The 50,684-nt window shown below is 32.7% G+C and overlaps 1 protein-coding gene across 1 annotated transcript; it reads left to right on the top strand.

Annotated features, from left to right (window-relative positions):
* The first annotated feature begins 16,719 nt into the window (after positions 1-16,719).
* Positions 16,720-45,025, top strand: LOC124372635 (chymotrypsinogen A-like). Its single transcript, XM_046831037.1, is given in 8 exon segments — positions 16,720-17,215; positions 17,495-17,583; positions 20,167-20,302; positions 21,436-21,528; positions 21,530-21,578; positions 42,938-43,014; positions 43,016-43,084; positions 43,597-45,025. Coding segments are annotated over 8 exon segments (1,026 nt in total). The 5' UTR covers positions 16,720-16,858; the 3' UTR covers positions 43,753-45,025.
* Positions 45,026-50,684: the final 5,659 nt, after the last annotated feature.

The raw sequence follows: 50,684 nt of genomic DNA, 5'->3' as shown, positions 1-50,684 counted from the left end.
CGTGCGTAACCGGAAGGATAAATGTGTTTGCAGACCTTTCAGAATTAACACTACCACAGAAACTCACACGGAAAACATCTGTTTACAACACGATATACGCGAGAAAGTGCGTGTGTCCACAGACAAACACAACACGTCTGTCTTTCGTCGTGCGTAACCGGAAGGATAAATGTGTTTTGCACACCTTTCAGAATGAACACTACCACAGAACACACACGGGAACATCTGTTTACAACACGATATACGCGAGAAAGTGCGTTGTGTCCACAGAACAAACACAACACGTCTGTCTTTCGTCGTGCGTAACCGGAAGGATAAATGTGTTTGCAGACCTTTCAGAATTTAACACTACGACAGAAACTCACACGGAAACATCTGTTTACAACACGATATACGCGAGAAAGTGCGTGTGTCCACAGAACAAACACAACCACGTCTGTCTTTCGTCGTTGCGTAACCGGAAGGATAAATTGTGTTTGCACTCCTTTCAGAATGAACACTACCACAGAACACACGGGAAACATCTATATACAAACACCAATATACGCGAGAAAGTGCGTGTGTCCACAGAACAAACACAACACGTCTGTCTTTCGTCGTGCGTAACCGGAAGGATATGATGTGTTTGCAGACCTTTCAGAATTAACACTACCACAGAACTCACAACGGAAACATCTGTTTACAACACGATATACGCGAGAAAGTGCGTGTGTCCACAGACAAACACAACACGTCTGTCTTTCGTCGTGCGTAACCGGGAAGGATAAATGTGTTTGCACACCTTTCAGAATTAACACTACCACAGAAACACACACGAAAACATGTGTTCTACAACACGATATACGCGAGAAAGTGCGTGTGTCCACAGACAAACACAACACGTCTGTTCTTTCGTCGTGCGTAACCGGAAGGATAAATGTGTTTGCACTCCTTTCAGAATGAACACTACCACAGAACACACGGGAAACATCTGTTTACAACACGATATACGCGAGAAAGTTGCTGTGTGTCCACAGGACAAACACAACACGTCTGTCTTTCGTCGTGCGTAACCTGGAAGGATAAATGTGTTTGCAGACCTTTCAGAATTAACACTACCACAGAACACACACGGAAACATCTGTTTACAACACGATATACGCGAGAAAGTGCGTGTGTCCACAGACAAACACAACACGTCTGTCTTTTGTCGTGCGGAACCGGAAGGATAAATGTGTTTGCAGACCTTTAAGAATTAACACTACCACAGAACTCACACGGAAACATCTGTTTACAACACGATATACGCGAGAAAGTGCGTGTGTCCACAGACAAACACAAACACGTCTGTCTTTCCGTCGTGCGTAACCGGAAGGATAAATGTGTTTGCAGACCTTTTCAGAATTAACACTACCACAGAACTCACACGGAAACATCTGTTTTTACAACACGATATACGCGAGAAAGTGCGTGTGTGTCCACAGACAAACACAACACGTCTGTCTTTCGTCGTGCGTAACCGGAAGGATAAATGTGTTTGCAGACCTTTCAGAATTAACACTACCACAGAACTCACACGGAAACATCTGTTTACAACACGATATACGCGAGAAAGTGTGTGTGTCCACAGACAAACACAACACGTCTGTCTTTCGTCGTGCGTAACCGGAAGGATAAATGTGTTTGCACACCTTTCAGAATGAACACTACCACAGAACACACACGGGAACATCTGTTTACAACACGATATACGCGAGAAAGTGCGTGTGTCCACAGACAAACACAACACGTCTGTCTTTCGTCGTGCGTAACCGGAAGGATAAATGTGTTTGCACTCCTTTCAGAATGAACACTACCACAGAACACACGGGAACATCTGTTTACAACACGATATACGCGAGAAAGTGCGTGTGTCCACAGACAAACACAAACACGTCTGTCTTTCGTCGTGCGTAACCAGAAGGATAAATGTGTTTGCAGACCTTTCAGATTTTAAGACTACCACAGACCTCACACGGAAACATCTGTTTACAACACGATATACGCGAGAAAGTGCGTGTGTCCACAGGACAAACACAACACGTCTGTCTTTCGTCGTCCGTAACCGGAAGGATAAATGTGTTTGCACACCTTTCAGAATTAACACTACCACAGAACACACACGAGAACATCTGTTTACAACACAATATACGCGAGAAAGTGCGTGTGTCCACAGACAAACACAACACGTCTGTCTTTCGTCGTGCGTAACCGGAAGGATAAATTTGTTTGCAGACCTTTCAGAATTAACATTACCACAGAACTCACACGGAAACATCTGTTTTACAACACGATATACGCGAGAAAGTGCGTGTGTCCACAGACAAACACAACACGTCTGTCTTTCGTCGTGCGTAACCGGAAGGATAAATGTGTTTGCACACCTTTCAGAATTTAACACTACCACAGAACACACACGAGAACATCTGTTTACAACACAATATACGCGAGAAAGTGCGTGTGTCCACAGACAAACACAACACGTCTGTCTTTCGTCGTGCGTAACCGGAAGGATAAATGTGTTTGCAGACCTTTCAGAATTAACACTACCACTGAACTCACACGGAAACATCTGTTTACAACACGATATACGCGAGAAAGTGCGTGTGTCCACAGACAAACACAACACGTCTGTCTTTCGTCGTGCGTAACCGGAAGGATAAATGTGTTTGCAGACCATTCAGAATGAACACTACCACAGAAACACACACGGGAACATCTGTTTACAACACGATATACGCGAGAAAGTGCGTGTGTCCACAGACAAACACAACACGTCTGTCTTTCGTCGTGCGTAACCGGAAGGATAAATGTGTTTGCACACCTTTCAGAATGAACACTACCCACAGAACACACACGGGAACATCTGTTTACAACACGATATACGCGAGAAAGTGCGTGTGTCCACACACAAACACATCACGTCTGTCTTTCGTCGTGCGGAACATCATTTCGGGGACACAATTTTATCACACCAGTCACTGTTCCCTAAGCAGGAAAAAGGTCCCTATATATTATAAACGAACATGATATATCATATTAAAGTTTTATAACAGCTTAAATATTTAAAGGCTGTATATATTTGTAATTGTTACGTAATTATAAGCAGGAAGTTATATATTTTAAAGACAGATTTAGGTGAAATATTTCAACGAACAACGATGAAACAAGTTTAAGTATGATGCGTTGATTTAAACCCACAAACATACAGTTACGTTCAATGAAGCCAGCATGAATAATTATATCAATGGCCATATAATAAATTTTATTTTATTTCTTTTCACTCATTTTCAAATTTAAACAGTGATGATTTACATTTTTAATGAGAAAAGATTGACTTACTTTGCTCTTCCCCTTTCGTAAAATATGGGCTGGTTGATCAGTTTTCCTGAAACAAAATTTTCTATATACACTGAAATGATCAGAAATTGACCCCTTTTATAACAAAATGAAAGGACTTTATGCTGTTTTCCAATAGGCCGATATTATATGGTATTAGTAAAAACCATAAGTAATTAGTAGACTTAGTAATTTCTAAGTCACATCTTAAGTAATAACAGAAAAAATTATAATTTTAAATTCTGTATTTGTTTATTCTTTAAAAGTGTTATACTGCAAATAAACATCAATGACACTTCCACTTGTATGTATTATATCAAAACAATAGCGACGTCAAATCACCCATTCATTGTTTTGCGCTTATTCTTGTGATTCGGGCTTAAGCTATTGTAGTTTCGTACTGATCTTTCTATAAAAAATATTTTTCCCCTCGGCAACGTTTTGAAATTGGTGGTCTGAAACTCGTATTAACATACTCCTTAGAAATTCTTTAGCTTACACGTGTGAAATAAGCGAGTAAAATAATCAACATTTTCTAGAAGTAAGACGCACCACTTACTGTAATTTTGCTGAGTGTGTTAACATATACCGGACATAATGAACATTTAAAAGGAATAATTTAACTAAATGGCTGAAAATACAATCATGAGAGTTATTTTTCGCTGAGTATTAGCAAAGCCTTATCACTCAGTGGTCTGGCAGATTTAACATTTACCTGTCTTTACACAGGATGTTTTAGACAACGAATTTAGCTATGAACTTTAATTTTTTTACATTAGCAAAATCGAGTTCTATTATGGTTTATAGAATTTTGTTGACCAAGGAATCCCATCATTAGGAGTGAAGCCTATAATTCAGGAGGGATATATTGAGAAATAATTGACCTATAAAAGATCTTAACAATATTATGAGATTTAATTTTTCATGAATTCGGTGATAGTGAATGTTCCTCTGTGGGGCGTTCTCATTTGGGCAAGATAATGTCTAGGATTATGCCCATGATCTCCAAACAGTTGAATATCCGAAGAGGTAGGAATCCCTATGCCCATGATTACAGGGTGATGTTTGGTATGTTTGGGTTATAGTTGCTGACAATCGGATGAACCTCCGTAGCCTGGAAAACTCAGCGAAGCCTGTTGCGCATGGTTTTTTACGTTCTTCGATATTGTAGTAAATTGGTGAGATGCAGACTACCTATAGTGTACAACAAACTCGAACAATACAAAATCCACTTTTAATTCGAAATATAAATAAAGGTTTTCAAGATACAGAACCAAGCAATGGAACATTAAAACTACAAGTTGTTTTATATTTTGTTTCGAAGCTACATTTCAACCCCTATCATTGATCTATGGATACATTGTATAATGTTTACAGACAGAGTAACAGTTTGAAATTTTCTATTGGATTGTTATATTTGAGAACATTTGCAACTAACTAAATATTAGAATATATCCATGATTACTTACAATATGAAGTCATTCAATGATTGCTCTATGACATTATAAATAAATATCCTATGGTATATTTCAACTATACCTTTCAATCGGGATGCTCACCAAAGAAAAGTAAAGGGTATGTGGAGAGAAACTTTTAGGTTCATATCTCGTTGCGTCACAATTATTGAAGGAACTCTTGGAGGAAGTGAGCCTCAATACTCGGGCAAGGTCGCGAGAGGAGAGGCACAGCGGTTCCAAGTGCGGGGTCTTCAGATTCCGCTGCCCACGCGCCACGCCCTGCCTTGCCGATGATATCCTCGCGAAAATTTCACACTCGACTGAGAACAATGATGTCAGCAGCAATCATCCGCCGCCGACAGAGCTTCTAAGCATCATCTGGCCTTAGCATCACCCTTTGCCGCCACAGTGCTGGCGTTTTTAGTTCGCTTCGAACTACACTTATATTTACACTTATTCATTACGAAAGACAAATTTATGCATAAAAATTTTTTATCGATATCTGAGTATGAAACTTCCAATTACCAAGTAAACCACATCAGTGAACTACATCCTACCGGAGTCCATGGTGAAAATGTTCCTCATTTATACATTCTGTTCCTTTGGCAGCACTCTTTTCAACACGTGCATTTGCGATTTTCTCCTGAAAATTTTGAGTTTTTTTTAGAACTTCTTGACCTATCTAGTCCAGGAGCTCGAGATTCAATTTGTATTATATAAGCACTCAACCTGGCTTTTCTTGAGATCGATGATGAAATTCTCTCTAAGAAAGAAATCGATCGTCAGTCGTGTTAGTTTTGGTGGAGGTCGAAATAGGATGGTATCAAACGGGTTAAAAACAATATGACACGTTTTCAGATCACAGTTTCTTTTCTTGATACACGTAAAACCAACCGTTAGACATGAATATATGTTAAATCAGCCTTAACTAACTAAAAAGTGATAACTTTCAGCCTATTTATCCAGTCGTCTGATGATATAACCACTATTTATATGTCTGAAGGTCAGTTTTAAGGGATCGAGCTAGGAAAAATGTGATCTGAGAGAAAAATTATCGTTTCATATTATTAACCCTTTTAATACCCTTCTATTTCGACCTCCAACAAAGTCAGTGCAGCTGATCAATTTCATTGTTAGTAATAATTCGTCTATAGATTTCAAGAAAATGTAGGTTGTGTAAGGTGATTAAGCAGAGCTAATTGGTTCTCGGCTAGTAGACTACTCGGCTTGAAGAAGACATGCAAGGCCAGTAGGAACGCGAGATGCGATAGATGTTGCTCGTTAGCGAACATCTTGTTGTCGTTAGCGAAAATCTTGTAGATCGTTAGCTCTGATTAGTTGAGTATTACACAGATCTCAACTAGAGAACGCTGATCAACTAAACACCAAAGATGATAGTATTAGGTTTGTAGCGGCTTGTAGATGTGGGCTAGAATACTTGAATTTCTGGTGAAGTAAGTCTTCCAGTTTGAAGAAATTCATGTCACAATACATATAATACCACAGTGGATAAACCTTACGATTGTTTTACGCCTGACACTATGACGATGAGTAGCCTAGTAGTCAGGAGTAGCGAGCAGAGCAGGCGGAGAGGGCTGCAGGTTGCCGCGGGTCAGTTACCTGAACAGATGCGCGCTGGTCGACCTTGGCAGTGACCGACAGGGCGTGGTCCCGTCAAGGTCGCTAGCTGCAAATCTTCAGCAATTGCGTAACGGGGGTGTGTGGACGTGAGCGGCGGTAACTAAAACTGCGTGCTGTGCTTTCAGCTGGGTTGAACGTGTCGTAACTTAACCTCCTGAGTTCCAGAGCCTACATTGGTAATCATTAAACCACACCAAACAGTACGTTACTTGTGTCTCAGAGGATTAATTTTGAGTGTGGTTTTCCAGAATCGAAAGCAGCAATTTATGCTATTGATTCCGATAAAGAGGATATTTTTAGTTTCTTTAGTAGTGGTAGGTTCACACAAACTAAACACTGAGAATGGCACACTAGCCCTCCAACTGGCAGTCATTTTTTCCTGTAGTGGCAGCATGTTTTCGAGCCTCGTGCAAGGGTTTTTTAAAAAATTTATTAAAAATATAAATTAAAAGTAATATATATAGAAGTATATATTTTTGTGTTCAGAATTAAACATATAATAATATTAGTATTTAAATTTGGCCTTAAAAAAATGTTGACTAAAAATTATTTTCCATGAAATTCAAAATTTACATTTTTTTTTTTTTTTTTTTATTTGGGGGGGTCCATACCTAGCAAACCAAGTTATAGTAAGAAAACTATAAAAGTGAGATATCCATTTTATGTCAAATTTATTCTAGTTTCAGAAACACATAAGCATTTTACAAATTTATGAAACTATAATAACACTATATAACAAAAAGCAGCGATGCGCATAAATTGTGAAAATAGGGTGTATATGTAAGAGTTTGCTAATAAAAGTTTTACTAATACAGTTTTACTTCAATACATGTTATATTGCATATTTTATTACTCAGAATGAAGTAAACTATACAGCAGTAGTAAAATAAATTCCATAACTTTTTTTTTGAAGAGTCGAAAAAAGTTTCATTTTGTCATTACTCAAAACTTTTGCGAAAAATTTTCGAAAAAATGTATTTATTCTAAAATATATTTATTTGCACTACTGCAATATTTAACAATTCACCACACACTAAACACAACACTAAAACACAAATAAACCTACTAAAACTTACTAATAAACACGACTCGTCACATCAACAACTCAGACGGCATCGACAACATGGCGGTCACATCTTTTACGTTCCAAACTACGAACTTGGTACATTGCAACTACAATACAAAGAGGAATAAAACTATAGTATTCCTTAGGCTTTTTTTTTTCCCGAATCCAATGGTGCATGAATCGAATCGATACGTTGCCGGAATATACTGTAATGAGTGATTATGCAAGGGAATGTTTGTTCATCAAAATTTTGATGAACAACAATCATAATTGGGTTGTGTTCATCAAAATTTTGATGAACAACAGTTGGAGGGCTAGATGAGACTATCGTTAGCATCACTGCTTTCAACACGTGCGGTAATTTTCTGAAGATCTAGTTTTGAAGGCAGAAGACAGGCATCAGAGTGGTTTATTTAATAGTGCTTTTAACCATCCTACCTTTGCGTGCTGTATATTGTGTGTGTATCTGTGTTGTATTTTCAACAGTTCTCAAATATACATTGGACAAACATTTAACAAACCCATTAAATAAACATTAAACGGAAGGATGCTCCTTCGCTCGTTTGTATCTGGACTACGTTTGTATTTATTTATTGTTGATTTTGTTATTGTTATTTTATTATTGCTATTGGTTAATATATAATATAGGTTATTAGTAAATACTTTAAAAATTTATATTATTGTTATTAATAGTGTTGGTCTTTGTTATAAGTAGTATTATGTTAACATACTCGCTGTTGTATTATAATAGCCGTCTAAACGTTAAACATTTTACTACGTCGTTATTTATGAACCTAGAGAAGAAACTAAAACTACTTTGTAATGCTTTTAACATTTCCAAAACCATCTGTTGTAAACATTTTATGTCTGTGTGTCTAACGGGTCAAAGATATTGAGTAGACTAAATGTAAACCCCTTGAGAATAAATTAATATTATTTCAGTTGTGACAATTGAAATATTATCTACCTACTTCTTCCGACTGAGCCGGAAAGACTAATTTTTTGTATAAATCATTCTTAATTTAATAGTAAAATGGCGTATAACTGATAAGGAAAAAACAAATAAAACGTAATAGACATTGTATTTCATTCCTGTTTTACTTATTCCTCATAATTAAATAACTTAATTAAAACTGAATAAAAATATATTTTTATCTTCTCAAAATAAATCTATTTTAGCAATATCGAATGGTAAGTAAAGAGGCTTATTGGTGAAAACATATATTTGTTGATTGATTGCAAAAGTACCTATAAAGAATTTTAAACTAATACACAAAATTGAATGAAATATTGATTTTCAAAACAAGTTTTGCTGGGAATATTAGGTTCAGCTCCATTTCACCTTCCACTTTAGTGCAGCATCTGAAATCTAACGTTGTGATAGACTTGACTCCTGGAATCTGGAATCAAAATCCGTCTCAAGAGATCCAAAACAGTCAGCAACGAAGAAACTAAAAATCGATACATCTTTTCGAAAGCAGAGATGTCTAGGGCAAAATTCACGGCGGAGCAACCGAGTTTTCTACATATAACGTAGATCAATAGCCAAATAAGTTCATCCAGAAAGGACGATAGACCTTGTCTTAAGGACCTACCCCGCAGACTCTAGACTGCATTCCTGCCACCTTCTTTCTTCTGGCAGTCGGATTATAGTTTTACAAAATTGCTGCCACTTTATTGTAGATGAGACATTGCAATTCTAGCTTCTAGCCAATGTGGCCTCAAGGTAGCTAGAAACATTCAGTATAGTGTAGCAAGTGCAACTTGTCGATGTGAGGAGTGATGCACGAAGTTCGTGCTGGCGACGGGCACTGTGATTGGCTAATAAAGTGAGTCAACGCCCGAAACCATGAGCAAGTTCAGTTCTAAGATATGGATCGGTCGATGGCCGTAGGAGTCGCGCGGGTACCCTGTAGTTTACATTCCAGACTAATTTAATAAACGAGCCGCACGACGACGAAGTGCACGCAACCCAAGGTCATACGGGCAACTAACAAACGTTGCGTGTTCTTGTCCTTATCTGTCAACATAACCTCTATGGGATTTGGCAAATACGAAGCGGGCACAACCTAAAATTGGTTGCAAAATGTGTTTGTTAATGACAGACACAGAGTGCAACATTGTTATTGGTAATCCCCCCGTATATATCAAAGACTGCAGAAAAGACATGCAAAATGGACGAACGCATTACAATATTGCGATATGTGAATATGCATTGTTCCAGATATTTTCTTTAAATGTATTATCTATATATCTATTAAAACAAATTCAGAACACAAAGGTACCGTATAAAAGTGTAATAACTCACGGGATCTATTATTTAATCATTATAAGGTGTAAAATGTTGGATATCAGATTGTCATAATGGTAGCAGTAGCACATTTTTTTTTAAATTTCCTGATATATTTCTCTAGAGAATTTGTATAAAATATAAAATGGCAGCAGTATGGGGAACCAATTGTCTCTCCGAGTACCTCCAGGCATGTGACCTTGACATTATTCGTTAATTTTCCACCGTTCATTCTGGTTGTTAATTTTTTCTTTATTCTCATACAATCACGATGGCATATCCTTTTCATGTGATATTAAATTACAGGTAATAAAAGTAACGTGTAATATTTCCAAATAATGTATTAATGTATATGTTTCTTTTATATAAGAAAGTATCATTATTTGAGTTATTACAAAACAACTTGCAATGAAATACCTAAATGTGTGTATTGCAGCAATTTCTTTAAGTGCAAACTTTCATTTTTCTGAGATTTGACCTAGCATCCATTTGGAGATTGTGTGGAAGACATTTTGTTCAATAAACCTACATAGTTCTGTTCTTACATAAATAAATAGCGCTACTATACTAAATCTTCTTAATTTACCTCGGTTTTATAAATCAAATTAAGAATATTGAGCATTTTTTGTCATTGTCAGAGTTTACTCAATAGCACATGTGCATAGCAGTTTTCTGTAATGTTTTTCTAATTGCTGTTTCCTTCATTTGCCGCTACAGACAGAGGCACGACCACAATGCTTCGAAGTGGCAGCAGATTTTTAGCATTGGGTGCAATATCTTCTCATATAATTGTACATAATCAAAGATACAAACTCTCAGTGGTAACAGTGTTATATCTGATTATACATAAGTTTAGTATACTGAATACCAAGTGTTTGTTTATAGTAAACCTTATATTTATATTATTTTCATTACAATCGAGCTAAACTAAATAATGAGGCTACATTCAGTTTTATGCCAGACTATTGCTAATAATTTCAAAATACAAAATGTACATATAGTTATCACCTACTCTTATTTCTATTGAATAAAATATGAATCATAAGCACATATGGCATATTAAAGTAACAAACATGGTTGATTAACACAAAAAGTTACCTAACCAACAGAAGAACTTAAAAGCGATAACTTAATTCAAGGAAGTAGTTCCTTTAAAGTCTAAAAACATACCTACTACTGTCCGGTAAATGCACAACTAAATGGTTTTGTTGCTCTGTAAGCTTAATTTAGGTAGTGTAAACAAAAATTTGAGATCTCCTCTTCTACACATTAAATTCCAATGTCCCTGTGAATAAGCACATTTTTAACTAACCACAGAGCAAAGTAGTTTGCTGCCAGGAATTGAGGACCTAGAGAGCTGAAAACTGATTAAACCATTGTTCGGAAATGTTAAATCTAGGAAGCAGCAGAGTGAAGAAATAGTCAACAGACTCATACAATCTTGATCCACTAACTACACACTGGTAGCTTGAATATCATTTTGTTGAAATTTTGGAAGCTTTAAATGTCTTTTACTCTTCTTAATAAGCACAATGCTGCCAGCATGGGCAGTGTAGTCAGGATGGTTATTGCTATAAACAACAAAATTAGGAATTTTAAAGTAATTTATGTTTGTGAAATCGGTTTTCTGATACTAATACAATAAGTAATAAGAAACTAAGTTGGCTATGATTAGCATCCTAGAGACCAATTACATAAGGATTATTCGTTTTAATTTAGTGTTGCCTTTTTTTTACAAGGTTAATTAAGCTATTTATAAGCTATTTAAGTTGTAAGCTATTTATTTATTAAACTAAAAACAAAGAAATATGAGATATTTAAAATGTGTTCAAAACCCATTGAGTATTTGACAGATTTCTTCAAACTTTGATTAACCCGATTTTATCCCAGCATACAACAGGGATGATGCAGATGTTCCAGTCGACTCATTAGCCTGTGATGCAGGTGGATTTAGGCAATGGGCAAATTTATCAGCCTTACTATTTTTTGGTGATGGAATAAGCCCTTTTTTAATACTATGTCTTAGAGGTGGGAAAAATGTATGTCCCTGATATACAGAGCATCATTTGTAATTTCCTGGGTACTCACCACCACATGGTACATATGTGAGAAGAGCATTGGGAGTGCTGATTACAGAGTGGTCTAAGACGTTGGACTTTGGATCTGAGTTAGAGATAGTGCAGGTTAAATCCTGTCTGTGACTGTAGCAGTTTTTATCAGTACCATCGATCTAGTACTGTATATATTCTCCCCTTATTACGTTTGATAAGATCCTTGCATAAGCTAGACGTCCATGAGCATGGACAGAGTAAGACTTAAAAGAAAATCAATCTCTCCTTAAGAAATCAATTTGTTACAACTAGTAGTATCTTGATCAAAACCACATTTTACACAATGGGTTGAGCCCCGGCAGTATACCACTGGTACTTTTTAGATTGAACCACATCCTTAATTTTATGGGGATGTTCAAATACGATTTTGGCATTCAGTAGGAACTAGGAATTCTACATTAAAAATGTCCTTGTTATCACAAGCAGGCTTTAAATCGACAAAAAAGATTGAGAGCCTTAGATCTAGCACTTTCTAAATTCATATATTTCTAACGATATGACCATAAGCTTCTACAACTGTTTTAATGCTTGTGGTTCAGTAGGGAGAAGTGCATGTTTTTTAAGAATAACCCTGTAAGTCTTGATTACCTGTTTTTCTTGGTTCTTTATATATAAAAGATCATCTTCAGCTCAGCTAAGTGCTTAACTTACAAGAACAAGGTATGTATCGAATAATCCAGTGTTTATAATTTTTACTTTGTCTCTGATAAAACATTTGTATGAATCATAGTCACTCGTAATAATACTTTTTCAAATGCTTACAATCATATCCTTTATATTAAAAATGTTGGTGCAAATCCAGGAGGAGGTTTACTTCTGCAGACTTACTGTGTTCTTCTTGTTCAAAATTCACTTCCTCATCTACAGCTTTTTAGTATTCTTTTAGTACTTGAAAACTATTGTGTAAAGTTGATAACGTGTAAGTTCAGACACTGCACAAGATATTTTTACATTCAAATGATTACCTGATGGTACATGTCTCTAATTTCTAGTTGACAACTAGTTTGGTTTAGGCCATCGTCCTATTTTCATTTGAAAATTTGTTCTAGGTGTGTCATGAAGTTTCGTATTAACACAATAACTATGATCATCGTATAAACTGTAAACACACCTTTGTTTACAAGTAGAGGTTAATCTATGAGGTATTCATTTCATCACATAAAAGTCCAAGAAAATAGATTTCATAACAGAATATTAAGAATAAACATTAACCAGGTATTTTACTATATATTTTACGCGTAACATAAATATAAGTACTATGAAGTTCTTTCACATTTTAGAAAAGAAATTATTAATTATTTTCAATATGAAAATATTACGAACAAAATGGTAACAAATTGTTGCAACTTAATCAAAGTCACTGATAAAATGAATGATGAAATATTACAAATAAAACTTTTTTTTGCAAGACCTATCATGTGTTTTATTAGATTTTGAATTTTTTATCCACATAGGCTGTTGTAAAACAAGGTGGTTAGTGGATGTTATAATCAATCAGCTGATATTAAGATGGTTAGTGGACTGAGAATAACTGCTCAGTCTTTTAAACTAAAGAACAAAATTCTCTCATAACATTAACATTCAATTTTGGATGACTGTGGGTCTATGTCCTAAAATCGGAACATTTAAAATCTACAAATCTACATTTAGAGTGTTAGAGTATTTTATTTATGCTAAATATGTATATAAAATAATTATTTTAGATACATAAAATCACTGTACAAAATACCTTTTAATAATATGTATAGATAAATTTTGAGTTTCACAAATAGATTGTTCTGATCTGTAACGTTTAAATATCATTAATCAATAAAATAAAACATATATTTATTGACCTCGGTTATTATTGATATGACAAAATCAAAAAATGAAAATGAGCTAGCTAAGCTGAATGGATTGCCTGCTATTGGTATCTCTATAAATTCAAATTAGCATAAGCAAACGTCAGACAGGCTCTCTTATAGAGTGGTCCAGGACATTCAACTCTCTCCCTCCCCCTCCCCCCCACCATACACAATCTGGTCTCTAATTATGACCAATTGTACATTACCATATTAATTGACTATCTGGCTCACAATAGAGCGATAAATTGTATATGTCATCCCTTCAGGATATTTTTATAACAAAGTGAATTGCAAAATGAACATTTAGTAAAATTTTATGGTGGCTCATAACTGAAATTGCTCCTGCCTTCTAATATTTTAGATTAAAGATTCTATTCATATTCATAAATGTATTGCTTCAAACAACGAAATTTATGTCTTTATCAAATCCGTTTAGTATCACCTGCAGATTTTTGTTGTCTAAAGACTTCTTATAATTATTAAGATTGAGCTATCTCATTGATCGGTTAACCATTAAAGTTTTGGTCAGTCACTTTTCATTTTTAAATGGATATTTTATTCAGTACGGAGTATAGTTTGATACATTTCCTTTAGAAATTATTCTATAGTGTCAATATTAAGGTGAAGGATGCTTCATTATGTTCAAGTATGGTTGGATTTTTCTTTTTTAGGTGATGCAATGGCATTCGGTTCAGCCAATTTTATTTATTTTATTTCTTTCCACGTTTTTAATCACAGCCTTTTAAGATACCTTTCATAATAACAAGAAAACAGAAAAACAGCCCAACGGTCATCCCACAAGAAACTGAAAAAATATTCAAATAAAAAAAATAAGTCAAGTTACATTTTTTGTAATCTTAGTTACACTTTCCCCTCCAACTGATCATAAAGTAACGCCTTTAATGAGAAGCCCATTTTTGCCGACTTGCAAGGACTTTTTCTAAACTATTATAAAATATACATGCTATATGCAAAGGTATTCCTATTATGTCTATTTATTTCTGTCAAAATATGTAGGATTTGACAAAACATGAGATGCAATTGACAGTATCACATAACAACTTTAAATCTAACCTAATATCACAATAAACAACAACTTTATTGAAAGTTATATGTCAGAACTGAACGTGTTGGATACCGAGCCCGGGTTGACTAAGGCATCCGCTCTTTCATTCTCACAGACCCTCTCATGACCAGGAACTCAACAAACAGTCACATTGTTTATTCCAAGGGAAGAAAGGATCTAATAACAATCCCAGGTAAGTTTAGAGTTGAACTCATAAGAGTCAATTCCTTCAACACTGCCTGGCTACCTGTAGAAATGCTAATCTTGCTCCTGCATTGCAGACGAAATTATCACAAGCACATTCATAATGGGTATGACATCTGCCTGAACAACTGTTGGATAAGGAAACATAGGATCACCAGCTCTATCTATGGTCTCATTCCCACAATCCAAGCACCTGTGACAATTTCTGTTTAGAGATATCTGCAAACTATTCAACCTCTGGTGGTGGATGAGGTTTTTCCTCCATCCAAGACTCCCTAGAAAGTGGGAACCTTGAAGGATTTGTCAAAAATGAAATGTTTGAGCATCTTATCAGAGATCATGTGCAGAGCATCTCCATGAATCAGAAGCGGAAATCATTCTTTTAATTCAAAATTACTTATTTTTTTTTATTCTCTGTTCTAATACAAAAAATAAATATGTAAAATTCACTAAAATGTAAATAAGGTGAATTTGTTGTTTATATATGTTTTCTTCTTCAATATGTTTCAATACAGCTGTATGTACCAAATTTCAACTTATTGCAATAAACCGTTCTCAAATGAAAAATAGTTAAGTGAAAAATTCAAAATGGTGGCTGTTTGGGTAGTTATTTAGTCTTTGATAGTTTGGATATGATAGTTTGGTTTATCTTTGATTCAACAAAAATATCTGAAAAGGTTGGTAGAAAGTTTTAAGACACCTTATATATTAATTTTGTCTGTTCCAGATCCAATTTCTAGGACCAAAAGGCAGTTCAGTTGGCCTGGGGGCTTTGTACCGTTGGGGCCATGCCTCTCCGACAAGGGGTTCTTCGGACGCTGCACTTCCTTCCGCCGGTGTTATCCTTACTTCAAGCTGCCACAGTTGGGTACCTGGGAGACCTGGGTGCTGGGAGTGTACGACACTTGTACATACCTGACTGCCAGCGGCAAGCAGGTGTGTTCTGTTAGTGTAATAGGGTACTTGTCTTTATATAATTTCTTTCTTGTCAATCACAGGATAATAAAACCAATAAATATTATTTTTTGAAAGATTTTCCAATTTTAATAATTTAACAAATTGTATATTACATGAAAATTTTAAGATTGAAACAACATTACTTCAGAATTTAAATAAAATAATTGTTAAAAGACATTGAATGATTACATGTAATTGGTGTTGCCGTAATACAATTAGATTAAAATAATATCATTGTTTCTTCATTTATAAAAAAAATTCTATGATTCTTTACTGTTCTTTACCTTATGATTTGATTTAGCAGTTATGTTTGAAAGTTGTAATCCACAGTTTATTCGAGAACTTCATACATTACAGCTTGTGCAAAACAATGGTATTAACTTACAAAGGTGATAATGTCATGTAATGTCAATGTATTATATATAGGTCCAGCATTAACTGAGATGATTAGACAAAGTTAAATGAAATTGAAATCATTGATACAGTATTTGCTGGTAATAAATCTATAAATTACCAAATATATCAATGTCATTACTACAAAAAGTAATACCTACAATAAATTGCAAAAAATATTCTTTTTATAAAATGCAATGGCCATATGTAAATCTGAAAAAATTAAAATCAAAATAGTTTTTTGAATAATTTAATGTGTTTGTTTCAGAAGTTTGGAGTATGTTGCACAAACCCTTCACCTCCAAAACCCCCTGCCGCAGCTCCTCCAGAAATCGAAGAAGCCTCCCCCTCCCCAGGTGGTAGTGAGGGAGGAGGGGCCATCCCACCCAACTGGCCTCCACCTATTCCCACACACCCACCTGACCACACCATCCCTCCCTTACCTACTCACCCACCCAGCCCGGGATATCCTATGGAGGAGGCTACCACTTCCACTAAGAAACCCATCACAACCAAGAAACCTAAGCCAAAACCCACTCCTCCCAAGCCTACTCCACCCAAACCTACCCCACCATCTAACTGGCCCCCTCCCATTCCTACACATCCCCCCACCTCCCAGCCTTGGCCTCCCACTCTGGCACCTCCTCCTAAACCACCCAAACCTACCAAGCCACCCATGTACCCCACACAACCAACCCTACCCACTGCACCCACTCCTGCTCAACCTTCTCCTGTATTTGACAACTCCTGTGGCGCTAAAAACGGTTACCAGGACCAGGAGAGGATTGTAGGAGGGCAGAATGCCGATCCAAATGAATGGCCTTGGATTGTAAGTATAAATTTGAATTAGCCATAATACTTTATTGTATTTTTACGAATACTATAAATTGAGCTGTTAGAGAGTTCAGAACCAATGCTTTTTGTGTACACTTTACATATAATATCATTCATTCATATACTCTACTCATGTCAAACAAAACATAAATGAGAGCTGCCTAAACAACTTGGTTGCAATTTCAATTACTATATTCAAGAATTTCTAATACTACAAATAGCGAAAAATCATCCTGAATATGCACTGTAATGATGTATGAACTGATGTTGTCAGGCAGCTCTGTTCAACAGTGGACGACAGTTCTGTGGAGGCTCTCTGATAGACCAGACCCATATCCTGACTGCAGCTCATTGTGTTGCTCAGTAAGTATTCCTTCCATCTTTATACTGCAAGTGTGACATGAAAGGTTTTAGTTGAGAAAATTTCAAACTATTTGATGAAAGAATTTGGGCTCTTATCCATTAATTCACCACCACTACTGTTAACGTATATTATAGATCTTACAAGTGAATAAACAGAAACCCAACTTCTTCGACGTCAGATCACGTTGGACGATCTGGGACGTGAACTCAGTTTGGGAAAGTACTGATCGGAAATGCCCCTGGCCATCAGTGCGGGTTTCAGTAGTGCCACCCCCGCACTTCTGGCGAGAAAAGAAAAACATCCCTCGAGATACCTAAATTTAACGATCTCATGAGCGCTCATAAATGTTGACTTTAAAGATTTAGTCCAATTTACTTGCAACTTAGTAATGTGATGTGACATCAGAGACGTTGGACGATCTTGGATGTGATCTGAGGTCTTGGCACTGATTGTCTGGACTGGCTGTTGGGTGCAGGATTGGTTATCTTCATCACTAAACGATAAGAAAAAATAATATAAGGCTTGCATGCATCCTAGATGAACAACAAAACCCGGAATGAACATTTCAAAGTGTGTTGAACATTTACCAAACCGTGATTGATGGTGAGTGAATGGAAACTCAACAACATTAGAGGTGGAAAATGACCAGGGTTTGTTGCGATCTCTTTATCAGATAATCTTTAGAATTGTCAACTATTCTTTGCCCGCCTGTGAAAGGTGATTATCAGATTCACCCTATTTTCACACACTAGCAAGTTAATAGCAACTCACTGAGCCAGGTCCTTTGCCTGTAGCACTGTTGACAAATACAATCTTCTTTGATAAAACATTTGATTTGTTTTTAAAACCCTTTAACTGACAATTTTTGTTATTAAGGACATTGACAAACCATACAGGTTTCTGTAAATTGAATGACAGTAATTTACATCTGAACTGTTAGTGTCCATATTTTTTTACATAAAAAAAATGTTATTAAGTATTATAAAATATGTTATGTTATGTTACAAAGTATATTCAACAAGGAAGTACCACAACAAATTTTAGGCTTGTTAAGAGAATGAACAACAGTTTTATAAATACTTTCCAAAAACACTCCAAAAAATTGGCTAGCATTTTCAACAAGTGTTCATGTAGAAAAATCCTGGCACTGGTTACACAATTCAACAACCAAGTTTCCTCGCAGCAGCGGATTAAAATAGGTCAAAATCCCAAGCAATTATAACAATATTGAAACGTTAGGTACATTTAACATTGTAAAATAAATGAATAGATCACATAAATATAACAGTTAACACACAACATTGAGAAATTCAACCATCTATAAAACATAAAATTAATTACATCTCTTCTAAATGATGATACATTAACCACCCATTAAGGGGATCTACTAAGCCTTAAGCCTACAGACTCTGTTGAAGTAGTGAGTCATAAATCAAAAAGTCACTTTGTCCAAACTATCATGAGGAGTTAATGAAATACTGTAAAAGTCTGTAAATATTGCACAATGTAACTAACAGCTCTACCTGTGAGTATAAAGATCTGCGGTATAACAATTGATGATGATGTTATATCTGGAATCAACTTAACATTAGCATTAACAAATTGTGCAAAAAGCTTAGCTCTAAAATATATACTGTGAAAGAAATAATTTGGATAGGAGCAATTTGACAAATTGATATTTTCAGGACTAGCCGGTATAATATTGCATGTATGCATATAATACTGTACATCATACATAAATACAAGCACATTGGATAGTTTATTGTAATTTGCTTTGAAAAGAGATTGCCTGTATTTCTGTTTTAACGAGAAATAGTTGTTACATAATTGTGATTTGCTAATGTAAACAAACGTTATGTGTAAGAAGTGAATTGATTTATAAAGCTTGATTTAATCATTAAAATTTATGAATATTTGTTATCTATTATTTCAGAAATGTAAATAACGAGTTCAGCTCCAATTCACCTTCTTCTTAGTGCAGCATCTGAAATCTGATGCTGTCACAGACTTGACTCCAGGAATCTGGAGTCAATGTCCGTCTGAAGAGATCAATTATAATGTTACATAATTATAATTTGCTAATGTAAACAAACAAACGTTATATGTAAGAAAGTGATTTATAAAACTTGATTTAATCATTAAAATTTATGAATATTTGCTATCTATTATTCCAGAAATGTGAATAATGAGTTCAGCTCCAATTCACCTTCTGCTTAGTGCAGCGTCTGAAATCTGATGCTGTCACTGACTTGACTCCAGGAATCTCGAGTCTATGTCCGTCTGAAGAGATCAAGACTGTGACAGCATCAGATTTCAAACGCTGCATAGATAGCATGTCATGTGTATTACAGATATATCAACAAGCTTTCATTTTGCATGGGATACAAAGCTATTGAAGTTCCTTGAATATTCTCCTGAAAAGAAATGACAAGGCAGACCTTGTTCAAAGTTCGGATAAGAAAATAAGGTTGTAGAGAAAGAGTGGGATTCATAGGAGTTCTGGATAATAAATTTTTGGAGTAGCAATAAGACATTTATAAAATATTAAATCATTAAATGATTTGTGTTTGTCATGTTCGTAGCATGACATCTTGGGATGTAGCCAGACTGACAGTAAGACTCGGGGACCACAACATCAAGACTAGCACAGAAGTGAAGCATGTTGAGAAGAGAGTCAAAAGAGTTGTCAGGCACAAGAACTTCGACATGAGAACACTGGTCAGTATTATGAATGACAGAACAATGTAGAAAAATTAATAAAGGTGTACAGGTTCATAGTTCAGATAAGACTAAACTAATGCGTGTTTTTCCACAATTTTCAGTAATTAAAAAAAAGAGAGATAATGGACAGCTCCTCAATGATTGGAGACAATCAAAGCTAATTATAATACCGTAGGCAAAGACATACAGTGCTAAATCATGATACACTCAATTTTTAATCTAAAATCTATTAATTGACATTAATACCATTTTCCATTCTGATTTAAGAAGTTATACAATGTACTGTATTAACAATATTGTGTAATACTTTTAAAATAGGTTAACAATTCAGTTTTATTATTGCTTATTGCTAACAAAAATTTTATGATTTCAAAAGTTAAAGATAACATGAGATATGGGAGGCAATAGGCAATTTGGACTTCTTTCCATAAACCTGTACCTAGTTTCCAGGAAACCAATAGATGAATTCCCTCTAAGGAATGGATTTTCAGCCGGTTTAAGTTTAGTGGAGGTTGAAATAGTACAACAGTAAAAGGGTTTACATTTCAAACCAACTGTTAGACTATATAAATTACCTACTTTTTGTTTTAATGTTGGCTAATAAAGAGAGAGTGAAAATTACAACTTATTACACACACACATATATATAAAGATAGATAGATTTATATTCATGTCTATTAATAGATTTTAGATTAAAAATTCATTATTCTGTACTGTATGTCTTTGCATATGGTGTTATAATTAACTTTGATTGCCTCCAATCATCGAGGAGCTGTCCATTATCTGTCTTATATATATATATATATATATATATATATATATATATATATATATATATATATATATAATGTTTGTCTGTATGTCCTTTAATGAATCGTAAACTATTTGACCGATCATTATGAACATTTGTATGCACATGTATTTCTCCATGGAGAAGGTTTATTTATATGCTATGCCCATTGATGTAACTCTCCACCAGACAGCACTGCAAAAGATGTAGTATCCATTAAAACTGTACACATATAAGAAATTTTATGAAGAAATCATAATTTTAAATATAGGATACTTTTAAGTTTATAAAAGTATATTACAGTTAACAATGTTTAATGTAAAAATGCCTTGTATTACAGTATAATGACATAGCCATCTTGACGCTAGACTCTCCAGTAACATTCTCACAGACGATACGCAGCGTTTGTCTGCCGCAAGGTTCGCAGGCACGGTTTTGAGGGCATCACTGCCACTGTTATCGGCTGGGGCAGTCTGCGGGAGAGTAAGTATTAGACAGGCAGTGGTTTGCCCACAATATTTGTAACAGTTTTCTTTTGTTAAATATAAAAATATTAGTGCAAAAATTAATGCTGGAACAATGAGTTAACACATTTCATATATTAAAAAAATCTGACACAAGCTCTTTACTTTACTTATCTTTCAGTATTTACAGGGTAAATTTTACAGCATATTAAGTTTCCATATTATAAAATTAGTTCAAATAAACAACTACTTGTAAAAGCAACTTTTAACTCATTTTCAGTTATTGTTTTGATATACTAATAGTATAAAATGTGTCATTTTTGTTTACAAGGGAAGTAAAGCTTTGGCTATAAACAGAACTAAACATGATTTCAATGGTATAATATTTATTTAGAGATCTGAGGTTTTCCTTTATCTCTTATAGTATAGTTTACAAGAGCTCGTAACATATTTCATTTCCTTTTCTAGTGTGAAAATTTTTGTAAAATAAATAAGAGCATCTGTATTGTATAATAAATATTAGGAATTTTTTTGTAAGATTAAAATGTTAAATTCAATACAATAAAATGTCAAAATAAATAACAGTATCCATATTTTTTAATTTCAACTAATATATTATTTCCATTGTTATAGTTTATAAAATACTGTCTTTCTTTTACTTTTAGTCTCAAGTTTAATGTATTAAAACAAAGAAGTACTTGTTTAAATATTAAAACTGGTTATCATAATGCTAGTATATTGCAAAATTATAAAATGTATATAACAGATTAGGCCATACTTTTAATTTTATTTATTTTAAAGTTTAATCCTAGATCATATTGTCATATTGTTCATGATTTTGGTTTTGTGTATATATATATATATATATAAGTAGATATGAATATGGCGGTTCTAGCGCACTTTTGGGACAGACAGAAAATCAAGGGAAAATACTGTTTAAAGGACAATAAACGAATCTGTAAAATCAAACAGTAAGGCGGTTCTAGCTCACTTTTGGGACAGACGGTAAATCAATGAAAAATACTGTTTAAAGGACAATAAACGAATCTGTAACTCACGAATGAAAAATTACCGAATCTATAGCTGTTTGCTTCTACTTTCTTGAGCTGTCAAATCAATCTATTTGAAATGTCTGCTACGACGAAAAATCTTCTACTCTACAAAATTGATAGTAACACAGTCTTTATCTTTAATAGTCTTCTTTCCAGTAACAACCAAGTGTAATTTTTCATTTTTGTTTAATTCTTTAATCTTTTTCTCATCCAAAACAGTCAAAAATCTGTTCGGCAAGTGTACTTTAAAATCTTCCAACTCGGCAATTATTGTAAACCCGAATTTATCTTTCATTTTCTCCAAATTCAAGATTCTATGTTTCTTTTTTTCTTCCAATTCCACTAATTTCTTATATTCTTTGAATCTTAGTTCACCAACCTTATTCAACTCTTGTAACAGCGCCGCCATTTATTATAGAAAAATCTTTTAACTAAAAGATTTTTCTATAATAAATAGAACAATCTGAAAACATTTGACCAGAAATTGTGCTGATTTGTGTCAAAAATCACTACTTCTCAAAATTTAATTTTACAAATTTTTGCTCTTTAAATAGAACAATCTGAAAACATTTGACCAGAAATTGTGCTGATTTGTGTCAAGTTGTCACAAAAATCACCACTTCTCAAAATTTTAGTTTACAAATTTTTTGCTCTTTAAATATGGAGCGGAAAAAGATAGAGTGCCCATACTGCAAAAAAGATGTTTTTGAACATCACTTTACTCGGCATTATAATTCGAAGAATCATCTGAAAAATAAAGATATTTATGAAAAAGAACTAAATTATTTGAGGACTTGGGCTAAAGAGAATCAAATCGATGGTCACGAGAAGATGTACAATATAGAAAAATTGCGTGAATTAAAGAAAAACTTTAAGGAAGATAAAAAAGATCTCAATCTATTTAATGATGAAAAAATTCAATCAATCGCTGAAAAATTGTCCATAGAAACAAACGATAAAACTAAGTCTGAAATGATCGAAGAAATTGACAAAACTCTTAACGAAAAAACCTAAAAATATCATTGATGTAGAAGTTTTATCCTCAATACACGGTCTTTTCAAGCAATACATTTTAACGAATTTAAACGAAAATTTCATGTCAATTTACAAATATCTATCAATTATGAGGCCAGAGATTAAAAGTTTAATAGAAAAATTTCAAGAAACCGTTAAAAATATGAAAGGTTATTTATCTTTAGAATGCGAATACGAACGAACTTTAGTGAACGGTGAACCACAAACTTGTCCTATGTATTTTACTATAAAAGCGGATGAAATCTTCGATGTGAACGACTTTATTACTAAGCAATTTAATAAATTAACACATCGAGAACAGACAAATCATCCAAATAAGGGTTCTGGATGGACATTTAAAAGCTGCAAACAACTAGTTTTGAGCCTTAACAAACACGAAATGATGAACGCAGGATCATATATCGATTTGCCACAAGAGATCAAGGTAAAGAAAGCTTGTGTAAATATCAAAAATGAAGATGACTACTGCTTTATTTACTCTATCCGATGTGCAATTAAAAAATCAAAATTTCATCCTGAACGTGTAAAACAATATGAAAAATTTGTAAATGACGAGATATTTTCTGGGTTCGACTATCCTATGTCTTTAAAAGATATACAATTATTTGAGAAACGAAGCAGTAAAGCAAAGTATAATTATCCGAAAATGTCTGTAAATGTCTATAGTTTTGATGAAAAACTCAATATTGTCCGTTGCAAATTTCAGAAGTTTATGACGCCAAATTAGAAATCAATTTATTGTATGTAAAACAAGATGAAAAATCTCATTATGTTTTGATAACAGATTTAAACAAACTTGTATTTTTCTCAGTTATCTAAGTGTAAAAATAAAAAATTTCTATGCAGAAGATGTTTAAGCCATTTCTACAAATCTGGAGATTTAACAGATCATTTAGAAATTTGCAAGCAACATGAAGTTTGGTAAGCCAATTATGCCGTTTCCAGGTCAAACAACAACATTTACTAATTATCAAAAGAAATTTTCTCATCCTTACGTTATTTATATGGATTTTGAAAGCATATTAGAGAAGATTCCCACATGCAAAAACAATCCACAAAGATCGACTACAACCAAGGTTCAGAAGCATATTCCTTATGGTTTTACTCTATATTTAGTGTCAAATGTGACCAATCGTATGTACAAGCCGATATGTTATCGAGCAAAAAATGAAGAAGATTTGCCAAATGTTCCTGCAAAATTGTTTGAAGAACTCAATAAAATATCAAAATACATAGCTAAAAAATATAATTCAAAGAACATGAAGCCCATGAAATTGACTGACGAAGAAGAAATTTCGTATCAAAATTCAAATCTTTGCCACATTTGTGAAGAAATATCGTATCAAGACACTGAAAAAACTTTAGGGTTTTTACCAGATAATTGGAGTTCTGCTTATGATGCATTCAAAAAATGCAGAGATCACTGTCATTTGACTGGAAAATTTCGAGGTGCAGCTCATAGAATTTGTAATCTGAAATTTGAAATTTCCTCAGAATATTCCCGTTTTCTGTCACAATATGTCTAATTACGATACGCATTTGTACATAAAAGAATTGGCAAAACAATACGGTAATGTTGATTTGATTGCAAACACCGATGAACGATATATAAATTACTCTGTAAATTCTGGATACGGGTATGAATTTGATGGTGACAAACCTAGAAAGTTCATAAAATTCTCTTTCGTAGACACGTTTAGATTCATGGCGTCATCTATCGAAAAATTAGCGAAAAATTTAAAGAAAGAAGACTTCAAACATACAAATCATTTTATACAGGATGGAAGAATATTGAATGAAATTATAGAAAGACAGCCAAATGACGAAGAAGAAATCTTTAAAATTCTATCTGGAAAAGGCATATTTCCTTACGAATTTATCGATAGTATTGAAAAAATTGATTACACAGAACAGCTGAAAATTCAAGATTTCTATTCACTTTTGACAGACGAGAGCATATCTGAGAAAGATTATCAACACTACTTGAGCGTTTGGAACAAATTAAAAGAGAAAAATCTTGGAAATTACTCTGATCTCTATAACATTCAAGATGTTCTATTGCTCGCTGATATCTTTGAAAATTTTAGGAATATTTGCTTAAAATGTTATAAACTCGATCCGGCACACTATCTAACAGCTCCCAGTCTTGCATGGGACGCTATGTTAAAATTAACGAAGATAGAATTACAATTAATTAACGATTATAACATGTATTTAATGATCGAAAAAGGTATTCGCGGAGGCATTTCTCAATGTATTAAACGATATGTTAAAGCAAATAACAAATATTTGAAAGATTTCGATAAGACAAAACCAGAAAGCTATCTGTTGTACGTCGATGCAAACAACCTTTATGGGTATGGGCTTATGCAAAATTTACCATATAACGATATCAAGTGGATGGATCCTAAAACGTATACAACAGCAGAATGGCAAGAAACAATTTTGGAACTCACTGGCGACGAAGATTATGGCTATATTCTTGAAGTCGATCTAGAATATCCAACAAATTTACACGAACATCACAAGGATTTACCTCTTGCTCCAGAACATTTTAAAAACAAACTTTGCACAACTCTACTGGATAAAACTGAATACGTTGTTCATTCGAGAAATTTGAAGTTCTATTTGGAACAAGGTATGATTTTGAAACATGTGAATAGAGTTATTGCATTCGATCAGAAGCCTTTTATGAAAGAATACATTGATTTTTAACACAAACATGAGAACCAAAGCTACAAGCGACTTTGAAAAGGACTTTTATAAGCTGATGAACAACTCAGTTTTTGGAAAATCTATGGAAAATGTGAGAAACAGATGTGATATTAAGCTTGGAAATGAAGAATTTTCAATGAAACAAGCTAAGAAAACAAATTTCAAATGCTTTAACATCTTTGACGACAACTGTATAGCGAGTCACATGTACAAACAAAAGGTTAAATTTAACAAACCGATTTACATAGGATTTTCAGTTCTCGACCTCTCAAAATTGCTAATGTACGAGTTTTATTACAACAAATTAAAGAAGTTTGATCCAGATTTGAATCTGTGTTACATGGATACAGACAGTTATTTTCTAGAATTGAAATGAGATCCTTTTAAAATTATTAAAGAAAAATATAGATGACTTTGATACGAGCGATTATCCAAAAGATCATGAATGTTTCACTACTAAAAATAAGAAGGTAATAGGGAAATTCAAAGACGAATTGAACGGCGAGATATTAGAAGAATTTTGTGGTTTAAGATCAAAGATGTACTCGTACAAATATCTAGACAAAAATCCAGTTAGGTGTAAAGGAATTAAGAGAAGCGTTGTAAATAAAACAATAAATATCGAAAACTTGAAGAGATGTTTGTTCGAAGATAAAGAAGAATTTAGGGAGATGACTGTAATAAAAAGCTATAAACATGAATTGTACACAGTTACCATAAACAAGCTGGCACTGAACGCTAAAGATGATAAGAGAATCGTTCTAGAAAATAAGATCGATACAGTACCTTATGGCTATAAAAATGAAGCAAAATCTGATATATTAGATGAGTTTAATAAACTTGGAAACTTTGACATGTAAATGGAAGATGATTTGATTCACTGCCACAAATGCAAGAAAAAAACGAAAAATATAGATTCTAAAATCGTTCAAACTCAAAACGGGTTGTATAGAATTGCAGCAAAATGTTCAAAATGTAAGACAAATAAGAGTAAATTTATAAAGAATCCAAATGAAAAACAAGTAAAGAAAGAATCTAAGAATAAGGAAGAAATCGAGATTGAAGCTAGAGAAATTCATGCACCAGTACGAAAGAAGTTTAAAAAGAGAAAAATTATAACATTAGGAATTGACGATTTATGGGCAGCAGATTTAGTTATAATGTCTAACTATTCAGATCAAAATGATGGATTTAAGTATATGTTAAATGTTATTGATACTTTCTCAAAATATGCTTGGTCAAGAGCTATCAAAAGAAAAAACGGCAAGGATATTTCAAAAGCTTTCGAAGATATAGTAAAAGATGCCATAAGGATCAATCACAAACCTCCAAACTTACTTCATACAGATAAGGGTTTAGAGTTTAAAAATAAAGAATTTAACGATGTTTTGAGAAAATACAACATTAAGATTTATCATACTGAAAACGAAGAGAAATCAAGTATTGTAGAGAGATATAACAGAACTCAAAATGAGAGAATGAAAGTAATTTTTGAGATTAATAAAAACTTTAAATGGATCGATATTCTTCAAAAAATCGTAAAGAAATATAACGATACTGTTCATAGCACAATCAAAATGAAGCCTAAAGACGTAGATAAAGATGCAGAAAAAGAGTTATTAGAGTCGGTTTTTTAAGTATGTTCCACCAGAAATTCACACGAAAACTAAATTTAAAGTCAATGATCATGTAAGAATTGTTAGTAAAAAACAAACATTTTCGAACAAATATAAGAACAATTGGTCAAGAGAAATCTTTGTGATTTATCAAATTAATAACACAGATCCTGTAACTTATAGTATAAAAGATTTAAATAATGAAGAAATAACCGGAAAGTTTTATGAATATGAATTGAGAAAGTCAAAGATTTTTTCTATATAAATGGAGGCCCAAAAGAAATGTTCAATGTGCAAAGAATTAAAAGGTTTTGAAGAATTTTATAAAGATAAGAGTAGAAAAGATGGAATTATTTATAATTGTAAAGATTGTTATAGGAAGTATCATAAAGAGCTGTATGATAAAATAGAAAAATTAACTTTGGAAGAGAAAGAATGTCTTAAATGTAAAGAAACTAAAAAAATTTTCAGAGTTTAATAGTGATCACTATAGTAGAGATAAGAAAGACTCATATTGTAAAGATTGTGTAAAGAAGAATCACCATAGATTATATTATGAAGATACTCAATGTGAATGTGGAAGAACTATAAAATGGTTAAATAATTATCAAAAACATTTACAAACAAAATATCATAATTCAAGAGTTTAACATTTTCATCGTGTAATAATTTTTTCTATATAAATGGAGTCTCAAAAGAAATGTACAAAGTGTCAAGAAGAGAATAGAAAAGACTGTTATTGTAAGGAATTATACGATAAAATGAACAAATTAACTTTAGAAGAGAAAAAGTGTTACTTTTGTAAAGAAATTAAAAATATTTCTGAATTTAATAACTGGCAGTATAGTAAAGATAGAAAAGATGCTTTTTGTAAAGATTGTGCTAAAAAAATTTTCAGCGAAAGTTATAAAAACGAAATGCCTTGTGAATATGAAAAAAATATTTTACAATGGTTACCTAGTTATGCTAAACATTTACAAACAAAATATAATAAATCGAGAGTTTTTAGTAAAATTTAGAAACATTTTCATCGTGTAATTTAGATATTCTATAAATCAGTCGAGATTCTGCCATATTTGTAGTAAAATGATTTCCGTTGTATAAAATATTCAAAGATTCTTTCATTTGGTTGTAGAGATTTATACTATTTGGATCTCCATGTCTTAATAAAATTTCCATTTCTGGGTAATCAATTTCAAGTTCTTTCAATCTTTTCGGTATTTCTCTCTTTTGAGCTCTGATAACGTAATAAGGCCATTCCCACATGTGATTCTTCTTAATTAACACAAAAACATGATGTTTTTTCTTATCAAAATCTTTACATACCATATCTCTCTTCATTAATTCCATTCGCAATTCTTGATTCTCTATTTTCAATGATTTCATTTCATCTTTAATTTGTAACTGTTTTATTTCATCTTTTAACTGCTTATTTTCGTTTTCAAGTTTGTACTCGCCATATTTTCTAATACTCGGTAAAACTTCTTTCGTAACCCAATTTTTAAACAATTTCGCTTCTGGTTTATGCGATCTCAAAATTAAAGAATAAAGTCCAGATTCATTAACGAAAACAGTGTTATTTTGGAAGTTTGAAGGTAAGCTATTTATAGCCCCCCTTATATTTAGATTAAAATAGAAGTTTTTATCATCTTCGTCAACGTTTATTCTGATCGTTTGCATAGTATTTTCATATTCTAGAATTTTTGCTACGTCTTTAGCCTTAAACCAGATCACATTGTTTTCGTCAACAATCGTAAAGATATGTTTGTTATTGAATTTTAGTTGATTATTGAGTAGGTCTACAACTGACTCCATTTAGATAGAAATAAAATTTAACTAGTAATTTTTATTTCGAGAATAAAGTCCAGATTCATTGATAAAAACAGGGTCAGGATGAAGATTTTGAAAGAGTCGCGATTCGATAACCCTTGTCAGAATCTATGTTTTCAAAGCTTTTTTTGTATTTTTCTTTAACATTGTCTTTATTCGTATTTTTTGTGAATATTTTGTGAGGCGGCCCTCGAGGGCTACCTTATCTTTTAGATAAAAGTATTGGTATTTATCATCATTATCAACTCGTTTTGAAAGTTTGAAGGTAAGAACGATTCGTTCCCCCCTTGATTCATCATTCTTTCGACAATCTTAAATATATTGTTGTTTTACTCTCATTATTTAATAAATTTCCCTCAGAGTCTTGTATAGTTAGAACGATTTTTTGAATTCTTTTAATATTTTTTCTAATTGGAATATAGTCTATTTCATTCGGTTTTTTTTCACTAATTTTTGATCCATAAGCAACATTTGGGAAAAAAGTGTACAAAATTTCAGATTCTTTGTGTAAATGTTCGGTATGATTTTCAAAACTAGGTTCAACGAGATTACAATGTACTTCAATTACATCGAACGGTCTAAATTTTGGCGTTTTATTTCCTAAATATACCTGATTTGGCTCAATAGTTTCTTGAACAAACCCTAATAAAATCTACTATAATTGCTGAAAACATTATTCTTACTGGTGATTTTATTTGAATTTTATTAGAGAGATAATTTTTTTGCATTTCAAACTTGTTTTCGTCAAAGTTTAAAGATTTATCTGATTGTTTGAATGTTTTCAGATAATTTTTAAGGGAATTTTTAATTTGATCGAAAGTATAATATCCTTTGTTTAAACCATAATATTTTGTTATGTTCTTCTCACTAAATCCTATACAATAAGGAGAACTTTCACTAATATTTATTACAAAATTGTCAGAATAAAAACCGCTTAAACCGATAAAATAATTTGATTCTTCCTCTAAGTGTATAGGATGTTCCAAGTTTAAAACTAATTTAGAGCTTTCTGAAGTCAACTTGAACAGCTTCATTTTCGCAAGCGTTGCTTCAAGATGAAAATCTTCTATTTAAATGGAGAAATTTTTAAAGCAAAAAGATCAGATAAAACTTCAAACGTTTGAAGAAAATAAGAAAGATCAACCAATCAGATTGTTAATTGTTGGTTCAAGTGGATGTGGAAAAACAACTTTACTATTGAATTTTATCTACAATAGGTTGATTCCTTATTCCAATTTGTATGTTTTTAGTAAATCTTTAGAACAAGACGCCTATAAAAAATTACAAGAAAGATTTGAAAATATTGAGAAAAACTTAAACAAAAAAATATCACATTTTTATAATGCTTCTGAGGACATAGTTCCGTTAAGCGAATGTAAACCCAATTCGTTAATCGTTTTTGATGATTGTATTTTGGAAAATCAGGACGTTATTAAGGAATATTTCGTAATGTCTCGTCACAAAAACATATCTTGTATCTATCTTTCCCAATGCTTTTCAAAGGTTGATAAACAAGTTATAAGAAATAATTTGAATATGTTGTGTGTTTTTAAGCAAGACGATCACTATTCGAGAAAGATTTACAACAATTATGTGGGATCTGATATGAGTTTTTAACCACTTTAATGAATTGTGTGATAAAATTTGGAAGGAAGACTACGGATTTTTAACTATTAATCTAACTTTGAAGCCTAAAAATGGCAAATATTTGAATAAATTTTCTAATATAAAATGCTGCTCAGTGGTCTCGATAAAATATTTGTTACAATTATTTTTACATTATCTTTACTTTTTATTTACATTATGAAAACAACAGAAAAACGGTAAATCTGTTCACGTTCCACGTTCACGTTCATGTTTCACGTTTCGTGTTCACGGTCATGTTTCACGTTCACGTTCATGTTTCACGTTCATGTTTCACGGTCCACGTTCGTGTTTCACGTTCCACGTTCACGTTTTACGTTCCGTGTTCACGTTTCGTGTTCACGTTTTACGTTCCACGTTTAAAATTTTCCTAAATAAATGGCGAACGTAACTTCTGAAGAAGCGAAAAAACTTGATCAAATAGAAAAGAAATTAATCAAAGAATTTAAAGAACAGATTCGAATTGATGAAAAAGAACAAGAATTTATTCAAAAAATTAATCAACCTGTAACTTCTGCAATAAAAAATGTTGAGGGCAAAATTGAAAATGTTTTAAGCGATAATCAAAATTTAATGAATTTGGTTCCAGTTGTACGACAATTTGCTGATATTTCGATACCAGAATCTGAAGAGTTTGAATTGCCAAAATTACCATCTTCAACACCATTTAGACCTCGAATCATTGAAGACTCTACCATAGTTGAACCAATAAGTCCTGGAACAACGGATATAATAATTGGTGAAATTGGTAAAAAATTTCTTCCTAGAGCAAAGGATGATAAATTTGGTTTGTATTGGGACAGAAAAAAGAAAAGTTTTATGATTGGAAATTTGCCCGTGAATTTTGAGCATAATGATATCATTATTAATGAAAAAACATATGAAGGAACTCAAGGTTTATGGAGATTATTAACAGGCACTGATGTTCCAAAAGACGGTTTATATTCTGAAGAAGACTTGAAAAAGTATACTGAAATTTTATGGAAATCTGATTCAATTTACAAAAATAATGATCCATCAACTAAGAAACCAAAGTCAAGTAAAGGTAAAAAATATCTCAATTTGATTAAACCAATTTGGGAAAAAAGAATCGAAGGATCAGGTGTGAGAAAATACAGTGATAATAAAGATTGAATACAGATATATCGACGATTTGACAAAACTCGATGGAATTATTAATTATATTTATGCTCAAGAAAAGGCTGGAAACAACAATTTTTTGAACGAAAAGAAAGCGATTAAAGATTTTATTTCGAACAAACTTGATGAGGTAATTGAAAAACCTGATGGAATTAAATATTTAAAAACGAATTTTGCCGGCAATAAGTTCATCTATGATTGAGGGTAGTGGACTTTTGAATGATTTTATCAACAATTTACCTTTTGAATTACACGTACCAACTTATCAGTATCTGGGGCCTGGCACAAAACTCGAAAAAAGACTAAAAAGAGGAGATACTGGTATAAATAAATTAGATCAAGCTGCTATGGAACACGATATTTTTTATGCAAAACATAGAGACACAAATTCCAGACATATCGCAGATAAAGTTTTGCAAGATAAGGCAATGGATAGATTTTTAATCAAAAGATGCTAGTTTAGGTGAAAGATTTGTTGCGCTTCCAACAGCTGGAGCAATGTTTTTGAAGAGAAAACTAGGAATGGGAATCGAAGAGAACTTGAAATTTTAACTATATAAATGGAGGTGAATGTAAATTTCAGCAAAAATCAGAAAGAAAAAATAAAATCCGCTTTTAAGAAGAAAATACCCGTTAGTATTCAATTTAAAATAGATCAACTAAAAAATGGCGAAGATAAGATATTTTTAACAAATAGACAATACAATAAACTCGAAAAACATAAGAAAAACAATAAAGGAACCAGAATAGAATTTTCTTATAATCAGTTGAAAGAACTCAAAAATGGTGGACTTTTGAAAGATTTATTAGATTTTGGAGAAAAATATTCCAGTTGTTAAAAATGTTGTTCCTTATGTTCGTAAAGCTGCTCCAATCGTTAAAAAAGATGTGATTCCTATTGTTCGAAAACATTTTAAATTGGTTAGATAAAGAGTTGGAAGATGTTACAGGATCTGGATTAGATGAAAAAACTTTGAATTACGTGAAATCAAACATTGAAAAAAAAATTTAAACCTTTAACATTCGGGGAATTGGAAGAAATCTGCAAAAATATTAAACATTTTAGAGGAATCTTCATGAGAGATACATTACCTGAAAAAGTTAAGAAATTTGAATGTGGAATTGTGAATTTAGACTCGATTATGGGAAGTGGAACACATTGGATTTGTTATTATAAAAATGATAAGAATGCATATTATTTTGATTCGTATGGAAGAATTGAGGACAAACCACCGAAAGAATTGATCCAATATTTAAAAAAATCAAGCGTCTACTACAATGATTCTCAGATTCAAGATTATAAAGATCCCCCAATTTGTGGTCATTTATGTGTTTTTGTGTTGAATGAACTGAGTAATGGTAAAGATTTTAAAGAAGTTGTTAACAAATTATTGCTTAATAAATATGGATTCACAAAATATTTTTGACGTATTTGGTACACAAATTATTCAAAATGTAGATAATAGTTTGAATTTTGATAGTTTGAGAAATGAGTTTGATAACAAGTTAGAAAATGTATTACAAAACCTTCCAGATTCAGATATGTTTGCTGTCGAGATTGAAGATTTTAAAGCAGAATATGATAACAAACTTGCAAATTTCATGAGTTCAAATGAAGTTGCTGATAAAATAAAAACATTGAAAAAAGAATTTCAAGATGGTGCAACAAAATTATTTACCAATTTAATGTCTCATATCGAAAAAGCTGATAAAATTACTGAAGCGATCAAAGTTGAAAAGAATTATGTTAGTTTGGCTAATAAAAAAAGAATTGTCGGTGTTCGACCTGGTATTGACAAACATGATGTTGTTGTTAAAGAACAAATTTTAAAACCTCTAAAATTATCAGAAAACATCGATATTGTTGATTTACATGATCCGAATGTTAAAAATGCCTTAGATTTTAAAGGAAAAAGAATTAGCAGTGTTAGTAAAGGAATTAATCCATTTGATGTTGTTGTAATGATTCAATTAGAAGATCCTATTAAAATGTTTAATGAACTAAAACAAAATTATGAGAATCATAAACAGCATGTTAAAGATTTTACAACAGAAGTCTATGACAAGTTAGAAGCCAGAAATAGAAGATCAGTAGACGATGTTGGTGAAATTAATGAAAAACTTACTAATTTTAAAGAGTCTTTTGATAAGTTTAGTTTAGATGCTACGAAAACTTTTGAGAATATTGGTCATAAATTTGTTGAATACAATGATTCTTATGCTGACAAATTTCAAAAAATAGAAGAAAAACTTAATAAGTTCGAGGAAGATCTTACTGAAATAGGTATTCGCGTAGGGTTTTATGCATGATAAAATTTCCTTATATAAATGGCGCTCATATACTGTGTGAGGTGCAAAGAGAAAACTGCCACAAACGATATAAAATACTATGCAAACATTAACGGAGTTAAGAGAATTTCTGGAAAATGTGCTGAATGTAACGCTAAAAAGAGCCAATTTATAAAAACTTGATTTTGAAATTTTTTCTTAATAAATAGAGATGGCGGGACATTACAGTGCTTTCGATCTTTTTATAATGCAACATGAAAGAGATTTGAAAAAAGAACATTGGGATGACATTTCTCAAAAATATGAATTATCCGAAGATATGATGAGATTATACGTAAACAAATTGAATTGGTATAACATTGCTAAATATCAAACTTTATCATCAGAGTTCATTCAAGAAAATATACATTATCAATTAAAAGATCATATGTCTGTTCTTTGTCTCTATCAACACTTGAGTATAAAGTTTTTGGATGAAAATAAAGATACAGTTGATTGGAACAATATTATAGATAGCGGTTACTATCCTGTGCAAATTTTATTGAAATATGTGACCGAGATCGCAAAATTTAAGGAAGAGAATCCTGAATATGACGAAGTAGATCATTAAAAATGACTCTAATCTTTTTAATTATTTTACTAAAAATTTATATCTTTTCTTATAAAAACGTACATTAGATCGATGAAAAAATGATACACGATGTTTAAAATTTCTAAATTTTCTCTTATTAAATGGCGGACTACAGAAAATATGCTAGTGATATTGAAAGGGCGGAGTTTAAAAATTTCTATCCAATTAGTAAACAACATTTGAATGAAACCGAATAAAAGAACTGAGTTTAATATTGATTTTGGAGATAACTTTTGCTCGTCTAACTTCCAGTTTTATATTTCTGGAACTTTAACAAAACAAGATGGTCAAGCATATCTTGGAACTGATAATGTTAGATTAATCGATAATTTTATACCGTTTTTATTTTCTAAGATTGAAGTAAGAAAACACAATAAATTGATAGAAGAAGTCGAAAACTGTGGCCAATTAAGCACAATTAAAGGAACTATTTCGTATTCAAAAAGTGATGTTATTTCTCAAACTTCTAATGGCTTTGAATCAGATTTTAAATTTGGTGTTTTTGAAGCAGCTGGAAAATTTATCTCATTTTGGATTAGGATTTTTTGAAAATGTTACTATTCCGATCTATAAAGGAGGATTTTATCTAAGTTTTATAAGAGCAGAAGACGATGATGTGATTCTGAAGACTGCAACTGGAAATGTTATGCCTGTTGATGGAAAAATAACAATTACAGATTTTTTTATTAGAGTTCCAATGATTGATTATAAAACCACGAGTAAAATTAGATTGATTGATGAAATTACAAAAAGTCAAAACATTATGTTTAATTTTCTAGATTGGCAATGTATTGAACAAAAAGGTATTTCCGGAACAACTTATTCGTTCGATATTACAAACATTTATAGAAATATCTTCAATCCCAAGTTCGTTATCATAGGTTTTCAAACAGATAGACAGAATAATCAAGAAAGAAATCCTTCAAAGTTTGATAGTTTGGATGTAAAAAATATCAGAGTAAAATTGAACGGTTCTTATTATCTAGATGAATTACAAAATTTAAACATTTCCGGAGGTCTTTTCAGAATCATGTATCAGATGTATCAAGATTTTAAGAAAGTTTACTGTAATAATAAGGAAATGTATTACAATCCTAAAGAATTTTTAGCGAATAGACCTATTTATGTCATTGATACAACAAAGAGTATGACAAATATTTCTGGTTCAAAGAACGATATAATTATCAATATGGATTTTCAAAAAGCTGTTACAAACTCGACATGTTATGTGGTTGTGGTTTCTGAGAAATTTTTAGCCTATGATGTGATTAAGAACGATATTAGAGAAATTCAGTAAAAATCGCGTTATTTTCACTATTATTCGTCGGATAATTTTAAAACTTTACAGAATTGTTAAAAGACATTGATATAAGTATTCATTTTTAATTTCAAAAGAATATCTTAAAAAATGGGGATGATATTAACAAAAAACTATTCCAAGGTCATCTTAAGGGTTGGACCGGAAGTTATGATTTTAAAAAAATACTTTAATATTTACTGATCCTATATACCAAATTTCAGCAAAAAAGCTCCAATAGTTCTCGAGATATAAGAGTTTTAAGATAAGGGATGATTGGGGTAGTTTTTGAAAATTTTGTTATTTTCATGAAATTTTAAGTTGAACTCGCTTGTTTTTGAAGTTTCAGATTTTTCTGATAATTTTTTTTATTTTTTTATGAATATTAAGAAATAGGGGATGATTTCACCCTTATGGATAAGTTAAGTCGAAAGAGTTAAGTATTTACTATATGTGTACCAAATTTCATTAAAATCGGTTGAGTGGTTTTTGAAATATAAAATTATTAATAAATTTGTAAACTAGCACTCCTAATTGAACAACTTATATAGCAGAGATATAGCTTATAACTTTCGAGACTCTCCGTAGCTCAGTTGGTAAGACGCTTGCCTTCAAAGCCTGAGGTTCTGGGTTCAAATCCCAGAGCTTCAGGCGCGCTTTTTATTGAGGAAGACATGGTTGTCGTTCAGTGGTTGGGGACAAGTCTTTACACGAGTGGCCATAGTGTAATGACTATAGAACAAGCCGAGTAATGACAACTGTGGTTGGCGCGCCATTTGCTTCCTCACCTTTCCACTTCATTCCTTAATTCCTTCTCTTCCTTAATTCGTTCATTACATTCATTCACATCGTTCATTAATACAACATTACACTTACAAAACACCCGACACAAATTCCCTAATTGTATCTCTCCATCAACTTCTACACAGTAGTTACCAAAGAAAAAATGAGACTTGGGAACAAAAAAATTCCAGAGTCTAAGACCCGAATTACAGCTCCTAGCCATTAACTTGGTTGGACAGTAGCAGTGCAGGGCCAAGTCTCTAAACAATAGACACCGTAGAAGTTGAATGTGATGTGATTCCCCATAGCGCAAACACGCACACTAACAACACTACACCAAAGACACAATCATTCATTTTGTATGTCTTTCATTATATCGTAATGAATTGCTGAATAGCAAACGTTTTCTCTTTTCTTCGTCAGAAACCACACACACACAATATATCTGTTTCGTAAATGTTTTTTTCCATATAATTTATCCCAATCTACAACAAAAGCGTGATCTCTTATAAATTCCTTTGATAAATCTTGTTGTTTTACAAAGGACTTGTTAAAAAACTAGCTGTATGCATATTTCTTGTCCAGTATGGATATTGTCTTCTCAACATTTCAACAAATAAGCAATGAAATTTAGCATAAAAGCGATGAAAAATGTCAGATTGTTGGTGTTTTAGTTTATTTTGTAAAAATCGGAATATTTTTCTTATTTTTCTATTATTTAATTTAAAATCTCCTATTACATTTAACATATTTATACTATCTAAGTTGTCTGTAATAAATTGCATTGAACACTTTTTAGTACTTAAAAGTTCTCTGAATTCGTTTTCATTTAAGGATTCGTTTTCACTTAAGGAAAATATCAACATTTGTTTAACATATTTAGGTAATTCAAAGAAGTCTTTATAACTATTTCCTGTGGTAAGTTCTTTAAATGCTAGAAACTGAAGTGATTTTGGAGAGTTCATGTTGTTTGATGACTATTTAGTAGAATAGATTTTTTATTTAAGAAAAATAATTTGCTAAATTCATATTATTCTCTTTCATTCCTTCTAAAACTTCAAAAATATACTCTTTCGCTGATGAAAAATCTCGATTTTCTTCCGGAATAATCTTTGTAATCATAGACAAAATATCCTAAATAGTTGTACAATAGAATGAAATTATTTCTATTTATCTCTGTTGTAGAAATGTAAACACAAACATTTGCGCTGAAAAATTTATATCTCGGCAGAGTTAGTTCCATAATCTCCATTTAAACAAAAAATCTTTCTGTTTAAATGGAAGAGTATAATGCCAACTGTTTACAAGTGTTATAATAGAGGAGAAATTATTGATAAAAAATATTTAGTTTGTAGAGATTGTAATTTAATTTTGTACGAAAGACCTAAACCTAGGAAATTTCGAAATAAACTAACACATTTGAATAATCTGCTTACAAAATTACAATACGGAGGTGAAAAACAAACAAAATTTTGTTACAGAATTTAGAAAACAGAATAAAAATTTTTACTTATCTCTTGGAACCGTTGACAAAATTATTTTCCTTTTCAAAGAATACATTAGGTTTGTAGGTATCGATACACACGTTTATTATGAAAAGATATTACCTGTATTTTTTCATTATCTGGATGTTGAATTTGTGTACGATTTTAAGCCAGAAATCCTCGATGATTTTATAGTACATTTGGAGAAAGTAAATGAAGAACCTCGTCAAACAATGAAGATGTTGGCAATTCCCTCGACTTCTCGAGTGATTGTTAGCAAATTTCATTTTTTCCGTCTTTAAATTTTTTCTATTTAAATGGAGTTCTTGAAAGAGTTAAATGATATTGGAGAATGTATGTTTAAAGAGTATAAGAAGTTAAATGAATTGGAAGAAAGGAAGAAACATAGAATCTTGAATTTGGAGAAAATGAAAGATAAATTCGGGTTTACAATAATTGCCGAGTTGGAAGATTGTAAAGTACACTTGCCGAACAGATTTTTGACTGTTTTGGATGAGAAAAAGATTAAAGAATTAAACAAAATGAAAAATTACACTTGGTTGTTACTGGAAAGAAGACTATTAAAGATAAAGACTGTGTTACTATCAATTTTGTAGAGTAGAAGATTTTTCGTCGTAGCAGACATTTCAAATAGATTGATTTGACAGCTCAAGAAAGTAGAAGCAAACAGCTATAGATTCGGTAATTTTTCATTCGTGAGTTACAGATTCGTTTATTGTCCTTTAAACAGTATTTTTTCATTGATTTACCGTCTGTCCCAAAAGTGAGCTAGAACCGCCTTACTGTTTGATTTTACAGATTCGTTTATTGTCCTTTAAACAGTATTTTCCCTTGATTTTCTGTCTGTCCCAAAAGTGTCCTAGAACCCTCATATTCATATCTACTTATATAATATATATACACAATATATATATATATATATATATATATATATATATATATATATATATATATTAAATTGTATAAATGGCAATAGCCTTATTTAATTTCAATAAACATTGAATCACAAAAAGTACTTGCTTCCGCCGGGAGTCGAACCCGGATCTCTCACTTGCCGGGTGAATGTGCTACCATTACACCACAGAGCGCTTACTTTTTCCGATTCAATTGTGAGAGATCCGGGTTCGACTCCGGCGGAGCAAGTACTTTTTGTGATTCAATGTTTATTGAAATTAAATAAGGCTATTGCCATTTATACAATTTAATGTAAATAAAAGTCGTTTGACAGGTATTTGGTCTTCCGATCATATGTTAGTTTGCTTATTTAAACACATATGTGACAGATACGGCCAAATACAAAATAATTGAATCGGAAAAAGTAAGCGCTCTGTGGTGTAATGGTAGCACATTCACCAGGCAAGTGAGAGATCCGGGTTCGACTCCCGGCGGAGCAAGTACTTTTTGTGATTCAATTATATATATATATATATATATATATATATATATATATATATATATATATTTCTAATTGTTTTATGAAATCTATTTTTTTAATAAGATGAAAGATTTGATTTGAGTAAAATTATACAGCGTTTATAACGCACCACCAGACCCCCAAAGTTTCAAAGTCTGTATCAAAAGAAAAAAATCAATTAATCTGTAATATCTTTATTCAAAAAGTACATCAAGTACACAGAATGATGCCAAAGTCTATAAAAATCATAATAAAAAATGTAACATTAAAAATATAAGTTGTGGAAAAATTACCATATTTGAACATCATTATAAAAATGCTCCCTCAAAGAATACAAGGTTTATTTTATCATATAAACATTTCTTTATTTTTTAATATAATTCTTTAACATTTTTTACATTTTGGGTGAATAATTAAAATAATTAATTTCTGCATAGATTTTTGTATAAAAGTTTTAATTTAAACAAGTTAGTAAAAAACATCTTTTTTGAGTATTTTAACTGCTTTTATGGCAAGATTCTAAAGTGTTAGAAATATTATGGTTACTATGACACTTAGTTGACTATATTAATTAATATAATATATACATACAAAAACAGTGGTTATACGTAATTCAGAAAATCATTGTTTGAAGGCAAGCAGTTTTAATTCAAGCTTAATTCTAATAGCAGTGTATTCAATTCTCAATTGGTAAAAATACCAATTTATTTTAATGTGTTACCATAATTTGAAATGCCAACAGTAATTTGACCGTGTATTAGTGCAAATTGTATAGACCCTTGTTTCCTCTCATTTATAGATCATAGCAAGTTTATCTAGGGAAAAAAACCTCTTAAATATTTTATTGTAAACATCATGCACATGTGAATTTCAATTTAGATATTTATCAACTTTTAACCTAAAAAATTTTAATTAATTAATTTCATCTAATGATTAATCACTGAGACAATATTATTTAATGTCCTCTTATTTGCAGTACGTTTTAAGTATTTATTATATTTATTTACAATTCTAAAGCTATGCATTCTAACTTGGCAAAAGCTTTTGATACAGTAAATCGTTGAATTTTAGTTTTTAAGCTGAAGTTTTTATCGCTTTGACAAACATTAAGGCAGAAAACAATCAGTATTTTTAATGAAGAATTCTTCACTCCGAAATTGTGTTCCACAGGAATCAGTTTTGGGAACTCTTTCATTCATAATTTATATAAATGATTTGCCGTCAAATCTTAATTGCTCTTAATTCCTGCTACATTTTTCAGGTGACATTGGCTTGAATTCAGATCATGACAAATTTATTTTAATTAGATATTTTATAAATTAAAAATAAGATTGTGGAAAACTGGTGCTCAGTCAGCAAACAAACTAAATATTTAAAAAATTCAAGACATACAATTTTCCATTAAATATGGTCATAAGTCTACCTCTGTAAATTTTTGGGTGTTACACTACAGTCAAATCTGAATTGAGATAATCATGTAGTCAGTTGCAAATAGAGCTTCCAAAGGAATTTTTATGTTTCAGCGACTAGTCAAAATTGATATTTTAAAGAGTGTACACAGTCATAAAATCACAAATTGTTTAAACTTAATTAATTTGTTAATATAACAAATCATACCAAGTTTTTATGGTAGCAACATTAGAATTTTTCACCTTTTAGCCTAAAAAAATTAAAAAGCTCCCTCTTCATCCAGTGTTCTAAAGATATATCAAAAATAAACTAAAGGAAAATGTTGTATACTCTATAAAAGACTTTTTACATTAGATTTTTGATAGTTTGATGTTTATTTGTTGATTGTTATTGATTAGTTGCTTATTCTTTTTTGTATAATTTGATTTTTCAATGTAACTAATGTATTTTTTCATATTAGCAAAAATTGATTCGTGTGTTAAAACTTTATTATTAGTAATTCGTTTTTATTGTAAAAAGAATAGCTAAACAACTCTAAATATTATTTATATAAAATGTGATGAAAACCCCAACTGAAAAGTTGTTTGTCACCAAATTATTTGATTTGATTATTGAAAACAGTTATTTATAATCTTCAGAGGTTCTCTATTATTTCATTTTAGTTTTTGTTAAAGTTTTTCACAAGGTATTTTAAAAATGTTTGTATACTCTGCTTGAAGACATATAGTGTGGTTGGAATTCACTTAGCAGATCCTTCAATACCACCAAAATAATAATAAATGCAATGGATATGATGGAGAAATGCATAAAAAAGCACTGGATATGACTATTAATTTAACAAAATAATGATCTAGAGATTTTATTGTCCAGTACAAAAACTGGAGTGAAGAGGTTTGTAATATATCTTTATCTAGTAAACTAATACACAAGATTACTTGGAATGTTACAAACATGTGCAGTACAATTTAAATTTTAATAAACTTTTGAAAAAAATTGAACACTATAAAATGTTTTCAGATGGGCCTCAACCAGCTGTGCTGCAAGAGGTCAACATTCCCGTGTGGACCAACACAGAGTGCCGTCTTAAATATGGTAAACGCCGCACCGGGTGGCATCGTTGAGCACTTTTTGTGTGCTGGGCGAGCCACCAAGGACTCTTGTAGTGTGAGTATCACACTTTGAAGATTGCTAGATAGTACTGTTTTTTTGTCATTGAATGTTCGGTTGGGCAATTTTTTGTGGTACTAGAGGAAAATCACTTGGATTGACAACCAGTTAGTATGGTCCTATCTGACAGAAGAAAGAGGTTTACAGAACTTGATTACATCTTTCAATCTTTGAGTAGTTAAGTGTGGTCAATATGTACGTAAAATATACTTTGAAAGTATAATAACGCATGTACGAAATGCTATTAGAAATATTATTTCAAATACAAGCTGTAGCTAATAATTAATTGAGCCTAGCTGGCACGAATTTCTCACATGCAGTACTGAAATCCATGGTCCGCTTCACTATAGACAGAAATTTAACTTTTGCTGACTGGTGCCAAACCGGTTTAAACCCTCTGGTGGAACGTATTTGGCCAGTGCATCATAGTTTGGAGACCACTGTTTTAAGAGATAGAAAGTTGGTGCAAGGCCATTATCCCAAGATTATACTGGTGTTGTCTGTTGCAGGGTGACAGTGGGGGGCCTCTGATGGTCAACACGGGAGGCAAGTGGACCCAAGTGGGGATAGTCAGTTGGGGCATCGGCTGTGGCAAAGGTCAATACCCTGGTGTGTACACTCGCGTCACTCACTTCATGAACTGGATCAACAAGAATCTCAAATGAGCACCACACTAGTCAGTCAGGGTCCAATTTCTGTATTGGTGAAACTAATTTTCAACACAAAATTTCAAGAGTTAAAAACTTCTATAAAATGAATAGTTAGAAAGGAGCCTTTCAAATTTGGCACAAAATTATTGTAAGACAACTCCTTTAAAATTTTCAAAAATTGTATGAACCACTAAGAAAAATAACAGATCAATCCTGTATATAAAAAATATGCATATTATTAGTTAAAAATTTTAAACTTTGTTTAACTTTTCAACTTACTAAAAAGTCATGGCCTTATTTTAAATGTCATTATTTAAAGTAGTGGAATTATTAATAGGAACTATGGTTAGTAAAATGTATAGGAAGGGTAATCAAAAACACAATCATTAAAAAAAAACAAAATAAAAATAATCTATTTGTGTGAATGAAGTAACTGGAATTACTGCCAAATAACAAACAATTACTGCAAACTCAAGTTTACGCTGAGGTATTGTATTCAGGTCCAGTCCAGCTACAAGCAACAGTCAAGAGACTAGGCTAAGGTTATCATGACAAGGATTCTTTTTCTTTTTCCACAATTGTAATTACAGGAGTTTATTTCCAGAAAAAGAATAATGATAATAACTGATTTTATAATATCAGGATAGAGAATCTGGATTATAAAACGTTTAATAGAAATAAATGTTATACGATTATGCATTTTAATGACTTTTCTGACTCTTGTAATAACATTTTACACTATTAAAAAATGTATAATAAACATATAAGTTAAAAACTATATTTAATATTGGAACAGTGCCATATTATTCCAACAAAAGTGAAATAATTGTAGGACTCTGATGAGACTTTTTGACAATCGATAGTGATAGTGTAACAGTGATACTGGTGATGTCACAGTGATTTCAGTGCCAACTCGACTATAGATCTACACCTGTCCTGTATAGCTTAGCTTTAGATACCATCCAAGGACGTAGCCAGCGAGGGGGTCCAAAGGGTCCGGACCTCCCAATTATTAATTTTTTCAATTACTTTTTTAGTAAACAATTATTATTATTTAAATAATTCAGTATTACTGACACGTACTGCTGAAAAATCGTTCTCAACAAAGAAACGGGTTAAGAACTTTTTAAAGAACAAAATGGGGCCTTACTCTCTGTCCAGTACAGGGAAATAGCAGTTGTCTGGACCCTTCCCCAAAAATTATTTCCTGGCTACGTAACTGATACCATCCTGTCTTGTCTTGTAAACAAAACTTTCCTCTGATCCTAAATAAATTTTTAAGTTATTACCAACTGTTCTAATTATTTCCTCGATCCTAAACTGTATGTTCCTTGGAAAATGTAAGTGTAAAAGATTAAAAATTGATTACAGAATGTTCTCATAAATGTATAAAATGAAGTAAGCTTTTGCAAATCTAGGGAATCAGTCTGTAATAAAAATATATGCATATTACACAGAATACTAAACATTTCTGACTTTAAAAACTGAATCAAACTTCACTTATTCAATATTTTATGTATCTAGTACAGGGGTTCTCAACCGGGGGTCGCAAGATAGGTGATAAATGAAAAAAAACTCAAAAACTCAGGCCATATATACCATATGAGATCAGAAATCAGAAATCAGAAATTCTTTATTCATAATCATCAAGATTAGAATACATGTCAAGTTTAAAGACAAAAAATATCTTCTTCCTCATGAGTTGGGTCTTCATGCATTGTCCCTCCAATTGAAGAACTCTTCCATGCTGTAGAAGGGTCTTTCCTGGAGCCAGGTCCGGAGTTCCTTCTTCAGGTTCTGTGGGCTGTTGGTCTTCAAGTCTTCAGGCAGTGTGTTATATATCTTGATTCCAGCATAAGATGGTTTTTTTGCATAGGTGGCTGTTCTGTGTGCCGGAAGGTGGAAGTTGCCTGCATGTCTTGTGTTGTGTCCATGCAGATCTCTATGCCTTGTTAGGTCTCTAGTAAACACAAAAGAGAACAGTTTCCAATATGTAAATGGAAATAACTGTAAGAATCTTCAAATCCTTGAATGTATTTCTACAACTTTCTCTTGGGCCTTGACCAGTCATTATTCTGAGAGCCCTCTTTTGCAATTTCAGTAGGCGCTGCAGGTTGGCATTTGAAGTTCCCCCCCAAACAACTATTCCATATTGTAAGTGGCTTTGGAAAAGGGCATGGTATGCTATTTTTGAAGCTTCTGGTGAACTGACTGCTGAGGTTCTTTTTATGGCAAATATGGCAGAGCTTAGTTTTTTGCACAGATTGTCTACATGATTTTTCCATGATAAATCACTATCAAGTGTTACACCTAGGTGTTTCAGCATGTTTACATTCTGAAGATCAGGGAGTGCTGTTGAGTCCTTTTCTATTTCTTCCAAAATACATCTGTTTAGTTTTATTTTGATTAAAAACAAGGTCATTACTCATGCAGTATTGTTGTGCCATGTTGACAGATATGTATGTGTCAATTTCCAAATGTTCGTTATTATTACTGGCTAATAAGAGCACAGTGTCATCAGCATACATAATTGTTTCACTGTATGGTGTCATGTACTTTGGTAGGTCATTTGTAAATAAAATAAATAGTACTGGCCCTAAGACTGATCCTTGTGGTACGCCTCTTCTTGTTGGTATTGGATCTGATCGCACAGTACTTGTTTGCCCATGTTCATTTTTCTTCACCTCTACTACTTGGGTCCGTCCTTTCAGGTAGCTTTCGAACCATTTTAGGGCTGTTTTTATAATGCCTAGGCTTTTTAATTTAACCAAAATGAGATCGTGACCAAGGCAATCAAATGCCTTACTCAGGTCTAAGTATACGCTGGAGATGGTGTTGCCGGACTCTATGTTCTCTACTATGAACTCTACCAGATCAGCAATTGCAGTTGTTGTTGACTTCCCTTTTGTAAAGCCATGTTGCTTGTCTGTCAAGAGGCCATTTTGTTGAAGGTGTGTGAGTAGTTCTGGCAAGAACTATTTTCTCAATAAATTTTTTGAAGTAGTAGGTAGGAGAGAGATGGGTCTATAGTTGGCTGGTTCATCTTTCTTTCCTTGTTTGTGTTTGGGATATATTTTAGCAATTTTAAGTCTGGAGGGAAAGATGCCTTGGTTAAGGGACCTGTTACAGATAGCTAAAATTGGAGTCAGAAGAGTTCTTCCACAGATTTTGATGATTTTTGAAGATATGTCATCAATACCTGCTGATGATTTTGGTTTAATGGAATTTATAATTGTCTGTATTTCTTCAGTTGTTGCAGGATGAAGGATAGATAGAGGGGTTGCAATTTCAGTGAGGTTCTCCTGCGAGTAGTTATGCCTCACTTGGTTCCTAAGTGTCTCTTCAGCAATTTTTGAAAAAAAGGAGTTAATATTATTTGCAATTTTTGTAGCATCTGTCACTTCCTGTTCACCAATTTTTAAGCATGTCATAGTTACTTCTGAAGTTTCATGTGTTGCTTTCCGTTCACTGTTTATGACATCCCATATTTGCTTTGCTTCTTGTTACTAGCCTGTGCAATGTGTTCAGTGCTTGCTTCACTTCTAAGTTGTTTAAGCTTCAAGTCATAGGTTTTCTTTTTCCTAGCAGCTTCAGCTTTTGTCTTCCTGGTTTCCTGTCCAATTCTATAATTTTCTTGAGCTTTAAGAAATTATCATCTTTCAGGACCCTTTGTTTCTTCATTGTAGACCATCTTTATATGTGACCGTCGCTGGGTAATCTGCGACTTTCTGTATGGGCATGTACAGTCCAAAGCTCTTACAATGGTATTACTGAAGTTATTATATGCTTCGTCAACATTGTCAGTGTTTAAGACATTTTCCCAGTTTTTCTGCAGCTACGAGATTTTTTAATTCAGAAAGATTTCTTTTATTCAGATGTCTGCGTTTTGTGAACGATTTGACTGAACACCTTTCAGGTAGCTCTATGGTACAAAAAATTGTCCTGTGTGTGGTCTGATTAGTCCAGTATGTGAAACATTTTACAGTCACTTTGTTGGTCCTCCAGGTTTGTACAGATAGCGTCTATTGAAGTCACAGAGTTGGCTGTTATGCGTGTTGTTTGGTGGGAGAGTCCATTCTTGTTATGTTGTATGATGCTAGGAGTTCCGTTACCTCTTTTTGTTCTCTTGAGTCTTTCAGGGAGTCAATATTAAAAGGTCTCCAGCAATAATGATGTTACACTGACAGGCGTCCATTTTGTCCAATATCTCTGTCCAAGCTATGATGAAAAGTGTCTAAAGATCCATTTGGCGGTCTGTAAACACCTAGGACACAATAAATGTGTTTTTCCTACTGAGTTTTTATTTTTATTGCAGATATTTCACACTCCATTTCTCGGCTGTAATTTTCAACATCCAAGGCTATGGGTTTTTTTGGTAAACCTAGAGTGTTTTTGTATATGGCTAACACCTCCTTTAATGTGTTTTTCCCTACTGTAGGCAGTCACAAGTGTGTAGTTCATTAGCTTAGCATTTAAAAATTGTGTCCCTGTTTAAGGCCATGTTCAGTTAGTACAACTACATCTGGACTGTTGGAGTGTAGTAGGTGATTTAGCATGTCAATTTTGTTCCCCATTCTATCTATATTTTGATGAAAAATGTTTTATTCTCATAGATGTGGACTTTGTATTTTTCCTGGACTTAGTGTTTCTTTTTGGCCTAAAAAAGAATTGGGCTGGTGTACTTCTGCCTGCACAAGGATCTGCATTCCAGGTTTCTGGGGAGATAGTGTGGGTATGGGTGGGTAAGACTTAGATGTTCCCTGGACTGCTTGAAGTATTTCCTGTTCCAAACGTTTCCCAAAAAAACTGGTGAAAGCTGGGGCAAGTGTCTCAGGAGGTGGGGAAATTAGTGAGGCAATGTTTCTAGTGTAACTTTTGATTTTTGATTTTATAATTTGAAGGTAGAATTCAATATTTTTTTGTAAAAAACTCATCCACACTTTGATTTTTAGGCTTCAGTTTTGCATACATCGGGGGGTATTTTTGAGAGTTGTATTTTTTGTTTGTCTGACTTACACAACATTGATGAGCCAATAGAGAAAGTATGTTCTTTCTTTTTCAACCTTTCTTGATTCTTTGAGACTTGGAGGGAAATACTGAATATGTTCTTTTTTCACACCCCGCCTAGAAGAAATATTTTTTGCATTGGAGGAAACTTTGTATTTTTCTTTACTCAGGTCATGATTCAATTTTTTTATAGTAGTATAACTGGCTATCCTAGTCAAATCATGATTCAGTTTTTTTCTAGGAAGTTTGGCTGGCTCTCCTGGTCGAGTCACAATTCAGTTTTTTCGTAGGAGTTTGGCTGGCTCTCCTGGTCAAGTCATGATTCAGTTTTTTTGTAGGAGTTTGGCTGGCTCTCTCCTGGTCAGGTCATAAAATTCATGTGTGGAAGTCTGGCTTGCTCTTTCTGTCAAATCAAGCATTAGGTTGTCTGGCAGTATGGTTTTTTTCTGAATTGTCAATTTCTTTGATAGATGAGCTGACAGTGCTGGAGATGGGTTTACAGGCTTTTAAGAGAGCTTGGAGATGTTCTCTTGCAGTTCGAGCCTGTTCACACAGCTTATCTGTCAGTTGGTCACAGTTTTGTGATATTTTGTTAATCAAACTGTTTTTTTTTTCTCCTAGTTCTTGTTCAAGAGATCTTGTACTTCTTATTAAAATATCATTTTGTTCCTGAAGTAAGTCAGTGCTACATGTTTTAGACCGAACTTGTTCCTCAAGTTTATTGATTTGGTCTTTAAAGGTCGATTTACATGACAGCAGTTCCCTTATCTGCTCTAAAAACTGTGTTTTTTTTCAGATTCAGCCTGATTAGTCATTTCATCTCTAAGCTTCTTTTCGTTGTTAAGTTTTCTTGATTAAATGATTTATTTCAGTTTGTAGTTTTTTATTTTCATCTGTGATGTCCTTAATAAGGTCTTCTGCAGCAGCTACTTTGTCTTCTAATTCAAGGTGGTATTCAGATTTTTTATTTTTTTTCCCTGATGTAGTTTTTTCCTTTAATATCTTATTTTCACTTAGTAATGCATTCCCGACTTCTGCAGCTAGGGTTAGAGATGTTTCATGGTCCAGACTATTTCTTTGTGAAGAGATTATGTATCTTACTCTCTAGATCTTCAATGTCGGTTTGAGTAGTTTCTAAGTTTGGTTTGCATTTATCACATACCCAAGGACATAGTTTCTTGAGTCGTTAGATTTTTAAATTTTTTGTCAGACCAGTTCAAAACATCGTGAATGATGCCACATATTGCAGGGCCCAGAGCAGCGTATAGCTTGGTATTTAACTCCAATATTACAAATACTACAGGGGTGCTTAGACATGATAACAATCTTTGTCAATTTAATTGGTAGCCAGATTGTGGTAGTCAGATGTGTTTTGTAATATGCTTGCAAAACAAACTGTTGTCAGACTAGAGCCTGTAGTAATGCTGACATCAAGGTGTGTAGGTCAGCGGCCTGACATCCATATGGCCAAAAGCAGCTGTGTTAGTCAACTGCTACCAGTTGTATTACAGCTTGGCAGTGAAGTGAATATGCTATTCCACACATATGGTTACGTAGTTGTTGTGACGTCAGTGCTTAGTGACGTAGGCTTTCAAATTATAGTGCAAACTTATTAAGAGTGTTTGACTGATTCCTATTGTCAACTGGATGAAAAGTGAGATTTTAGTGTCAATTAGTTAAAAGTAGAGTTGGATACTATATTATGATGACAATATCCAAGGTAGTAGAAGTACAGCAGCTGTGCTGTAGGTCAGCGCTGACAATGCTGACACAGTGTCTGGGGCGAATATCAAATGAAGCGACCATGTACTTATTTAGAAACTGAGTTGGGTCCGCTTGTTAAATACAATAAGTTATATTTAATCAATTTACAATTAATCAATACTATTTTAAAATACAACTATAATTAACAAAAAGGAACAAATGGAGCTCTAAATGAC

The sequence above is a fragment of the Homalodisca vitripennis genome, unplaced genomic scaffold, assembly GCF_021130785.1.
Source record: "Homalodisca vitripennis isolate AUS2020 unplaced genomic scaffold, UT_GWSS_2.1 ScUCBcl_3685;HRSCAF=9364, whole genome shotgun sequence".
NCBI classification, from domain to species: domain Eukaryota; kingdom Metazoa; phylum Arthropoda; class Insecta; order Hemiptera; family Cicadellidae; genus Homalodisca; species Homalodisca vitripennis.
Note: the sequence above shows the minus strand (reverse complement) of the source record. Positions and strands in the feature narration are given on the sequence as shown.